This window comes from Artemia franciscana, chromosome 7, assembly GCF_032884065.1.
Source record: "Artemia franciscana chromosome 7, ASM3288406v1, whole genome shotgun sequence".
NCBI lineage: Eukaryota > Metazoa > Arthropoda > Branchiopoda > Anostraca > Artemiidae > Artemia > Artemia franciscana.
This window is the reverse complement of record NC_088869.1, coordinates 13,445,360-13,517,448: the sequence shown is the minus strand read 5'-3', so window position 1 is coordinate 13,517,448 and position 72,089 is coordinate 13,445,360.

The following is a 72,089-nucleotide window of genomic DNA, read 5'->3' as shown; positions in this document are numbered from 1 at the left end:
ATCTTTAAATCTTTCAATGTAGCTCTAGATAGCGCGACCATACCAATTTTTTGTACAGTTTATATTTCGATATACTAATACATCGCTCAAGCGAGTATACGGCAACTTCTATTTTATAATTCCTCTTGAAAACATCCGACAAATAGCATCTGAGGATAATGGAATTTGAATGACCTTCCTGTAATGAAGTTCTCCTATTAAAGAGCATCACGCATGCAAGAGCAGGCCAAATTCTCATATTACGACTTCTTCCCCTGCCCCCTTTCCTGCTCAAAGATGTCCAGATTTTTGTTACATCTTAGCTGAACTGCCAAAAGCATGATTGTCGTCAGCTTGTCTTCCTTCGTCAGTCAAACTTGACCCAACCTTCTTAACCCCTATTTTATTATTAAAATTAAAAAACAAGTTTTTATTCCAACCGAAAGTAAGGAGCAACATTAAAACGTTATGGAGCAACAATAAAACGTAAAATGAACAGAAGTTGTTTGGTATGTGAGGGAGGTTGCCCCTTCCTCAGCCCTTGTTCTTTTACTCTGAAGTTTGACTTTTTGTCACACTCCTTCAAGAAAGACAGCGTAAAGTGTTTTTTTTTTTTTTTTCTTTATTTAATTTCTGATTGTTTTTCAAATAAAACAGAAAAATCTACCTCATGTCTCAATATAAAATTTCTCCCTCACGAACATTCCTCCATGGAAGGTTTCTCCGTGTAGAATCTTCCCTCCGTGAAATTCCACCCAGACAATTCCCTTACTGAAAATACCCCCAGAAAATGTCCAAAGGATAACTCCGCCTGGAAAATTGTCCTTATATTACTTAAGTTAGAAAAAAAGGTATTTTTAATTTAAATTCTGATCCTTTTTGAAATGCTGCCAGAGATTTTCGCCCGTTAAAAATTAATCTCCCCCCCCCATTAGTTGAAAACCTGTGAAAAAGCTCCTCCTATAGGGAAAATCATTTAGACAACTCTAACCCCGCTGGATATATCTCCAGGGCAATTTCACCAGAACATCTCAACATGTAAAATTTAGTCGCAAAGGAGCAAGTAATATAGATAAGGAGAAATTCGTGCAGGAAATCTGGCTAATTCCCTCCGAGTAGAACCAATTATGTATTGATCCCAATAACAACTACTATATGCAAATAACGGCAAGTTTCATACCTTAGAGCCATTTCCCCGGAGGCTAAGGGGGGGGGGGTCATGTCGCCCCAGAAACATAGCTATTGGATCTTTCAACTATGATGAATAAAAAAGCTATCTCAAAATGGTGATTGAACGACTTAGGGGAAAAGTGGTGTATGAGGGAGCCTAGTTGCGCTCACTAGAACATTTGATTTCAATTTGCTTGAGCTCTTTCCCGATCTTCTATGATCATTGGCTCAATAAGATCACCCCAAGAAAAAAAAGTACATCCGTGATATTTCTTCTGGCAAATACAAAATTTCACATTTTCGTAGATGAAAACTTGAAACCTCTACAATATGGTGCACAGATCCAATGAATAACATGGTACTATTTCATTGTGATTCATTAACTTTATAGAGGTATTTAACCCTTTTTCGAAAACGACGTACATTATTCGAGTTTTAGCCTCTTAACCTGATTTACCAGTACGAATAAAGAAGCTATTGCTTAATTTTATTGTTTGTTCATCGTTTGCTTTCCCTTTTTTTCTCCATTGCTCCACTTTTCTCCTTATTTTCTATGAGCGTACAAAAATAAATTTTTATTATTATTGCCACTTTTATAGCCCTAGATAGTCAGATCAAACCAAATTTCGTTACAGATTCTTGTCTGAAATACGGTCATTCAAACGTGTACCCAAAATAACCCTTTAACAATTGACCTGGGAGACTCTAGTTGCATCTTTCTCAACTTTTCGACATGCCCACATTCCAAAACCCTATTTGACAATTATTGTTAACGTTACTTCTGATATTCTAAATTCAATGTTAAGACTGTTCTTTCTATTTTTACAAATTCTTTTAAACTGCAAAATAACGCTCTGCACTTTGGCCATTTCACATTTTACATCTCCATTGCTCCCACCTTCTTTACTAACAATGCTACTAGGTAACTGAAGCCATCCACTCCGTCAATTTTCCTGCTGCGTTCAATTGTGTCTCCGTCCACATTTTTCTGATTTAAGCATAGGTACAATAGAATTTCAGGAAGGGATTTAATTTTTCTCTCTATTGAGTACTAAAATGTCAACTAGAAAACAGAAATATTTTCTGAATGAGAAGTATGGATTTACTAGCGTGGACTGTTTAGAAAATGTTATCATTGCAGTGATAACCTTTTCTAAACAACAGCCCAGAAATTGGATATATTCAACAGCAATAGCTATTCGACAGGCCAGAAACTGACATGTGGAGATATCCCCTCTGCATTTACAAACTATGTAGCAGGGGTGAAAATGAACTGAAGCAACGTAGGATTTCTGGGGTTAAGTGGCCAAAACGCATAAAACAGGTCAGAACACAAGCTAAGTAGCACCCTCTGTATTGATTTTAGGGGCACAGCCCAGAGACTGATTTGATCGGTAATTGCTGACTAGCAGTAAATATTTCTTTCGTCATTTTGTAATATAAAGTCATTTACTGCTTGCGAGTTACGTCTCGCCAGACTTGTTTTTTAAACGAAATGAACGGTAATTGCAAAGCTCAAAACGGCCAGAATTCACCTTACAGGTAAGGGGAGGGGGCTATCACCCTCCATGTCCCAACTATTTACATTGGAACTTGGTATATCATTTATACATATGGAGCGTATATATATATATATATATATATATATATATATATATATATATATATATATATATATATATATATATATATATATATATATATATATATATATATATATATATATATATATATATATATATATATATATATATAAATATACACACTTAGTAAAGCTTGCACTAAACTTTAGCATAAACAGAAGGAGACTGAGGATTAGGGGTATGGCAGCCCCCCTCATAAAAAGGATGGTTTTGTTTGTTTTGAACTTTAATGTCAGTTTTTGTACTAAAAACTTGGTGTCCCATATGGCACTAGTTGCCATTTTACCTAGTTTTCCCCTTAGAATTGTGGATGTTAGGCTTCTCTTAAAGGAACCAACCGAGGGATGCTCAAAGATAACTTCCCTCGGGAGACCAATTCAAGCGGATGTACAGTGTTTTATAAAGATGTTCTTCAAGTACGTCATACTGGCTTGATAAAAGACGGTACTATTCGAGATGCCCCGTCAGAAGGAGGATGGTGAATGTACCTGTAGAAAATAACCATCAACAACACATCAAGTCCCGCACTTAAAGGTTGTAGCGGTATCTAATTTATGTTGCGACTCTTCCTTGTGGCCTTATTTGGACCCTATGGAGTTGTACCGCTGGGGTTTTAGGAGCCCTGCAAACAGAGGGTCACAGCAGTTTTTTCAAGCAGAAGAATTGAAGACAATCGAGATTTGCACCCAAAGACAGGTTTGGGGCAAAACATATTCCCAAAGACAAAATTTGTCAAGTCTTTTAATAGTATCAGCTTTGAAAATAAAGTCGGGACATCGACACCACACCTTCGAGTCTTGGTAGGAAGGCGTTTGCAACTTTCTTATGTCATGGATATCTGCATGGATTTTGGTATCGTCAGCTAAGTAGTGCACAGAGAGAGAGACAGAGAAGAATTTATTATAACCAACAACAACTACAGTTCAACGGCCACTCCAAAAAGTAAAATACACATCCGAGGGGATTTAAAAAATATAAAAATACGAAAAAAAACAAAACAACTAACAGCCAGTTTACAACACAATCCCTACCATAGACGTATCTTTCATTACAAAAATATTTGGAAGAATACGAAGTCAAGTTTTAGAACTAATAATTGATCGAAATAATAGTTACCATTCATGAATCATCTCCAGATGGAAATTTTTCCTCACCTGACAGTTTTATTCAAAGCAAGTTTTAAAGTTTCGGTTATTGTGGGCAAGATGTTATTCTTTCCAAGATTTAATTAGATGCTGCAACCATGAGAGATAGAGAGATAGAGAGAGAGAGAGAGAGAGAGAGAGAGAGAGAGAGAGAGAGGGAGAGAGAGAGAGAGATAGATAAAGCGAGAGATTTTTATTATACATATCATCAATATACAAGAGAACCAAATCAGCCACTTTAGAAAGTCAAAGACTTGTTAGTAGTGGCTGATAAACATTCAATGAACAACAATACCGACGACATTAACAAAAAAAAATTAAATAAAATGAAGTGAGACAACAAGGATACTACGAACATAGTTACAAGGGTCAAGAATAGCTGTGAAACATCGACGGTTTGAAAGCTTGCTGAAGATATACAAAATATTTTCTAGAGGGTGGTAATTATCGAGGCAATAGTCTGGTCTCTGTAGGTAGCAAATTGCTTAGCAATATGATACTTTTTAAAGTGAAAGATGCTGTAGACAAAGTTATGAGAGAGGAACAGTGCTGTTTTAGGAAACGTAGAGGATGTGTTGACCAAATTTTCACTCGTAGTTACATAATTGAGAAGTGCCTGACTTACCAAATACCTTTGGTCCTCAGTTTTATTAGATTATAGCGTTTGATTACGTTGATAGAAGAGCTTAAATGAAGGTCTTATCCTTGTATGGTATACCAGACAAATATATGAAAGTGAATAGTGCTATGTACGAGAATAACACTGCTGCGGTTAAAGTAGGTTAGCAGCTGCTTTCATATTAAAATCAGGAGTTAAGCAGGATTGAGTTCTATCCCCTTTTATATGGATCATTTTGATGGACTTTGTCTTAAGGAGCACAGGGAATGCAATGAGAGACCACTGAATCAAATGTGGAGGAAAAACTTTGCTATGCTTAGATTAAGCTGATGATTCAAGTATCCTAGGTGAAACTGTGAGTAAAATGAATGAGCTTTTAGAGGTTTTTCGAGTTCTGGGTGCTAGAATAGGTTTTAAAAATGACATAAAGAGGACTTAGTTACTAAGGCTAGGAATAAGTAAAGATGAAAAGGTTACGTTGGGTAACGAAAAGATTGATCAGGTGGACAGCTTTACTTACCTTGGTACTATTATTAGTAAATACGTTGGGAGTAGTGAGGATGATAACAGTAAAATAGCCAAGTCTCAGGTTATTAGTAGTCAAATACGGCTCTGAAGCATGGGCCCTCCGAAAACGGATGAAGATTTCTAGATATTTTCCAGAGAAATTGCCTACGGAATGTCCTGGGGTCCCGGCTGACTGACCATATTTCAAACCGGTGGCTGTACAGAAAGCGTGGTTTAATCCCGCTTCCTAGGGTTATATTCAGGGGAAGGTTGAGATGGCCAGAGCACGTTCTGCGGATGAAAAATGACAGATTGCGGAATACTGCCATTTTGAGCCAACTGTCTAGGGCTAAACGGAAATCTGGTCGTCCGTGGTTGGGGTGGAAGCATGTCACAAAGAAAGATTTAAAGGAAATGAGAACATCCAGAGAGGTTATAAAGAGGGAGGCTTTGAATAGATTAGGATGGAGGAGGAGCGTGCGTAGTTGTGATGGCTTCAGGCGGCTTGGTGCTGCGATGAGTTGTTAGTAGCAGTAGTAGTAGTTTTTTAGGATAATTTTAAGTACTTCGTTTGAATGAGCGTATATCAAACAGTGTGGTCTACGGGAAACAAAGCTTTATTCCACTTTGTAGGATTATACTCAAACATAGGCTAATATGGCTGAAGCTTAGGTCACGCTTCATCGATGAAAGATGATAAATTGCCGAATATTGAATTTTTTGGTAAGCCAACTTGGACCAATGAAAACTAGCTCCTTCCCGAATGAAGTAGTAAGTAGTAAGAGGAGTAAAGTTTTTGTTCGGTTTAGGGGGGAGGAGGAATTACGCAGCTGTATTCATCTCAGGCATCTTGGTGCTGAGATAAGTCTTTAATAGTAGTAGTACTGTAGTCGTTTTGATTCACCTTCATAATTAACCAAACACCGATATTAGTGGGTTAACCAAAAACGGATAAGTCCTATATACTAATTTTGTATTTGAGATGATTCTGAGTCTTCATTCAAATTGATTAAGGAATCAAATTCAGTACAAAAACAATTGTAATACGTAACATAATTCACCAGCAAACGAGGTCTACTCAAGGTACCAGTGCCCTGAGTCTTAGCAATATTAAAAAAACATAAATCATTAGAGCTATCTTTTAAAGTAGGCAGATGGGAGGGGGCTTCTGAGGATTTCACCCAGGACACTGAGGCTAAGAGGGGGTGGGGACGGTCAAGATTTTTTAAACGTTGAGTGTGCATCTCGTTTGTTATATGTAACACTCTCTAAAAGCTCCATGTAAGCAAATCGTGTACATATACAGGGGCTCTTTTGAGCCGAGATCCCTATGAAACATCGGGATCCTTAAAATATTTTCTTGGATTGGCTGTTTAGTGTGCTTTTTTTTGTAGCTTTGACGAACTCCTAAAAAATTAGACGTTACCACTAAACATTATTGAGGGTGCACTACCTATTCAGCTCCTGTCACTGTGATATGCATTATCATATCTAGTTTACTATGTTCTGCTCATACTATGTGTAGTTCTCTTAATAACAAAGAAGAAATAGAGACTCCTGTAGATTCTAGTTTTTGTTGCAGACATCAACTTTGTATTAAAGATAAATTTCTGGCTGAATTTCAAAGAATGCTCGTGCTTAAAAGCGAATATAAATGAAACAGTTGGTAGCACTTGGTTTGATTTCTTTATCAGAACTTGGTGCCAATTTTCGTTCCTGAAAATTTTTATTAGTTTACACTTGTTGATGCTTCAATTGCTATTGAGTTTCTCGCCAGAAGGGTTGAAAAGAAAAGAACGGCATTTATAAATTAATAATGAAAAGATCCCGCCAACATAAATTGTAAAGAATTTAAATATAGTTTTAGATGTTTTTTATATCAAGCTTTCATTGAAAGGAATTATTCAATGCCGTATACAAGGGGTGATGGTAGTTAGAGGGTTTGAGCCACTCCCCCTCCAAAAAATTGTTCGACTGACTCGTAAAAACGTTACAAACAGGAATATAAACAGCTTTTTGATGCATGATTAACGTTTTTTGCACACATTCCCCCTTGAAAAAATCCTGGATTAAACCCTGGAATTATGTATACATTGCTTGCACTTGTCTGTTAAACGAACCACACCTAAGAATTGAGGTTAGATTAACCCTAATGTAATATACCCAAACATTATGATAGTATAATAGGTACTTATGTTTTATACGAGAAACATTCGAGAAGTGAAGTTTGGTTAACGCTAATGAAGGTTAGGTTACACTTCCAAAGATGTTGCTTTACGTAAGAGTACAAAGTCATGGCGTGTCCATTGACGCACTGTTTTCTTTTGGGCAACAACCCCTTGATGATGATTTTTATTAAGTGATTACACCTTTACAAGTATTTAACTCCTAAATGTCTACAAACTAACAATACAAAGAAAAAAAAGAAGAAAAAAACTAGAATTAATGAAGCTAATAAATGCTACAATCAAACGCTACAATCAGGTATAAATATCAAATATTAACATCAAACCAATCTTTTAGTTGAATACAAAACTGTTCAATCATTTCCTTAATACTTTATCAGAGATTACTGAACTAAGACAAAATGAGAAATTAATTCCTAAAGAATGGAGTTCTAGATCCATACCAAAAAGTTGTAAGACATAAACAGGGCAAGTAAACAGGAAGTGGTTACAAGTTTCACTAAAAACAACCCTTTATCCTGGAAAAATATAAATGTCTGTTCGTCGGTCCTTGGCAAATCCCAAATCTTAACTTGAACATCCATGATGAGACACTATATTGTATTATATCACTATGCATTGCAAACTAACCGGTTATTGTCCTATCTGATCTTGCAATCCAAATTCTCGAGTGTTTCTTGTATAATACATAAGTACCGTACAATACTTTAAAAACACAATTATGGAAACTACGACAAAGAATTGTGGAAAGCATGCCACGCAGAAGGCATTATATTAAGTACCTAACCCCTAACCACCTGTATATATTAAATATTTAATATAATTATACATACATCGTAGTTTTTCTCACTTGAAATGAGCAAATTATAGCCGATCCTAGAGAGGAAACCGCTTTCTGTCGGATACTACACATTGTAATTCTTGAGAGTGTTTTGCTTGACAGCAAGTACCATATTGCCTTATTATCATCAATAGTCCATGGTGCATCGGTTGGTTATGCCTGATGAACCAATGGGATATTCCCTTGTTTCTTATTTCTCTTGATTCAATATGCGTACAATGTATGTCATCATTCTCCGTATCATCGTGACCAAAACTAAAGCATTACCAAGTTGTATTCAAGCTGCGTCTGGCTCCCTTCTCCCACGTATGGCAAGCGCCATATAATGTAAGTTGCACGATCTTTGAGAGTGGGTAACCAACGAAGCTACCTCGGTTAACCGATTTTTAACTATCAAGTTTTCTCCTGGGTGTCACATAAGATGTGTTTACTTTATTGGAGTTAGAGGGGCCAGCATTAACAAGGGCATGAAAATTTGTCTAATACTACAGGATCCATAGGTATTCGCATGGTGGGGGGTCAGATCGGATAATTAGATCCTCTCCCCAGCCCCCTGGAGGACCGAAAACGGTGAAGCTTTGTAATATTTGAAGAAAAATTAGATTGTTTGGGTAAAAATTAACCATGTTATTTCTCCAAGAGAAATATTTCTTAATATTTCTTTTCTTAGTATTTGCTAAAATGTACCTTCACCTACTTTTCGTTTAGTATCACTAAGTCAAAAAATGTAAGGGGATAGGGCAAATTAAATATTGCTGTCCTGGGTGTCACATAAGATGTGTTTACTTTATTGGAGTTAGAGGGGCCAGCATTAACAAGGGCATGAAAATTTGTCTAATACTACAAGGTCAATAGGTATTCGCATGGTGAGGGGTCAGATCGGATATTTAGCTCCTCTCCCCCCCCCCTGGTATACCAAAATGGTGAAGCTTTGTAATATTTGAAGAAAAATTGGATTGTTTTGGTAAAAATTAACCATGTTATTTCTCCAATACAATTTGGGCGGCCAAACGGTTTTCTATGTATCACTGTATGGACGTGAGGATTTCCAGGATCTTGTAACTAAACATTTGGTCATGTTTTTTTTCTTAATATTTGCTAAAATGTACATTCAACTACTTTTCTTTAGTATCACTAACTTATTGTGGTGGATTTTTTTCTGGGGTACAAAATGAGTTTGTCTAAGCTGTTGTAGTCAGAAAGTATAGATATGGATATGTGCATTCAATGTGTCGAAAGTCTTCAGAAATATTTCAAGATATACAAAATAAGATGGAGGAAAAATTCGGTTAACTGTTTACGGAAGTCACGTGCATATACCAAGAACTGGAAATCACCGTTGTCATGACACGAAAGAGAAATGCCAGAAAAGCAAATAGAATTTCACTATCGAGTTTTGCTTTTCACCCCATTCATGAACCAACTTATAAATTCAGTCATATCTTGATTCACAAAGTACAAAGTTATTCTGAAAGATCTGAGCGGAATACTGTCATTTTTTGTCATAAAAGAGCCTATTGATGATTTTAAAGAACTGAACACATTATATGCCTCAGATCTAACGACCATGGGGTCCGCTGTGAAGGCTGACCTTGAACTCTGGTGGGCTAAGTGGCTAAAAGTAGTTCCCTTTCCATTTTCAACAAGAGCTAAGAGCTCATGTGGCACTTGTGACGAGGTCGGAAGAGCCAAGAACCAAGATCTTATATGGCATGAGCTCTAACAAAATACTAAGAATAACTAGATTGATTGAAAAGGAAAATCAGAGACTTGATGCCGGTCAGGAATTAAAATAAGAGCTCTGAGACACAAGGTCCTTCTAAATATCAAAATTCATTAAGATCCGATCACCCACTCGTAGGTTAAAAATACTTAGTTTTTTCTATTTCTTTTTCTCTCCCTTCAGCCCCCCAGATGGTCTAATCGGGGAAAAAACTGTTATCGAGTCAATTTGTGCAGGTCCCTGACAAGCCTGCCAGTTTTTATCGTCCTAGCACGTCCAGAAGCACCGAACTCGTCAAAGCACTGGACCTCCCCCTAACTCCCCCCAAGAGAACGGAGCCATTCTGGTTACGTCAATCACTTATCTACGACAGCTGCTTATTATACCCACCAAGTTTCATCCCGATTTCTCCGCTCTAAGCATTTCCCAAGATTTCCAGTTTCCCCCTCCAACTACCCCCAATATCAACAGATCTGATCGAGATTTAAAATAACAGCTCTGAGACATAAGTTCCTTCTAAATATCAAATTTCCTTAAGATCTGGTCACGCGATCGTAAGTTAAAAATACCTGAATTTTTCTAATTTTTCCGAATTAACCCCCCCCCCCTACTCACCCAAAAAGAGAGGATTCAGCTCAGTTATGTCAATCACGTATCTAGGACTTGTGCTTATTCTTCCAACCAAGTTTCATCCCCATCTCTCCATTTTAAGCATTTCCCAAGATTTCCCATTACCCTCCAACTCCCCCCCATATCACCAGATACGGTCGGGATTTAAAATAAGAGCTTTCTGACACGAGGTTCTTCTAAATATAAGATTTCATTAAGATCCAATCCCCTGTTCGTAAGTTAAAACTACCTCAATTTTCAATTTTTCTTCTCCCTCCAGCCCCTCAGATGGTCGAATTGGGAAACGACTATTGTCAAGTCAATTTGTGCATTTCCCTGATAAGCCTACCAGTTTTCATTGTCCTAGCACGTCCAGAAGCACCGAACTCACCAAAGCACTGGAAATCCCCCCAGCTCCCCCGAAGAGAGCGGATCCGTTCCAATTATGTCAATCATGTATCTAGAATTTGTGCTTATTCTTCCCATCAAGTTTCATCCCGATATATCCACTCTAAGCGTTTTCCAAGATTTCTGTTTTCCCCCTCCAACGCCTTGTGTCCCCGGATCCGATTCGAATTGGAAATGGAGCATCTGAGACATAAGATCTTTCTATATATCAAGTTTCATTACGATCCGATCACCAATTCGTAAGATAAAGATACCTCAATTTTCATGTTTTCCAAGATTTCTGGTTTCTCCCTCCAACTCCCTCCGATGTTACCGGATGTAGTCGGGAATTAAAGTAAGAGCTCTGAAGCACAACATCCTTCTAAATGTCAAATTTCATTAAGATCTGATAATCCGTTCGGAAGTTACAAAATCCTCATTTTATCTAATTTTTCCGAATTACCCCCCCTCCCCCAACTCACCCAAAGAGAGCGGATCCGGTTCGGTTATGTCAGTCAAATATCTTGGATATGTGCCTATTCTTTCCACCAAGTTTCATCCTGATCTCTCCACTCTAAGCGTTTTTCAAGATTCCCCCCAACTCCCCCCAACGACGCTGAATCCGGTCGGGATTTAAAATAAGAGATCTGAGTTACGAGGTCTTCCTAAATATGAAATTTCATTAAGATCCGATCACTTCTTCGTAAGTTAAAAATACCTCATTTTTTTCTATCTTTTCAGAATTAACATTCCCCCAATCCCCTCAAAGAGAGCGGATCCGTTTTGGTTACGTCAGTTTCGTATATAGGACTCAATCCCTCCACTCTAAGCCATTTTCAAGATTTTAGGTTTCCCCTTCCAACTGCCACCAATATCATCGGATACAATCGGAATTTATAATAAGAGCTCTGAGACACGATATCCTTCGAAATATCTAATTTCATTAAGATCCGATCACCCCTTCGTAAGTTAAAAATACCTCATTTTTTCTGATTTTTCCGAATTAACTGTCTCCCCACTCCCCCTCCCCCGATGGTCGAATCTGGGAATCGACTATTTTTAATTTAATCTGGCCTGGTCCCTGATACGCCCACCAAATGCCATCGTCCTAGCTTCTCTGGAAGTGCCTAAACTAGCAAAACCGGGACCGACAGACCGACAGAATTTGTGATCGCTATATGTCACTTGGTAAATGCCAAGTACTATAAAAACGGCATTACAGAGCCTGGCTGAGTGTGAGCGAAGCATGTCTCATAACACCCATATGCTACTCCACATTTTAACGCCATTCCTACTTCTACAGCATGTGTTGAGTGGTCATTGTCTTCGATGAGAAGGCTAACAACCTATCTTTACAGCCGAATGGGCGAGGGCCGACTTAATGGTTTGCCACTTTTGAATGTTGATGGAGATGTTTCTGTATCAGTGGATGAGATTCTGGGAAAGTTTACCCTTAGCTCTGCTCGTATTGCAATTTGCAATATAGGGTGAGTCTCCATTTCTTCATACGTGTGCTTTTGGTTTTTGTACATGTTACGAAAAAGAACAGGCTTTTTATCTTCTGTTTTGAAGGATTTGGCCCGACACAAATTACTGCATACGCGCCGGTTTCAGAGAGCCCCAAAAAATTAGTAAATTAAAAATATATATCAGGAACGGATTTTATATCTCAAGTACGTATTATTTTATTTAGTTTCAAGCATAGCTTTGCTTGGCACTGTATATCTAGAACCGTCTCTTCAAAGTCCCTCTCTGAAATATATTTGCGAGCCCTTGTTTGCAATGAGTATTTATTATAATTATAAAAATAAATTAATTTGTTACACGACTAAATAATGCTTCCTTTTCGCAAAAATCCACAGGAGTTACCCGCCTGCTGATGTGTCACTAGCCTTTAAGTATTTCCATTCGGCTTCCAGAAAAAAAAATAATTGAAATTCAGTCAAAGTCTATTTTAGGAATGGCAATACTTATAGACAGGTTTTCTGTACTAAGTAGTTATGGGTAAAACGCTAATCGCGATTTACATAGTGTGTCTATTAAATAAATAGACTTGTGTCCATTCAATATACTGGAGGTTCACTGCACGTAGTATATGTCTGATATTCACAACTTAAAGACAAAATTGGGAAAAGAAAACTTATAGAGAAAATGAACCTAAAGAAAAATTGAAAAACCATTGAAAACATTTTAATTTAATTTCGTCTTGTTAGGTCATCATCATCCCAAAAACAAACCAAGCCCGTCTGCCCGTTTACTGGACTTTTGGTTATTTCAAAAAGGACTGCTAAAGGAAATATTGTATGCATTTGACAGTTCAAGGAGAGGTAGGCGCGGTATCGGTCAACATTAGGTATTAAAAGGGAACCGTTAATATGTGTGAATAGTTAGCGTGAAGTATGAATGATTTGCAAAAAGTAATACAGGTATAAAAAAAATATTTTATGGAAAGACACTTTTATCTCCAATGCTCTAAAAGTAGCAAAATATTTTTTTATATAGTGTGGAAATATTTTGATTTTTTAAGACTTAAAGTGAAAGAATGGGGTGGTCTTGACATGTTTTAAAACAACTCAGGTTGTTTATGTCATGGATGACCAAGCTTTCACTCTTAGCCCTAAGAAATGCAAATTTTTGGTAACGGTAACTGGAAACTTTTTTTTACTTGCTGGTAGATATGAAGATAAAAGCGTTTTTTGAAGTTTGTTTTCATATTCTTGGTAGTATTCATGCTGATTTTAATCCTGGTTACCTGTGAATAAGGCATTCATCCTGTCAGTATATACCGGATATCCCTATTTCCCATTCAAATCTAAACGCAACTTAAGTCGTATTTGTAAACAAGATAATGCACGCTCCTCCCCTGTGCCATTTTATTCAAAGCTTCACTCTTTATTCCCTCTCATGAAGTTTTAAGTTTCTTTATATCCTCACCTATAGTCCCTTGCCAAACCATAAAGGATCGTCCTGCTTTTCGTTTATCGCCAAATACATGACCAAAAGTCATAATATTTGGCTTTTCGTTTATCTCCAAATACATGACCAAAAGTCAGGTTTTCTTTGGCAACCTGTCATCTTTCATCCGGAAAACGTACCCAACCACATCAACCTTCCCTTCATTGTAGCCCTTGAAAGTGGCATAGACCACATTTTTCGAAAAGTTTTTGTTTGATATGTGGTCAGTAAGACGAGTACCTAAAACTGGACCTATCCTTAGACAATTACTCTGGAAAACATTTGAAAATCTTCATCTGCCTTTCTAAGCATCCACATTTCAGAGCTATGATTGGCAACTGTCATTATCGTAGCTTCCAATATTCTATTCTTGGTTCGAAGGCTTATCTTCCAATTCTTCAATTTTTTTGCCAACCATGAAAACACGCCCTTGGTCCTCCCCATTCTACTTTTACATCTTCACTCTATCCACCATCTTTCTAATAATACTACCCAAATAAGTAAAGCTATTATAAATCTTTTCTTTTCCCAACATCACCTTCTACATTATTTATCCTTAGTTTTCTTACACTTAATTTTCTAAATTGTTTTTGCATTTTGAACTCTCAAAGCTTCTGGAAGTTCATTAATTTTGTTGCCATTTTTATCTAGGAGACTCAAATCCTTTCGAAAATCTAAGTCTAGGAGAATTTTGCCTTCCCATTTGATTCCATGCTCTACAATAGCCTTTGTTGTGTTTCTTGGGACGAAACCCAACAAAATAACCTATTTAAACGGCAGTAGGGGCACAATCCTGCTTGATTTATGATTCAGCACCAAAACAGTCAAGCCTTACTTCATATTTTAAGTGTTTCAGTATACCATACGAGAATAAGACCTTCACTGAAGCTCTTCTATCGGCGGAAGTAAATGTATGTTCATAATCTATAAAACAGAGAACTAAAGGAGCTCTAATGACTCTCAGAGACTTTTCAATTATTAATCTAAGGGTTACAATTTGGCAATCTACAGCATCTACTACAGCTAAATCTACAGCATCTCTTAATCTAATAAATACAATCCATGCTAAGAAATTTGCTTTCTACGTAAGTCAAGGTAATGCCTCTGTAATTACGAAACTAGCTCTCATCATTTTTCTCATATATCAGCGCTAGGTACTTCCTGTCTTTCAAAAATCATATTCATAATCCTTAGTAGTTCATCGCTACCTCCAAAGTCATCATAATTCACAAGCTCATTACCAAACTATCAGCATCTGAGGCCTTATTATTTTTTAGTCCTTTTAGCACTGTTACTAACCCCTCTTCGCGAAGAAATCTTCCATCACTTCCAAATTGTCAATTTTTTTTTATTTCCTTTCTATATTATTTCCTACAACTTTATCCCGGTTCACTCTTTCTTTCTTTAACACTTTCCTTGTCACTAATTGTGGTCCTATTTCTATTTTTTACCTGAGTCAAATCCAGAGACTGACTACCTCCTCTCATTTATGTCATTTATGTCATTTATGACATATATTTATGACATGTCATTTATGTCAATGCAACATCTTACAATACTAGCCGCATCTCAAAGCCTTAAATTATACATTTGAGATAAGATCCTGTTCCATAGATCCTGTTGCACTGACTCCCTTAAGTTTTTATTTGCACAAAACTGTTTTAATTATTTAACATCGAAATTTCAGATCGGGCACGTATAAAAAGGTGGAGTGGGAATTAGATATTTGGTAAAAGAACCCAATTTCTCTGATATCCAGCATTTTAATATTTTCCCTATATTTGTCCACCGAAACCCTCTCGGTAAAACTTTGTGTTCTAGAGATAAAGAAAAAGTATAACAGACATAGATGTTCAGTCGACCAACGATACGACAACCCATAGAAGAAGTCAAGCTCAGAATCGGCCAGGCAAATGTATTTTTCTGGAAACTGTCTCAAATGAGGAGCAGACAGCAGTACTCTCCCCGACTTAGGTTGATGCTCTTCAACATTAACGTCCCCCTGAGGTTTTGCTACGGTTTCTGAAACCAGGCATTTGGACCAACAGTTTCAAAAGAAACTCCTCGCGTTCGAGAACATGTGTTTAAGAGATATTTATTCTAAATGGTGGCCGGCGTTTACTCCCTCCAGAAAATACCCCCTAGAAAATACTACGGGAAATACCCCCCCGAAATTACCCTCGCGCAACATAACCCAGGAAAATATCCCTCTCCATGGAAATACCATCCCATAAATTACCCCCCCCCCCTGCGGAATATATAGAAAAATAGATCGTGATGGAGTCTAATAGAAAAAGAAACAACAAAAAGGTGCAAAAGATTTTTCAGGACCATCATAGGCAGCGCAATAGCAAAAGAACGATATAACGATGTACCTAAATAAAGAACGATGTTAGTACAATTTCCTTTTTTTAGATCAGGGGACCAGCGACATTTTTTTTTTTTCGTATAGAAGTTGGTGCCGTAGAAACTTCAAAAAGGGCTCATTCGATAGGAAATTGAGAGGGATAGTGCCTTTTTATAGTCAAAAGTGATTGAAGGGCATATAAACCCCCCACTCTATGCCCATCACTTCCAAAGCACAGCTGATCAAAACTGTTTTGTTCAGAATAGTTAAAAGATCCAGATATTATGCCTATGACTATGACAACCCCCCCCCCCAGCCCTCAGTGCAAGGGCTGTAATTTATGCCCTGGGGGCCCATAAGGTTCTTATTGAAAACGTGGTCACATAAACTTTGGAGGAGACATTGGTAATCAGAGATTCTAGTGCCTTTTTTAAGAGCCAAAGTGATCGGAGGGCAGCTACCCCTCCTCTCTACATACACATCATATTTTCCCGAAATACATCTAATAGGCATTTTGAGATAGCTATTTTATTCAAGATAGTTCAATTATCAAACAACAAGGCTTATAGGTTTGGAAGAAACTCCCAGAGCCTGAGACCAAGGGTTGTAAGCTATGGCCCGGAGGCATTTAAGGTTTTTATGTAAGGGATAACATCCTACGACGCAGCTGCTGCAGCTACAAAGCTGACAGTGTCAATCCAGCTCTATATGAGCACCTGAATAAATCTGGGGAAGGTAAGTAGGAAGGGTGTGCGAAAGCACAGGTTCTGGCTCCCATCCCCCCATTACACTTCCTGGCTGAAAAGCCTTGAGACAGAGATCAGCACCACCGATTTAGACCTCAAAAGACTAGTGCCAAGAGTCCTTTAGCTTTTTTCTACCAATTGTCCATTGTGCTTCGTTCACAGGGGATTTTTGGTAGAAAAATACGGGCAAGTTCAATCTTGGCTGTACAACAGCTTGAAACTTTCAGAAATTGTTCCCAAGGCGACCAGACTTTTGTACGGGAGGAAAAAGGTTTTAGGGGGGGGGGTCTAAAATGGGCCAAATAAAATGATCATTTCTTATACCTTTGATTATATTTGCATGTTCGTTGATTAAAGGGACTCGGAAAACATAAACACTAATGCTAAGCTGGAAGCAAGGGCTCCTTGAAAATGGGTCAATGTACTTTTTTCAATCTACTTGAAACGTACATTCTTAAGCTCTTGGGAGCAAAACAATCGGATCCACAAAACTCCAAAAACTAAACATTATTTCACCTAAAAATGAGGTCAGAAAAAGCACTAACAAACTGTTTTCTCTCCTATCAGCTGGGAACTTTAAAGGGGGTCTGACATTTGTGGGAAAACGGGAGTTTTTGAGTAGCCCAAAAACAAACTGATAAGCATTTTGTATACGATCAGTTTGAACCTTACGTGCGTAAGTTCTTGGGCCATGGTGACTCTAAAGCACCAAAAAATGATAAAAAGCATAGGCATGTCCAAAATAAGGCCTAAAAAATGGCCAAATTGTTTCATTGGCTAGAAGTTTACATATGTAAGTCTCTGGCTCAAAGAAACTCCAGTACACAAAACAAAACCTTTAAAAAATTTGATTCTCCCAAAAAAGACGTCCTAAAATGGACAAAAAACACTTTCTCTGAGGGATCGAGTATCTACAGAAAATATTTTTAGTTAGAATAAAGACAATGAATGCTTTTGACCTCCCAGACCCAAATATACTAGACCCCGAATACAGGCTCAAAAAGGTCGTGTCTCCTAACCAAGTGAAAAATGATCTCCTAGTTTCCAGTGAAACATTATGTCTCGTAAAGTCAAGTGAAAAACGATTAATTTTTTTTAAAATAAATATTACTCTATCGATTCGTGACGCCTAAAAATGGGCCTAATAATTTGTAAAGCTGAAAAAGCGTGACAAAAACTATGATTCTACGGTTGGGTTTGATTTTTTTTTTTTTTTTTTTTTTTTATCACAGGTTCTTTCCTCCGTAATTATCCAAGGATTAGACTAGAATAATTTAGTTAAATTCATAATTGGAAATGGTTAGATTAACTTTTATTCATTAGAAAGTTTTTTCCAAGGCGCGTTTTTTAGTTTCTGTTACTAAGGAGGATGGGACAGGGAGTGTACGTGGGGAGAAGTGGACACCACCGATTAACAACATTGAAACACGGAGATTACAAAGATAGTTGTTGTGAGGTATATATTTATTTTGGAAGGGATAATGTGAAGGAGACTGATAGTTTTTGTTTTGTGTTTTTTTTTTGTGGAATGTTTTTTTTTCTTTTTTTGTTAGTTATTTATTATGCTATTTTTTTGGCGTGTTTAGAAAATGGTTAAATTTTACTACTGTACGCAAACAAAAACGTATGTTTTTCCTTCAGTGCAGTAGAGGTAAAATGTAAAGAGTTAAAATCGTGTTTATTAATAAAGTAAATATCAAATATGAAAAATATACTTCCCAGCCTTTCCACTCCAAAAATTATTGAGAACTAGGAAACTTGTTGAGCACAATAAAGACCATGTAAAAAGTACCAAGTAATTATTGTTCTTCATTACGATGTTTTATAAACCTTTAATTTTGCTTAGGGAAAAAAATAAATTATTTTAATAATCAATTTAAAAAACTTCTTTACCTAATAGTTACAATAGAACAGAACATGAAGAGAGCATTGCAATAAAATGATGGAAGAAGACACCTCTGTATTCAAGGGTGCTTGAGCCACCCTATTCGAGTGAATGGCATGCTAGACTTGCAACCCTGTGATAATCCTGGTGATCCCAATCCTTCTGATTTGGGGGGAGTCACTGATTTAACTCCAGCATCTGATTTTCATATGCCAGCTCAGACAAAAAAACGACCAGGTCTGCAGCAAGCACTAGTACAAGTAAGGGCGCTTACAGGATGGGCGCAAGGATATCTTCCACCCCAAACAAGACAAAAATTGTTCAGATTTGTAGTCCGTACGATTCCGTCGTAATTTTTAGCCCCTCCTCGTCTCTGTCGAAATTTTTAATTAAAATACTGTGAAAAATTTTATCGATGTTGGCTGATAATAAATTCAAACTTCAGCCAAAATTTAGTATCAAACTTCAGCCAAAATTTAGGCAGCTGTCAAAGGTTTTAAGCAGAAAATCTTGATAAATGTTATAAGGATTCCTAAAACTAATAAATAATACAATAAAACTGCGACGGTTAAAGAACAACTCAACTTAATTTAAAAAAATTTCCAAATAAACATTTTTCAGAGAAAAGTAAAGTATGACTTTAAAAACCTAAAACAAGCAGAAATAAAGCTTTCTGATAACTCAGACAGCAATTCCTCTTAATGAATTAATACAATCTAAAACCAAGAAAATTACAACGAACATTCAAGTCAGGCCTTAGAATAATAAATATTACTACGAATAAGATTGAAACTTAAAACAGAGAGATATCAAAATGACTTATGACTTGTGACTTGTTTTATTAACAACTAATTACAAAAACTATTCATACAAACAACCGCCCGGGGAAGGCTCAAGCAGCCTGATGTTGGAATAATGAAGTTAAACGTAAACAAACCGAAATTATCAAGAATCGTTACTATCACGACTAAACGTCATACCCGACATTGGAAATAATTGCCAAAAATCGCATCCTAGGTTGTTCTTAGAAGGAGGATCAGCAGGACAATGTAGATTCGAAGAATCCAATTGTGATTTAATGTATTATGCCCTAATGATTCTCCTTTTTAGGACAGCTTAGCAAACTGTTTTTGGCAGTTACAGTTATTCAATTTCAAAATATCTGGTATAACCTTTAGGCGGGAAGCAACCAAATAAGGAGGAAACTCAAACCCCACTCAAACCCCTAATAGGGGACGTATTATTTGTGTTATACTGAAAACGATACGAATTTATTATTGTGTGTTTTTTTTATTATAACGTTGACAGCAATGACAGCAGCAACAAAAATTAACACAATATTAATCAGATTTACAGGAAATGAAAAAGATTCCAGTGACTATCAGTTTACCTTTATTATTTTATTTTTGTCACTATTTCCATTGCTTATTTGTCTTTTATTTTGGTTAATATTGTCATTGCTTATTTGTCATATTTGAATCTTTTATTTTTGTCATTGCTTATCATTTACAATACATGGCATTCGGAACCAGAAAAATTTTATCTATAAAAACTTTAAAACATAAATTTGTAACTTTTGAAGATATCTGTTTTGTTTCTTGAAGCAATATTTTCAATCGTCGAATTGATAGTTGACTATTGTTTAAGTTATAATGGCTCATAAATAAAATCCTTGTAGTATGAACGGCTTTTAATTTTGCACTACAAGCATGAAAAAAGGAAAATGTTGAAATTAATTTTGTTTTAAGTAAAGCGCATTTGTCATTCTAGCCTTTAGGGAGTTCCCGGGGGTGGTGACCCCGCTCTTATTTCTGGTTGACTTACCAGTGATGCTTTCCACTTTTCTTAGAAAACATTTATTTGTAAAACAATTTTTTGAATTATTTCTCTGGGAGCAACAACAGTTCAAAATCAGAACCTTTTTCATATATATTCTTCTTCTTTTTAAAGAATAAAATATTAACTAAACTGTGCAATTCCGCCAATACGAGCTATCCTTAGACCATTTAAGGAACAAAGAGATGTCAAACAGAAGTTCCCGTAGGACGATTTAACCAGAACAAATCTGTATCCTTGCTCTTCTTATGAATAGATTAAACATCCAATCTCTTTTCCCATTTCCATTACTTACAAAATCAATACGGAAGAAACCAAGAGGACTATTTGAAACGAATCCGGGAAAAAAGGTTTAAACTTAGCGATAGAGTTCCCGAAAGGACTTGTTCCAGGTTCACCATTGCTGGTACGCCAAAAAGCATGAGATACAAGAGCCGTAACTGGCGCTAGTGTATAGAAAAAAAGGCATCGACTTTTAAACATCTCTGAATAGCTGCACACTTTTTTAAATTTTTAAGAAGTCGAGTTAAGAGAAAGAGTCAAACTTTAGCGTAAAGAGCGAGGCGTTGAGGACGAAAAGCCCCTTTCATATACGGAGTAATTTCTGTTCGTTTTAAGTTTGAATGTCGCTCCTTACTTTCATTTAAAAAAACTTGTTTTTTTTGTTTAATAAGGAGTTAAAAAGGGTTGTGTTCTATCCCTTTTTGTATAGATCATTTTGATGGACTTTGTCTTAAGGATCACAGCAAAGACAATGGGAGAACACGAAGTCAAATGCGGAGGAAAAACTTTTCTGTATTTAGATTATGCTGACGACTTAAGCATCCTAGATGAGTGTGGGAAAATGAATGAACTTTTAGTTGTTGCGAGTTCAGGGAGCTAGAATAGGTTTTGAAAATTAATGTTAAGAAAACTAAGACACTAAGGCAAGGATTAACTGAAAATGGAAAAAATTACACCGTGTAACGAAGAGACTGATGAGGTGGACAATTTCACTTACCTTGGTAGCATTAATTGTAAAGACGATGGGACCAGTGAAGACGTTTAAAGTAGAATAGCTAACACAAAGGGTGTTTTTTCACAGTTGAAAAAGTTTATAAGGATAGGAAGATAAATCTGCCAATCAGGAATAGAACACTTGAAGGTACAGGGATGACAGTGCTCAAATATGGTTCCAAAACATGGGCGCTCCGAAAGTGAGTTGATGATTTGCTAGGTGTTTTCCAGAGAAATTCCTTACGGATTGTTCTGGATACACGGCTGACTGATCGTATTTCAAACAGTGGGCTGTTAATGTGTAGTATATATATATATATATATATATATATATATATATATATATATATATATACATTGAATTTTATTATCGGTGTTGTTTGTCGATTGAACTGTTGGACCTCTTTTTTTTGGTTTATATTATTTGAAGTTTTATTTTGTTGCTCGAGCTTTGCTTGTAGGCTGCATTTGTGTTGCTATGGCCCGCAGGCATTTTGCCATAAGACTTGTCCTATCTTATCTAACAGGGATTACAACTACTACAGATTCAAATTTGTCTGTGGTACTTAGGATTCAGGTTTATAGTTCTCAAGAGAAAAGCATCTTAAGCCCCTCTATACCCTCTTGATACACCTCACTGTATTAGTAAAAATATCCCACTTTCAATAATAAAAAGGAGAAAAAGAGCTAGAAAATCATTGAAGGTTCTTTTTACCACAAATCGATGGATTTTAAACAGGCTCGAGATGGCGCTACACGTCAAACTCAATATAATATTATTTTGCAACAGGCGTAAGACCAAAAATTCCTTTCAGGAGGGACCTGCACTTCCAGAGGTGGAGTTAATTTTCAATAAAATTAAAACACAACATAATATATATGCCTATATAGAAAATTATAGGGAAAATGGGGAGTCAAAATGAAATTTCAGGAAAGCCAGCCAGAAGACCTCTCCCCTTTTCCCAACATACATGCATAACTTCAAAACAAAATACTAAAGAACATGACGAGGGATATTACAATACAAATTATAGAATTTTTTCCACTCTACACTTACTCTATTACCGGAGCCATGCAACTTCATTTTTCTTCCATTAAGCAATGCAGATTTCTTTTTTCCTTTTCAATTAGGATAGTTTGTTTCCACTTCATATTTTTATTTTCCAGAAAAGGAAGAGCTCAAAGCTGGCTCCGGAATCCATCGATTCTTAGTCCTCTGCTTTGTTGCAGCAATTTCATTTCCCAGGAACTAAAAGTTCATATGAATCAACATAAAGCTGTTGGAAACCTCGTGAAAAAAAACTACAGTCAGCACTGTAATTATTTAATGAGGAAGAGAGAGACCAAGTGGAATTTAATTTCATAAAATGCTGAAGAGTCAGCCCTGATTTACCAGTATTTTTTTTTAACAATTTCATAGAACTTCATCTGTTTGGTAGAGGATCAAAGACCCATACTTCAGAAGATCAACTACCCATTTACAGCTATGAAATTCGTCATATACAAATAATGCCATGACTATTTTGGCTCCTTTTCCCTTTGAAGGAGAAGTAGGCATGGCCACTCGTCTTACTTTTTTCTCTCTCATTTTCCTTTACATTTTGCTCTTTTAATATTTTAGTGTATTTAATGGGGAAGTTTCACTTTTTATTATTCTATTCTGCTTTATCTTGACTTTTAGCTTATGCTTTATAATGTATTCAGAGATAAAAGTGTTAATTAAACATTTTTTATTTGCATTAGTTTTAATCCAGAAATTGAAGTTCAGAAAGGGGTTGAACCCTTCTCAACGCCTGGCTCTTTACGCTAAAGTTTGACTCTTTCTCTCAGCTCGACTTTTTAAAACAATAAGAAACTTAAGCGTAAAGAGTGAGGCGTTGAGGAGGGGTTAACCCCTTTTATATCAGAATAATTACTGTTCGTTTTAAGTTTTAATGTCCCTCCTTACTTGCAGTTTAAAAAACTTGTTTTTTTTATTTAATTTCTGAACGTTTTGTAATAAATACGTGTTTTGATTTTGGCTCACCGCACCTGCATAATTCAAACGAAATTTACATATTATTTTGTTTCTGGCTAAATCGCTTTCTCATAGTTTTGATTGGACGATTTTGATAAAAAAAAGGAGATGGGTGAGGAGGCTTAGTTGCCCTCCAATTTTTGGTTGCTTAAAAATGCAACTAGTTTTTTTTTACGAACCTTTTGTTAATAATAAACATACGTACCTTACGAATTAACTTACGTAACGAATTAATATATTTATGTATTTTTATTACGTATCTGAGGGGGTTCACCCCCTTGTCAATATCTCATTCTTGACATCAAAGCTTGAATTTTGTCCCAAATCTTTAAGAACGACCCCTCAATCACAAAGGCCTTAGAATAAATGGTTGAAATTATCCTAAAAATACCTTAGCGTAAAGAGCAAGGAATTGTGGAGGAGACGAACCCCCTTATATACGTAATATTTTATGTTTTTAAGTTTTAATGCTGCTCATTACTTCCAGTTAAAAAAAAATAATTTATTTTCTCACTATTTTTTTTTAAATAGTGCTAGAAAATCCTGTTCCCCCTTCATGGAAATTCTCTTCCCTCATGAAAAATTCCTCTGGGAAAGATCCTCTCACGTAACCGCCTCCCCGCGACCCACCCCCACTCCAATGCGAAAAAGTCCCCCTAAAAAGTTTGTACACTTCATAATTAACAATTGCTATATGTAAACAATGGTCAAAGTTTGTAACTTGCAGCCCCTTCCCTTGGTACTGGGGGTGGATAAGTCATCCCCAAAGACATACTTATTAGGTTTTCAACTAAGCCGAACAGAGTGACTATCTCAAAATTTTGATCTGGTGACTTTGGGGGAAAATGTGCGTGGGAGGGGGACTAGGTGCCCTCCAATTCGTTTGGTCACTTTAAAATAGCACTAGAACTTTCAATTTCCGTTAGGATGAGGCCTCTGGCAACGTTCTACGACATTCTAGGAAATCTGGGTCGATACGATCATCCCTGGGAGAATAAAAACAAATAAACACGCATCCGCGATTTGTCTTCTGGCAAAAAATACAAAATTCCACATTTTGTTGATGGAAGCTTGAAACTTCTACAGTAGAGTTCTCTGATACGCTGAATCTGATGGTGTTATTTTTGTTAATATTCTATGACTTTTAGGGGATGTTTCCCCCTATTTTCTAAAATAAGAAAAATTTTCTCCGGCCCGTAACTTTTGATGGGTTTGACTAAACTTGATGAAACTTACATATTTAAAATCAAAATTAAAGTACAATTCTTTTGATGTAACTATTGGTATCAAAGCTCCGTTTTTTTTAGTTTCGGTTACTATTGAGCCGGGTCGCTCCTTTCTACAGTTCGTTACCATGAACTGTTTGATTCAAAAGCTTTATTTAACCACCTTTGTCTAGAAAACTGCATACAGAACCCTTTTAAAGGTACGGCATTCATCATTTATGGGACACTATAGCTATTGCCATGTTCGATGAAAGGTAGGTTTGGTCTTGGCATGAAATTTAATTTTTACTTTTACTTTTTATTGTTTTTTTTTTTTACATTTTTCCTTTCAAATTTTTACCTTTTAGTGTATTCCGTGATGAAGTCTTACGGTTACTTTTTTTTAGTTTTCTCTTGTCTTTATAACTCTTTACTTTACATTTCGTCCATTTGGAGGTAAAAGGTGACTCTGTTTTACATTTGTATTCTTTTTTTTTACCAGAAACTAAAGCTCACGTCAATCGACATAAAGCTGTTAAAAACCCTGAGAAGGGTTGCAGTTAGCGCTGTAATTATCTTATAAGGAAGAGACATTCCAAGTGGAATTTAAGCTTTAAGAAGATCAAATGCTTAATTATTTAAGTATTAATCATATGTAACTGTTATTAATTGTTATTGTTTATTATAGTATCTGTAGAATTCCGAAAAACTTAAAAGGGATACAACAAATAAGGATTAGGTTCAGAAAATTCTTAAGCAGCCTGCAAAAGATAGAAGATTAATTTATAAAGCCCTCAATAGTCTTTTACCGCTCACTAAATCAATAAATTTTGCTGTATAATTTTAATTCTAAAAAAACTTAAGCAACCATAGTTTTCAGTAAAGCAATAGTTTTCATAATGGTTAAAATATAGGGAAACTTCACGAGCCAGTTCAGTAGACTTATGAGAGGTCGATTTAGCTATAATCGTGCAAGATAGGAATGATTTTCATCAGTGTTTCCTTTATTCTAAACCCGCTTCTTTCAAATGCATACAAGATCAATTGGTTAAACGAACCTACAATTTAAGGAATCTGTTACGTTTTAAAATAAGGACAAATAACGCTTTTGCCTCTTGGGAGTTCGAAGGAGAAAGCAGCACAACAACTATTTGCGGTGTGGTATTTATTTTCTTATTTAAATTTTTATTCGTTTAAGTTTGGCTTTATTGTTCATTATGATTTTTTCGTTTTATTTTTTATTTTTGTTTGTTTATTTACCTATAAAATAGCTAGTTCTCTGTTAAACTTAGTACACTAGCCGTCCACTATTTCTTGTAAGTTAAGTTTTTTTCAAAATAAACTATTGAACTTTGTTTTTAATTCCTCCTGGCTCCTAAACACGAATTTTTGGATGGAGGGAGAGAAAACTTACGAAAAATAGGAAATTATATTGAATAAAATAGGCGAAACTTCAATATTTCAGAGTAAGCTGAGAAAAAATTATAAAAAAAATTAAGAATTTAAAAGTTACGCTGCTTTTTCTTGTTGCAAAAAGGTGTAATTTCGTCAAAACCATGGGGGAGGGGATGGTTACTTCCCCAATTTAAGTTAAAAATGAAAAATGAGCCATATGGTACCATAAAGACAAAGGTATACTGAAGAAAACTGATCTGTTTCTATGGATGCTTGAATTACGTACGTCTACCTGGGTTTTAACAATATATTTGAAAACTAAATTTCAGCTGGGGTGGCAGGGGGAAGCTACCCTCTGCCCCATACCGAATTTCATCCCTGTTGCATCTATGAATTGTGCCTTCAAATCTACATCTTTACAAATGTATCTCCTATGTACACAAAGCAGCCCAGTTTCTAGCCCCTAGTTTACATTTTATAAGTTACGGGAAGCCGTAGACGTAATTTCACAAGGTCAACAGATTGATTTTAAAAAAGGAAGAGGGTTTGTCGATCAGACTTATAGCCCAAGGTTAATTAATGCTAAGTGTTCGGAGCAGGAGGTGATCTTTAACAAAGGTATCAGAGACTACGAGCAGCCAATTGATTATGCTGGTAGGGATGCCCGTTACAAAATCTTGCTATGACACTAGTCCTGACGACTATTCAACATAAATGTGAAAAATCAATGAAACCTATACGAACACGCATTGAAGAATTGTTTTCGGAGAGGGATGGGATGGTTAAAATAGGCAATTTAATGGTAGAATGTTGCAAATTATCGGCGGATTGGTTAAGCTGATGTTTCGGAAATACTTTTAGGTAATACGAGGAACTCGTTGCCAAGTGAGGTAGCATAGTTTCTAAATAAAATATAAACAAGAGCTCATATGGTATGAGCTCTAGCAAAATTCTAAGAATCAATAGATTGCTTTAAAAGGAAAATCAGAGGCTTAATGCCGATAAGAGCTCTGAGTCACGAGGTCCTTCTAAATTTCAAAATTCATTAAGATCCGATCACCCACTCACAAGTTAAAAATACCTAAATTTTTCTAATTTTTCCTCTCCCTTCAGCCCCCCAGATGTTCGAATCGAGGAAAACGACTTTATCAAGTCAATTTGTACAGCTCCCTGACACGCCTACCAATTTTCATCGTCCTAGCACGTCCAGAAGCACCAAACTCGCCAAATCACTGAACTCCCCCAAAGAGAGTGGATCCAGTCCGGTTACGCCAGTCACGTATCTACAACATTTATAAGCATTTTCCAAGATTTCAGGTTTCCCCCTCCATCTCCCCCAATGTCAACAGATCTGGTCAGGATTTGAAATAAGAGCTCTGAGACATGAGTTCCTTCTAAATATCAAATTTCATTAAGATCCGGTCACCCCGTTCTTAAGTTAAAGATATCTCAAATTTTCTAACTTTTCCAAATTAACCGCCCGCAGCTCCCCCAAAGAGAACGGATCCGTACGAATTATGTTAATCTCGTATCTATAACTTGTGCTTATTCTTCCCATCAAGTTTCATCCCGATATCTCCACTCTAAGCGTTTTCCAAGATTTCCGATTTCCAAGATTTCTGTTTCCCCCCTCCAACCCTCCTTGTCCCCGGATCCGATTCGAATTGAATATGGAGCATCTGAGACATAAGATTCTTCTATATATCAAGTTTCATTGAGATCTGATCACCCATTCGTAAGATACCTCAGTTTCACGTTTTTCAAGAACTCCAGCCTCCCCCCCAACTCTCTTAAATGTCATTGGATCTGGTTGGGATTTAAAATGAGAGTTTTAAAGCACAAGATCCTTCTAGATATCAAATTTCATTAAGATCTGATCACCCGTTCGTAAGTTACAAATACATCATTTTTTCTAATTTTTCCGAATTACTCCCCCCAACTCCACCAAGGAGAGCGGACCCGGTCCGGTTATGTCAGTCACCTATCTTGGACTTGTGCTTATTCTTTCCACCAAGTTTCATCCTGATCTCTCCGCTTTAAGCGTTTTCCAAGATTTTCGGTTCCCCCCCCCCTAATGACTCAGGACCCGGTCGGGATAAAAAATAAGAATCTAAGTTTCGAGTTTCTTCTAAATATGAAATTTGATTAAGATATGATCACTCTTTCGCAAGTTAAAAATACCTCATTTTTTCTAATTTTTAGAATTAACCTCCCTCCCAACTCCCCCAAAGAGAGCAGATCCGTTCCAATTATGTCAATCACGTATCTAGGACTTGTGCTTATTTTTCCCACCAAGTTTCATCCCGATCCATCCACTTTAAGCGTTTTCCAAGATTCTAGGTTCCCCCAATGTCACCGGATCCAGTCGGAATTTAAAACAAGAGCTTTGATACACGACATCCTTCCAAACATCAAATTTCATTAAGATCCGATCACTCCTTCGTAAGTTAAAAATACCTCATTTTTCAAATTTTTCAAAATTAATCCTCCCCCCACTCCCCCAAAGAGAGCGGATCCGTCCCGGTTATGTCAATCACATATTTAGGACTTGTGCTTATTTTCCCCACCAAGTTTCATCCCGATCCCTTCACTCTAAGCGTTTTCCAAGATTTTAGGTTCCCCCTCTTAATTCCCCCCAATGTCACCGGATCCAGTCGGAATTGAAAATAAGAGCTCTGAGACACGATATCCTTCAAAAATTCAAATTTCATTAAGATTACTCCTTCGTAAGTTAAAAATACCTCATTTTTCTAATTTGTTCAGAATTAACCCCCCCCTCCCCAACTCCCCCAAAGAGAGTGGATCCGTCCCGGTTATGTCAATCACGTATCTAGGACTTGTGCTTATTTTTCACACCAAGTTTCATCCCGATCCCTCCACTCTAAGCATTTTCCAAGATTTTAAGTTCCCCCTCAATTCCCCCCAATGTCACCAGATCCAGTCGGGATTTTAAAAAAGAGCTCTGAGACACGATATCCTTCCAAACTTTAAATTTCATTAAGATCCGATCACTCCTTCGTAAGTTAAAAATACCTCATGTTTTCTATTTTTTTCGAATTACCCCCCCCCCAGATGGTCAAATCGAGAAAACGACTATTTCTAATTTAATCTTGTCCGGTCCCTGATGCGCCTGCCAAGTTTCATCGTCCTACCTTGCCTGGAAGTGACTAAAGTAGCAAAACCGGGACAGATAGACAGACAGACAGACCGACAAAATTTGCGATCGCTTTATGTCACTTGGTTAATATCAAGTGCCATAGAAAACAAGTTTTTTTTTTCAAATAATAGTAAGGTGCAACATTGAGACTAAAAACAAACATAAATTATTACGTGTGTGAAGGAGGTTGCCCACTCCTCAACACCTCACTTTTTACGCTGAGATTTCTTAGTACTTTTAAAAAAGCTTCCTATTGTTCTAAATAAACGTCCGTTGTGTTTCAGGAGTCGTTCTTAAAGAATTGGGACACATTCAAACTTTAACGTAAAGAGCGGAGTTTTGAGGAGGGGGCAATCCCCTTTATACACGTAATAATGTCAGTTCGTTTAAGTTTTACTGTTGCTCCTTAATTTCAGTCGAAAACACTTGTTTTTTATTTAATTTCTGATCGTTATAAGCAATAACAGGAAATCTGACCCCACCTACCCGGAGAAAGTCCCCCTCCGACGGAAATATCCTCTAGGCAAGTAAATCCCGGTGAAAATTTATCCTGGACAATTAGCCTCAACAACTCAACACGTAAGATTGAGACGGGAAAGGGAAAGCAAGACATTTAAAAAAAAAAATTGTATAGGAATTCCGGCAAATTCCCCCAGTCAATTTTCCTGACAAGTTCACCCTTTGCAAATTTTCCTCCCTACAGAAAATTCACACGTGGAAAAACCCGCACCAAAAAAATCGCCCTCCACCCGAAAATGTATTATACATTTTCACAATAACAAACACTAAGTGTAAAAAATGGGCAAATTTTATGACTTAAAGACCTTTCCCCTAGGGCTGTGAGAGGAGTCATGTTATATACAAAGGCTTAGTTTTTGGGCCTTTCAAATATGATGAGAGTAATGGCTATGTCAAAATTTTGATCGGACGACTTTGGGAAAAGGAGAGGGGGGAATAGGAGAAGAAGGAACAGGAGACACAGGAGACAGGAGAACAAGGAACAGGAGAGGGGGCCAGGGTGCCCTCCAATCTTTTTGGTCACTGAAAAAGGGTGCTTGAAATTTTGATTTTGGTTCGAATGAACCCTCTCACGATATTCTAGGACCACTGGTTCGGTACGATAATCCCTGGGTAAAACAAACAAACAAAAACAGTTAATAAACACGCATCCGTGATCTTCCTTATGGCAAAAATATACAAAATTCCACACTTTTGCATATAGGAGCTTGAAACCATTACAATCGGGTTTTCTGATACGCTGAATCTGATGGTGTTATTTTCATTAAGAGTATAACACTCTAGAGGGTGTTTCCCTTTTTTCGAAAATCCGACAGATTTTCTTTGACTCTTAGCCTTCAATCAGTAAGAATAAACTTAATGAAACTTATATATTTAAAATCAGCATAATAAGCCTAATATATATATATTTTTTTTTGATTGGTATCAAAATTCTATTTTTTAGAGTTTCGGTTCCTATTAAGCCGGGTCGCTCCTTACTAAAGTTCGTTACCACGAAGTGTGATATTTATGGACGAATTGGTCACGGTATAACGAAAAAAGAAACTGGAAAAAATGAGTTTACATGGATGTCGTTACAATTAGGCAAACACATGGGAATTTTTTTTTTTTTTTGCCGGCCCGATATAATAAAAAAAACTAGATTTACTTGAAAAATTGAATAAGAATTGCCAAGAAATTCTGGAAAACTTCGGAGTTAAGGTGGCTCAGACCTTGAGTCCTCCCCCTGAGTGGGTCTCTGGTCACAACCAATTGAAGTTCTTGCTAGAATAAAGAAAAAAGCGTGACTGGAAAGGAGGAGGCTAACCTGTGTATATGGGGGTCTGTAAAGGTTATCGTATTCGCGATACCTCAGTCAGTTTAGTGGGTGTTTTTTCGCCAATTCTTTTGTCTTCTTTATCCATTGCAGTTATTTCGCTTGAATTGAACAATTGGAATTACGGATCTTCTAAACACCTGCTGCAATAATTGGTTATACAGTGAATGTCTTGCATCCAAGCACATCTGCTACCCTGGCAACAGCTTACCGGTGTTGGAATAGACAAAATTCAGAAATTTCTTCTAAAAAGTAAACTTTACTTTGAGAAATTCTTCAAGTTGTATAATAAATTATGAAAGTTAGGTGAAACTTTCGAGCTTTGATGAGAATCGTTTAGATTAACCAGCAGAGAGTGTGCTATACAAACCTAAATTTGGCCTAATCTGAATCAATCTTAATAACGTAGTTGTTATGAATTGAAATGTTATTCGTATGCCCCTCCCTCTTAAAAAAGGACTGACTGATCAGAAGTTTTTGTCAAGAATTGTTCTGCCTGCTCGTTATTTGTGACTCTCAAAACCGTTCTAAATTAAGCTCAGAGCGCAAGCAGACTTGCCCAAAAAGAAACATTTTGTAATCTCATAAAGAATAAAAACTTAATTCTTTCGTAATATTTGCTTGAAAAACATTGCTTTCCGGTCCGGGTATACTCAATTAGCTAATGTAGCAGAAATATCACTATATCATACGCATAAACGTTGATTGATTGCAATGTGACTTTTCTCATGACAGTGCTACACCCCCCCCCCCAATTAAAACTTAACGTAATTATTGACCTTTGCTCAGTTAGCTAATGTAGCAGAAATATCGCTATATAATAAGAATAAAAGTTGATTTGATTGCAATATGACTTTTTTCATGACAGTGTTATACCCCCCCCCCCCGCCAAAAAAAACTTATTATAGTTTATACTGAAATAGGCCATTACAAGTTTTTTCAAACAGTTTGCGGGTTTGCTTTCCGGCCCGGGTATACTCAGTTAGCTAATGCAGCAGAAATATCACTATATCATAAGCATAAAAGTTGATTTGATTGCAAGTCGGCTCATTAGTAACCGAAACTCTAAAATACACGAATTTTGATAACAGTGTACTTTTCAAAAGTATTCTTTCTATCCTTATTCCTTATATATAAAGTTCATGCTAGTTTAATGCTAGTAGTGAAGGCATTCAAGATTTAAAGACATTCTTATACCTTCAAATCCCGGCCCCGACACTTATTGTTAAGAACTTCTTCAAGGTGCAGGTGCATGTTACGTAATTGGGAAAGCTTTGGTATACTCAGTTAGCTAATGCAGCAGAAATATCACTATATCATAAGCATAAAAGTTGATTTGATTGCAATATGACTTTTTTCATGACAGTGTTATATCCCCCGCCCCAATAAGAACTTAAAATAATTTATATTAAAATGGACCATTACGCGTTTTTTCAAACAGTTTGTGGGAACAAATTGCAAGTAAGAAGCGACTCGGCTCAGTAGTAACTGAAACTCTAGAAAACAGAGAATTTAGATAACAGTGTATTTATTAAAAGAATTCTTTTTATCCTTATTCCTTATATATAGAGTTCATAAAGTTTAATGCTAGTAGTGAAGACATTCCAGATTTAAAGACATTCTTATACCTTCAAATCCCGGCCCCGACACTTTTTGTTAAAAACTTCTTCAAGGTGCAGGTGCATATTACGTAATAGGGAGTGTTTTCTAAGAGATGCAGGTGCCTGTTACGTAATTGGGAGGGCTTTATACACGAAACACGTGTTAATTACTTTAGAACCTAAGGGTGTAAGGAAAAACCTTCAAGGGCCCGCAAAATCAGGATTTCTTTGGACCTTACGTAACATACTTTGGATGTTACCTAATAGAGTATTTTTTTTTCTTTGGTTGTTACGTAATATGGTTGGTTGACTTATACGAATTATTTCTTTGGTTATTACGTAATACGACTTTTTTGAGTTCAGGGTTGCTAGTCAAGATGCAAACGTAGGCGTTACGTCATAGGGGGATGTTTTCTTCAAGACGTTTCAACACATTTCGGGACGTTTTAAGACGATTTTGTTAAAGACTTTTTTCAAGACATTTTAAAACATTTAAGGACGTTTTTTAAGACATTTTTCTTCAAGACATTTTTAAAAAGTTTTAAGACATTTCCTGAGGTTTTTACGACAACTTTCTTCATGGTGTTTTTCAAAACATTTCAAAACGTTCTTAAAACCTTTTTTTTCAAGAAGTTTGTAAGTCATTTTCTTCAAGGCGTCTCTCAAGACGTTTCGAGACATTCTTAAAGACGTTTTTTAAGATATTTTTCTTCAAGACGTTTTTCAAGACATTCTTCGAGACGTTTTTTTAACAATACAAAACTAGGCACATTTTTACAGACACAGTCGAACACAGAGGCACGGAGAGAGAGACAAAACACACAGAGGGAAAAATAAACACGCATAACAACACCACAAAGTCAGACACACATAGTCAGACATACAGGCATGGAGAGAGGTACAAAAACACACAGAGGGAAAAGCACACACAGACACACGCACAAAAATTCACACACGCAGTCACACTCACAGTCAGACACGCAGGTACGGAAAGAGAGAGACAAAAACACACAGAGGGAAAAACACACAAAATACAACCACAAAAAGTCAGACACACAGGCAGACACATACGCAGACACAAAGTCGGACGTACAGGCAAGGGGGAGAGAGATAGAACAAACAGACGGGAAAACAGATACAAAACCACACTAAATCAGACAAACAGGCACACACACATTCAAAGATGCAGGCATGGAGAGAGCGACAAAAATACACAGAAGGAAATACACACACACATACACTCCCACAAACACAACAACACAAAGGCAGAGACACAGGCAAACACACACAGTAAGACCAACAGGCAAGGAGAGAGACAAAAACATACAGAGAGAAACACACAAACATATACACAACCACACGAAGTCAGACACACAGGAAACATACAGTCAGTCACACAGGCATGGCAAAAGATAAAATCACACGGAGGGAAAAAACACACGAAACCACACAAAGTCAGACAAACAGGCAAGGACAAAGTCAGACAAAACATAACCAAACAAAGTCGAGACACAGACACACACAAAGTCAGACAAATAGACACGGAGAGAGAGAGAGATGAAAATACCTAGAAGTAAAAACACTCACAAACACAACCACATAAAGTCCGACATATAGGCATGGACCAAGAAAAAATCACAGAACACCCACACACATCCAGAGCAGTCAAACACACAGTCAGACACACGGGCACGGAAAAAGAGACAAAAATACACAGAGGGAAAAACACACACACACACACAAACCATAGAAAGTCATACACACAGTCACACAAACAGGCACGGAAAGAGAGACACAGAAACACAGAGAGGAAAAAACAGATACACACACAACCCCACAATGTCAGATGCACAGGCACGGAAAGAGAGACAAAAGCACGCAGAGAGAAACACAAATAAACACACAACCACACAAAGTCCGAAACACAGGCACGGAGAGAGAGACAAAATTTTACAGGGTAAAACACATACACTCACAGACACATACTCAACCGCACAAAGTTAGACATAGAAGCAAACACAGATTCAGATACACAAGCAGGGAGAGAGAGACAAAAACACGGAGAGGGAAACAAACACACAGACTCAGCCACACAAGGTCAGATACACAAGGAAACACACAGTCAGACGCTAAGACACGGAGAGAGAGAGACAAAAACACATCGAGGGAAAACACTCATACAAACAGCCAGACAAATTCAGACTCATAGGTACACACACGGTCAGACACAAAGCCACAGAGAGAGAGAATCTAACGTAAATAGAGGGGGAAAAAGACACACACACGCTATCACAAAAAGTCAGAGACACAGGTAAACAAACATTTAGAAGCATAGGCACGGAGAGAGAGATAAAGAGACACAGAGGGAAAACACACACACGCACACACAATCACACAAAGTGAGACACACAGCGGCAAACATAGTAGGACACACAGGCACGGAGAGAGAGATAAAACACACAGAGGGAAAAACACGCACAAACACAACCTCACAAAGTCAGATACATAGGTGGTAAGAGAGATTCAAAAACACACAGAGGGAAAACACACACATAATCAAACAAAGTTGACACACTGTGACACGCATAATCAGAATCAGAGGCACTGAGAGAGAGACAAAAACACACAGAGGGAAAACACGCATATACGCACACACACAAACAAATCCACAATCACAACCATACAAAGTCGGACACGCTGGCACACACAGTCAGACAAAAAGGCAGGGAGAGAGAGAGACGAAAACATATAGAGACAAAAACTCACACACACAACCACACAAAGTCAGACACACAGGCATGAAAAAAGACAAAAACACTCAGAGGGAAAAACACACTTACACACAAACACAACCATACAAAGTCAGAGGAACAGGCACACACAAAGTCACACAAAACACAAAGATCGATAAACACACACAAACACAACCACGCAAAGTCAGACACACACTCACACACACAGTCAAACCCTCACACACTGAGAGAGACAAGAAAACACACAGAGGAAAAACACACATACACAAACATACACACACAAAAATACAACCATACAAAGTCGGAGACAAAGACAAACACATAGTCAGACACAAAGGCACAGAGAGAGAGAGACAAAAACACACAGAGCGAAAAACACACCTACACACGCACAACCATAAAAAGTCAGAGACACAGGAACAATCAAAGTCACACAAAATCACACAGATGGAAAAACGCACACAAAACGAAACAAAGTCAGGCAAAAGGGCAAACACACAGTCAGACACACAGGCACGGAGACAGAGAGACAAAAAACCACAGAGGGAAAACATACAGACGAAGCCACACAGTCAAACACACAGTCAGACACACAAGCACGGAGAGAGAGAGAAAAAACATAGAGGAAAAAATAAAAAGACAAACAACCTCATAAAGTCAGACACACAGGCAAACAAACAGTCAGGCACACAAGCACAAGGAGAGAGATGGAACCTCAGTGAGAAAGACACACACAAGCCACACGAAGTCCAAAACATAGGCACGGAGAGAGAGAGATAAAAACACACTGGGTGGGGACACATACGGTCAATTGCACAAAGTGATCGACACTATCAGACACACAGGCACGGAGAGAAGCACCAAAACACACAAAGGGTAAAACACACACAACCACACAAAGTAAGAAACACAGGCAAACACAAAGTCAGACCCACAGGTACAGGGAGAGAGACAAAAATAAACAGAAGGAAAACACATACACAACCACACAAAGTCAGACATACTAGCACACACATTCAGAAAAGCAGGTACGGAGAGTGAGAGACCAAATACACAGAAGAAAAACACACACATACACACAACCACAAAAAGTCAGACACACAGGGATGCACACAGTTCGAAATACAGGAACACACGAACAGACACACAGGCACGGAGAGAGAGACAAAGTACACAGAGGGAAAAACACACACCAAAATAACCACACAAACTCCAAGACACGGGCACAGAGAGAGAAACAAAAACGTACATACACACACACATCCACACGAAATTAGACTTACAGGCAAACACAAGCAAGAAGAGAGACAAAACACCCAGAGGGAATAACACATACACAACCACAGAAGGTCAAATCCACAGGTACACAAACAGTCAGACAAACATGCACAGAGAGAGAGACAAAAAGACGCAGAGGGTAACACACACACTCACATGCATGCATCTGAACAAAGTCAAAGAATCAGGCGCACACAGTCAGACACACAGGCAAGGAGAGTAAAACAGATCACACAGAGGGAAAACAAAACCGCACATGAACACACACAACTACACAAGGTCAGACACACAGGCACACAAAAGGTCAGGCAAACAGATGGAAACAAAACACACAGATGGAAACACACACACACAAGCACACAAAGTTACACACACATGAACACACAGATGTTCAGACACACAGGTACGGAGAGCAAGACAAAATCAAACAGAGGGAAAAACACGCACACACAAACAAAAGCACGTGAAGTCAGACACACAGGGAAAGACACAGTCAGACACACAGGCACGGAGGGAGAGATCAAGAGAGACAAAAACACACTGGCACACGTAATCACACACACTAAACGCACAAACAATCACAAAATGTCAGTCTTTTTCCCCTGTTTGTTTCAGTCTCTCTCTCTCCGTACCTATGTGTTTGACTGTTTGTCCACCTGTTTGTCTGACTTTGTGCGATTGTATTTGTGTGTGTGTGTGTTTTTCCCTTCTTTATTTTTTTTATCTCTCTCTCTCTCTCTGTGTGTTCCTGTTTGTCTGTCTTTGTTTGAGCCTGTTGGTCTTGTTTGGTGTGATTGAGTGCGTATTTGTTTTTTCCCCTCTGAATGTTTCTGTGTCTCTCTCTGTGCTCATGCCTGTGTGTCTACTTTGTGTGGTTGCGTATTTGTTTTTTTTCACGCTGTTTTTTTTGTCTCTTTCACCGTGCTTGTGTGTCTGACTGTGTGTTTGTCTGTGTGTATGACTTCCTGGAGTTTTGCATGTTTCTGTGCGTTTGTCCCTCTGTGTTTTTTGTCTTGATCTCTGTGCCTTTGTCTCTGACTGTGTGTGTGTGTGCTTGTCTGACAGTGTGGTTGTGTGTGTATGTGGGTGTTTTTTCCCTTGTGTGTTTTAGTCTCTCTCTCTCCGTACCTATGTGTTTGACTGTTTTTTCACCTGTTTGTCTGACTTTGTGCGATTGTATTTGTGTGTGTGTTTTTCCCTCTTTATTTTTTTTTCTCTCTCTCTCTTTCTCTCTCTCTCTCTCTCTCTCTCTCTCTCTCTGTGTGTGTGTGTTCCTGTTTGTCTGTCTTTGTTTGAGCCTGTTGTTCTTATTTTGTGTGGTTTAGTGCGTATTTGTTTTTTCCCTCTGAATGTTTCTGTGTCTCTCTCTGTGCCTGTATGTCTGACTGTGTTTATGCCTAGGTGTAGACTTAGTGTGGTTGCGTATGTGTGTTTTTTCACACTGTTTGTTCTGTTTCTTTCACCGTGCTTGTGTGTCTGACTGTGTGTGTGTCTGTGTGTATAACTTTCCGGAGTTTTACGTGTTTGTGTGCGTTTGTCCCTCGGTGTATTTTGTCTTAATATCTGTGCCTTTGTGTCTAACTGTGTGTGTGTCTGCTTGTCTGACAGTGTGGTTGTGTGTGTATGTGGGTTTTTTCCCCATTGTGTGCTTTGTCTCTCTCTCCGTACCTGTGTGTCTGACTGTGTGTGTAACTCTGTGTCTAACTTTGTGTGGTTGTGTGTTTTCCCTCCTGTTTGTTTTTTCCCATGTATGTTTTTGTCTCTCTCTCCATGACTATGTGTCTGAATGTATGAGTGCTTGTTTGTCTGACTTTGTATGGTTATGTGTCTGTGTGTTTTTGTGTGTGTGTGTGTTTCCCTTTGTATGTTTTGTTCCTCTCTCTTTGCCTGTGTTCCTCTCTCTCTCTCTCTCTCTGTCTGTATGTATGTCTCTCTCTCTCTCTCTCTCTCTCTCTCTCTCTCTCTCTCTCTCTCTCTCTCTCTCTCTCTCTCTCTCTCTCTCTCCTCTCTCTCTCTCTCTCTCTCTCTCTCTCTCTCTCTCTCTCTCTCTCTCTCTCTCTCTCTCTCTCTCTGGCTGTATGTTAGTAATGGAGTATTACAGTCTGGGTATTGTCTGTAAAAAAAAAGTCTTGAAATGTCTTGAAACGTCCTTGCATAAAATGAAAAACGATCAGAAATTAAATTAAAAGAAAAGTGTTTTCAACTGAAATAGACACTTTTGGTACAACTCATCTAATAAGGAATACTTGTAATATTGAACCATGTACGTTTATTCTTTTTGAACGACCAGAAAGTAAACTAATAATCAAATGGAGAAATCTTCCGTTAGCTTCATATCGTCGCATTTTTTTTAACAAGCTTAGAATGACCGACAATATCAAAAGCATTAATAATATTCAAAAAGTATTGTTGTAACTCGGTATCTTTTATGAATAACTTGATTTATATAGCTAGATAAATATGCTATTGCCTGTATCCATTCCTTTCATAAAACCAACCTGATTATAGTGTAATAAATCAAATTTCTCAAAATGTCGATTTTGAGAAATTATTGACTTTGATTACAAGGACAGGGACATTATTAACAGGGACAAAACTGTAAGTCCATAATTAGACAAAGTGATTCTCTCACCTCCTTAAATAAAGAAATTGCACCGGCTATCTTAAAACAAACAGGGGAAGTCCTGCTTTAAAGTAAGAGTCAATTAATAAAAAAAAAAACCGTCCAGAATTGCAGGTTGAATTATTTTATTACCTTTAAATTCAAATTATCACCTCTAGATGAATTTGACATTACATTATGGATAATATATCCCCTTACATGTCGTCGGCCCTAATTAAAGCGAACCATCAATGCCTGTCGGTAGAGAAATCTCCAAATTTAAATCCTCTAGTGGCTGAATATTCAATGATAGATTTGGCCCTATATTTGAAAATTATTCACCAGAAGATCCACCAGAAGATTCCCTTACTCAATTTTTTAACGTGATTAAATAAAAAAAAACTAGTTTTTTTAAATGAAAGTAAGGAGCAACATTAAAACTTAAAACGAACAGAAATTACTCCGTATATGAAAGGGGTTTTTCCTCCTCAATGCCTCGCTCCTTACGCTAAAGTTTGACACTTTCTCTTAACTCTATTTTTAAAACAGCAAGTAACTTTAGCGTAAAGAGCGGGGTGTTGATGAGGAAAAGCCCCTTTCATATACGGAGTAATTTCTGTTCGTTTTAAGCTTTAATGCTGCTCCTTACTTTCATTTAAAAAAACTATTTTTTTTATTTAATTTCTGAACGTTTTTGAATTAATACATGTTTGATTTTGGCTCTCCGCACATAAACTATTAAAATTAAATTTTGCATTTTCTTTTTTGGGGCTAAATGGCTTTCTCTTAGTTTTGATCAGACGATTTTGAGAAATAAGGGTTGGGGAAGAAGGCCTAGTTGACCTCCAATTTTCGGTTACTTAAAAAGGCAACTAGAACTTTTTATTTTTAACGAACGTTTTTATTAGTAAAAAAATAAACGTAACTTAAGAATTAACTTACGTAACAAACTTCTATATTCTTATATTTTTGTTATGTAAATGAGGGATTTTTTTTTCCCTCTTTAATACCTCGCTCTTTACACTAAAGCTTAAGTTTTGTCCCAAATCTTTAAGAATGACCCATGAATCAGAAAGGCCGTAGAATAAATAGTTGAAATTACTAAAGATACTTTAGCATAAAGAGCCAGTTATTTAGGAGGAGAAGAACACGTCACATGCGTAATAATCTCTTTTAGTTTTAATGCTACTCCTTACTTTCAATTGAAAAAACTTTTTCATGTTTATTTTTCCATTGTTTTTTTTTATAGTAATGCTAGAAAATCATGCGCCCTTTTCATTGGATTTTTGTTCCCCCATGACATATTCCTCCAAGGAAATATTGGTCGATACGATGACCCCTGGGAAAAAAAAACAAAAAAAAAACAAATAAACACGCACCCGTGATCTGTCTTCTGGCAAAAAATACGAAATTCCACATTTTGTAGAAAGGAGCTTGAAATTTTTGCATGAAGGTTCTCTGATACGCTGAATGCGATGGTGTGATTTTCGTTAGGATTCTATGACTTTTAGAGGGTGTTTTCCCCTATTTTACAAAATAAGGCAAATTTTCTCAGGCTCGTAACTTTTGATGACAAAGACTAAATTTGATGAAACTTATATATTTAAAATCAGCATGAAAATCTAATTCTTTTGATATATCTTTTAGTATCAAAATTCCGTTTTTTAGAGTTTCGTTTACTATTGAGCCGGGTCGCTCCTTGCTACAGTTCGTTACCACGAACTGTTTGATATTTACCAGCTTAGGGGTAACCTATTGCAATTGTAATAATTTGCCATATCTTCCTAGGAGAACATTTATTTTCATTAAACTTTAAATAATAATAACACTTTCGCTTCGCAGTTTTTAAAATACTTTTTAAAACATTTCCATACTTTTTTATAAACTATAACAGACTCTACGATTTTACATTATTGTATGCGCTTAAATAAAATTACGAGAATGAAAACAAAATGCAAAATTCTTTTTTGTCATTGCTTTCTAGGAGCATCACGACGACTCAATGACGTGAGCTCACCAGTACAACATTTCACAAAAAGAACCTTTAACTGCAGAAACCAATTACATTTATCATTAGACATAGCTTTTAATCCCGGGCAATCTAACAAGTGTCAAATTACGAATAATGCTAGAAATCGAGTGAACAATTTGGAAAAATTTATCTTTATTTCCTATATTTCTGTACATACTACATAGTGTGTAACTGAATGTCGATTAAATCGACTTGACATCTTGAGTACATGCTTTGCTCAGTATCGGTCAACAACCAAATCTTTTTTTTTGGAAAACAGTGTTTTTTTCTTAAATCGTAAATTTGGATAGGTTCCAATGATGTCCTTTGTAATGTTTTTATATTTTAAATTTATTTCTTTTTCCCTACGGTTTTGACTACCGTATCCAATTGCGACATTTGAATCACGAAACAGCCGATATATATTATCCCGATGTAAGAGATTCCTAAGAGATTCCCGATGTAAAGAGATCCCGATTCCTAAGGGAAGTAAAGAGTGAAGTTGAAACTTAAAATGAAAAAAAAAAATATTGCTTCGTAGTCCATCTAACAAATATCAACAAATTTTAGTACAAATAAACCAACTAGTTATATTTCACTATGTTTGTAGAATTAAAGAAAACTCACGCTTTACTAAAAACACCGAGCAACATAGGAGTTTTGGGTACAGTAAGAGCAAACCGACTAAGGACACTTTTTACAGTGTAAAAATAAATTATTTTAGAATCTTTACTGAATTGTTTTTTCGTTTAATTTGCTATCACTTTGGCGCAATGGCTCAGTCCAATGATTGGCTCTCGCTTTGGTTCCGATTAAATAAAAAAAAAACTAGTTTTTTAACTGAAAGTAAGGAGCGACATTAAAACAAAACGAACAGAAATTACTCCGTATATGAAATGGGTTGTCCCCTCCGCAATCCCTCGCTTTTTACGCTAAAGCTTTTAATTGTTTTAAAAAGTAGAATTGTGGCAAAGAGTCAAACGTTAGCGTAAAGAGCGAAGGATTGCGGAGGAGACAACCCATTTCATATACGGAGAAATTTCTGTTCGTTTTAAGTTCCACAAACAGTTCGCTACCACGAACTGTTTGAAAAGAACATGTCATGAATAGTTTGTAGACAAGATCGAAGTGAAACCATCTTGGTTGTGTTAAATAACCTGAAATTTTCTGTTGTATAGAGAGAAATAACTGGATTTCCAGAGTTCATATTATGGCTGATTTGGTCTTCATTTCGAGTAATACTAAAGCGTATTTCTTACAATTTAAGAATGTACATTAGTCACTATTGGTATTATAGCTGGTGAGACAAAAATGTTACCTGATAAATCAATCCAATATTTATGTATGCTATTCAATGACTTTGCAGTTATTAAAAACATATTTATTTTTATGCTTATGTTTTAAGATAATTTTAATTATATACTGAAAGTTACTGATATCATAGATGGTGTAAGACTATGAAAAATTTTATTGCTTAGTTTTTTGATGTCAGGCTACATGCTCACTTTTGACTCTCAAATCAATATTTTAGTTTCTTATTCTTGGTTTTTGTGTTTTCAGTGAAGCGCTACTTTTATACAATTCTTTTAACGTAGAGAAATATAATTAGTTGGTTTATTTGTACTAGTTTCATGGATATATATGTTAGATAGACTGTGAAGCCATAATTTTTGTTCGTTTTAAATTTCAACTTCGCTCTTTACTTTCATCAGAAAACTTTTTTTTAAACAATCCAAAGATAGAGCCCATCAAAGAACTGGAAAACAATCGTAAACCCGCTGAAGGCAAGATGGTAAAAGGGCCGACAAGCCACCCAAAAAGGTTGCTGAATCACAAGCAAGAATCTGACTGACCATAAGCATGTCACTAAATTGCTGTCAATTAGTTAAAGCAGCCAGAAAAATAAAAGTAAGATTTATAAACGACCGAGTAATGCAATAAATTATCCTAGATTCTCATCATATATATATCTGTGTATATATATACCTATTCTCGTATTCTCGTCATATATACGTATTCTCGTCAGACTGTGAAGCCATAATTTTTGTTCGTTTTAAATTTCAACTTCGCTCTTTACTTTCATCAGAAAACTTTTTTTTAAACAATCCAAAGATAGAGCCCATCAAAGAACTGGAAAACAATCGTAAACCCGTTGAAGGCAAGATGGTAAAAGGGCCGACAAGCCACCCAAAAAGGTTGCTGAATCACAAGCAAGAATCTGACTGACCATAAGCATGTCACTAAATTGCTGTCAATTAGTTAAAGCAGCCAGAAAAATAAAAGTAAGATTTATAAACGACCGAGTAATGCAATAAATTATCCTAGATTCTCATCATATATATATCTGTGTATATATATACCTATTCTCGTATTCTCGTCATATATACGTATTCTCGTCAGACTGTGAAGCCATAATTTTTGTTCGTTTTAAATTTCAACTTCGCTCTTTACTTTCATCAGAAAACTTTTTTTTAAACAATCCAAAGATAGAGCCCATCAAAGAACTGGAAAACAATCGTAAACCCGTTGAAGGCTAGATAGTAAAAGGGCCAACAAGCCACCCAAAAAGGTTGCTGAATCAGAAGCAAGAATCTGACTGACCATAAGCATGTTACTAAATTGCTATCAATTAGTTAAAGCAGCCAGGAAAATAAAAGCAGGATTTATAAATGACCGATTAATGCAATAAATTATCCTAGATTCTCGTAGACAAATATTAAATTATTAAATTTAATAATTTAATAATTTGAATTGCCTGATTCTAAATTGATCATTGTGAATAATGACCGTGTATTATGGAAACTGTCCTGCACAATCAAACTGACCGTAATAACATGCAGTACATGAGAGTATAAGGCGAGTGTTATGTAACCATTTTTGATATAGATGGATAATTTATATGTGACTAAAGAGAAACTGTTTGATCTTTCACAGTAAAAAAATAATCTGCTTTAAAAATGGGAACCTTGTTGATTTTCTGAAAAATATGATGAAAAGGTAACATTTTCAAGAGTGACTTTTTAGTTAAAACGTAACAAAATACTACATAAGTAATGTCCATGGCAATCTTGAGCCCAATTTGGCAGCTATTTGTCCAGAAGTTCAATTTCAGAAGGATGTGCGAACGCTGGGAGTGAACACAAATCAATCTTTAAGGAGGAACGTTGAGAACAAACGCTATGGACCAGCCTAGCCCAAGTATACTCCTTAAAGTGAGGAGAAGGGTGAATTTACATACATATTAGTCAGTCACCCGTTCCTCTACACTCGCTTGATGAATTATTTCCTGGGTGTGGCCTGTTGTGCCAACATTTTTTTCATGATCTCCATTTATTCAATGGATCTACGTTTCAGGGCTGGATCACTAGAAGAGCTTAGAGACGTTCAGGGTGAGGATGCAGCAAAGACAACACTCGATGAATGCGGTCGTATAACTTCTCGACGAGCATAAACCCTTCTTGCCTGACTTCGTTCATCACACTCATCTTAAGCTTCCAATTTATCCCTTCTAATTCAAAGTGAAAGTGATTTATCGAGTAATGATTCATTGCCCTTAATTCGAATAGTAGGAATCATTCTGCTGCACTAGTAAACTAGTTCAGATGTGCTGCGAGTGCAGTAAAGCCGTCTATTGGCAAGCTGCCCAAGAAAAAAAGGATTGAGCCATTGCACCGAGTGACCCTCAAATAGATGGCAATCATAAAAAGTAAGGAATTTTTTTCTAGATCCTTGTGGTAGGGACTCAGACTCTCGTCCTCCCCCCCCATTATCAAAATGTGTGTTTTGTTCTGAAATAAATTTTGAAGTAGGTACCCGATCCCTGCCTGGCGTAATTGAATGTTTATACTTTTTCAATGTCGTCTTTTGGTACCAGGTTTGTCAATTTTCATTTCAGACACCTGTTTTAAAAAAGAGTGGGTACCCTAAATCCAAATGCAACCCCACCCTAACCATTCAAAGTCACCCAAAGAGGGATGGGACGAAGAAATTCCCCTTTGAACCCGAGGAAATTGTGTATATATGCTAAAAACCTTTTTCAAACAGTTCGTGGTAACGAACTGTAAGTAAGGAAACGACTTGGCTCAATAGTAACCAAAACATTGAAAAACGGAATTTTGATATCAACAGATACATCAAAAGAATTAGCTTATTACGCTGATTCCAATTACATAAGATTAATCAAGTTTAGTTTTACCCATCAAAGTTTACGAGCCTGAGACCATTTGCCAGATTATAGAAACAGTGGGAAAACACCGCCCTAAAGTCAAAGAATTCTAATGAAAATCATGCTATCAGATTCAGTGCATCAGAGAACCCTACTGTAGTTTTTTCAATGTCCTACCTGTAAAAAAGTTGAATTTTGTTGTTTTTTTGTTTTTGTTTTTTTTTTTGGGCCAAAAAAAGGATCATGGATGTGTGTTTATTTCTTTTTGTTTTAATTCCGATTTAATTTTTTCGTGTACATTGAGTCAAATTCGAACCTTTATTAGTTATGAACGTTCCGAAATTAACAAAAATAGTTTTTTTTTTTTACTGGAAGTAAGAACCGAAATTAAAATTTAAAACAAACAGAACTTTTTCCGTATCTAAAAGGGCTGTCCCCTCCTCAACCCGTCGCTCTTTACGCTAAGGTTTGACTCTTTGTAACAACTCTACTTTTTATAATAAGAAAATACTTTAGCATAAAGAGAGGGGTGTTAAGGAGGGGACAGCCACTTTCATATACGGAATAATTTCGGTTCATTTTAAGTTTTAATGTCGCTCCTTGCTTTCAGTAAAAAACTTTTTATTTAACTCAAAATTGAATTTTCTCTTTCCCTAACGAGTTGGGAACTATCCAAGATAGAACCCCGCCTCTAATCACGGCTGCGCTTCCTATTTTAAAATTTCATCCCTCACATTAGGCTAATCTTCTTCCCTCATTCCCAGTGACACCATTGGGGGGTCATGTATCTTCCCTCAGATTTTCACTCAACTCCCCTTTAGATTTATGCTTTCCCCTTTTTTCGGTGGAAGGGGGTAATTTTACTTTAAAATACATTTTTTTCGGTATTTTCACTAAAAAATTGAAAAAATGACAAATTTGCCCCCCCCCCAAACCCCAGATATTTAAAAACACATTTTGTACCTTCCCTATATTTTCACGAATTAGCAACACTGCTCTTTCCTCATAGTTTCCACTGTTTGATCTAGGGGGTTCTTCCCCTTCTTCAAGTAGACTATTTTCCAGAGTCAATTAATTATTAGTATTGGTTGCCTAGACATACAAAATTTGAATGACGCGGATGATTTCATAATCCTTTGTTTTTCAAACGCGTGATTAGTTTCTTCATTCATAGGTGCGTCAGAAAGTATAAGATGAAAGCAATATCCTGCGAAGCAATTGATGCAATCTTTTGCGTATCTAAAGAGAATCTTGGAGAATTTGCAATTCACATGGGCAGTAACGACTGCAGGAACAGGTGTTTTCACAGATTATAAATAATAGGAACTTTACCTCTGTAAGTATACAAAACGTGCAATAGAAAGTGGGGTAAGCTAGACCTTGTATTATTTCAGTACGAGGCTATCCTGTACTTTTTATTTCCCTTGTGATTTTTTCATTACCGCAAATTGTTCCTTTATTTTGAATTTGAGATGCAAGTATTTGCTTGGGTACTTGTAGGATAAACCCCCTACTGCTCAAGTCGTTCATTCATGACACATTGCAGAACTAGTTTTTTTCTCAGTTTCTTTCTGCTTGGCGTGAGACAAGATAAAGAGAAGTGACAGAATAGATGGAAAATATACAATTTGGGCTATGCATTTACACATTAGGGGGAGGAAGAAGGGGGGTAAGGCATTAGAAAGTTTTAAGTTAGAAAACGATTCTTACTAATATGCAGAATATACAGAATAATTGTACCTAACACATTAGGCGTGCTAACCCGCTATACTTTACCCCCTTCTCCCCTAATGTGCAAATATATAGCCCAAATTTGTTTCTACAGTATTATATTTTTATCATACTTAGGCATATTTCGTTAGGATTTGGTAAGGGGTATATCACACAAGTACCATTACTTGTATGATATTGTCATAGAACGGACCTCCATTAGTAAAGAACCAGTTCAAAAAACGACAACGATAGAAAGGACGTGAGGAAAGAGGGGTGTTCTAAGGCTTTAACTAGGAATGACCTTGGATCAGGCGCGTCAAAAGAATGCTTAGAATGTGACACCTTCCCTCTTATCCCAAACATATTTTGAGTGCAAAATTTAAGATCGCTGTCATATGCTTGCCTGCAGAGAGCTGAGGGATATGAAGGGTACATCCCCGTGAACAAGAAATTCTACCTTGAAAGAAGTTAAAAGAAAATTTTTTTTTAAAATCATTTCTATCTTTCAGACCCGCTCCCCTAAAAATATATTTAGGGCTGCACTTTTTTCAGTGGGGATTACTATTTTCTAAATATCACTTAAAACTTAAACTTTAAACTTTCATGGTTGTGATGTAGGGAGGAGGAGGCCTTTAAAAGTACAATTTTAAACCCAAAGTTTCAAGCTTTCAATGAGAGCTAGTTTAGATCAATGTAGAAGGAGATTTATCCTTAGTAAGGGCGTAACAAGGATTTTTTTCTGGGGGACTAAAACAACTTAAAAATAGGCATAATAAGTTTGTTTATATGCATTTTTGTTATGTTTTTACGAGACAGACATTTTTTTTTTTTTGGGGGGGGGGGCAAACTTTGTACCCCCACTGGATACAACCTTGATCCGCAGCCTCCCTTTGTTTGGCGGAGTACATTTAAACAGAAATTGCATTAGACTCATAAGGTGCTGACAAAAAAAGGTGGAGGGGACTGTTTTCCTCTTGTTGTGGAAATGGATATGGTTATCGCGAACCAAAAGATTGTGAAGTAAAAGCTAAATTTTTATCACTTTTATTTCATTGACACATAAAGGATTGAAGTCAAACTTCAGCGTGAAGAGCACAGTACAACCCTCTTTTAACACATCAGTTTCTTTAAATCATTAGTTAGCTAATTCATTCGAGTGTTTTATAATATGTTTGTTTCGGCTATTTAAACTGATAACAGTAAAAATTAGCGTTAATAGGCATCATTAGCTTATAAAATCACGTTCATAGCCAGCGTCAATCAACTATGTCATGTTGTAAAACCCCTGATTGAGTAGGAATCCCGGGTAGCAGCAAGAAAACTTCCGCTTTTGTCTATTTCCAAACAGCCGTCATACATAAAGGTATGATATTGTGGTAACGGATTTGAATTTTCTCTCAGGCGCTTATTTCGCTCTTTTATTGTTGATGATTCTGTATGTGGCTTTGTCAACCAGCCAAAATTCATCCGCTCAGCTAATGATTATTTCTCTTCTCCGGGCTTGTATTAGTTACGTATTGCAAAAAGACTAATGATGTCTCAATCATTGCGTTTTTTTGTAGGTTTGATTTTACTCAGCTGTTTATTTACTGGGCAAAGGCCCTTGCGCAGGAATACATACAGAGGAGGGTGGGGAGTTTTTCTGCTGGGATTACATTTCTGGGACCAAATTATACCAACGTATTTCTGGGTCCGGGAGAGTTCCTTTCGTGCAGGTGCCCAACTATGCAGACGGGCGTCGTTTGGGGAGGGGGTAATCGCCCCCACAATGTGGAGAAAAAATTATTATGTATCCCATGCCCCTTGACTATCCAGATGTGGACCCCTCTTGCCGGCCCCTGTATGCAGAACATGATGTAGTTGGAATAAAATTCCGTGGATTGCAGAAAAAGGTGGGGCAAAGAGAATACGTAAGACCTGTTCTACGAGTAGGCTACTTGAGAGGGGAAGATTAAAATATTTGCATTAACATGGGTCATTTCTGCAACAAAGTGACCATTTCAGCAATAACATGGATCATTATAAAAGAAATATAGGAAAATACCTTAGAATTATGAGAATTAAGTGGCATGGCCCAGGATTCCCTAGCATAGGCTATTTACCAATACAATTGAATCTTATGAGCCTCGTGGAAAATTTGGTTTAGACCTCATTGGAAAAGGAACAGTAGTGTCAGTTCACGGAAATTTAGGGGAGGGTGGGGTGAAATGTATATTTCAATATCTACTAGGTGCAAATGTGTCATTATTTTCCAATTGTTTCAATAAAAAATACCCCAAAAAGCCTTATTCAATGGAAATACTGTACTACAAAAAGTATTTCTCCGAAACAAGGCTGAAATAAATCTAGGGGACATCCCCGTAATGAAAAGGAAGCGGTAAAGAGACTAAATAACGCTTGTTCTGGGGCAACTACTTGAAAATTTGACCAACTGGGAGGCATCATGAAGTATCTGAAGAGCAGACAACATTGCCCTGAAATCTCGGGGCATTATTTCCTGATCTTTCTTATTAGAATGGTTTGGCAATATGCCTCACATAGTTTTTTACCAAGAAATCTTTATTGTTTTCCCCCAAGAATTGTCGCTAAAGGAAATAACCACTTTTAATGATGGAGCTTTTAGGGCTATGGATAAGAGTTGGATTGAACATACGTTGCCCTGCGGATCCTCCCTTTGAGAACAGCTTAAAGAATGGTTTTGTGGCAAGTTTTCGAAGCTTGAAAATATCCGGTATAACCTTCAGGTGTGACAGTTTTTCGTATTTGCCCCTCCCCCAATAAGCTCCTGTAGGTAAGCCTACTTAACCCAATGCAATGCTTGGAGTCATTTTCTGTCTTTCTATAGCTGTCTTTTATGATACCCTCCTTTCGTTTATTGAAAATTAAAGTAGGACTATTAGCCCTATTGGAGGTACACGTACAGGAATTAATTTTGGGGGAACCCAAATTTGAAATAAAACGTAAAATCGGGCTGAGTAATCCAAAATATAAACAAGCAGGAGGATCTCAGGGCTTTGTTTGCTGATCTTCCTTATTAGAAGGGTTTGGCAAAAAGGCCTCAGGCAATTTTTCGCAAAAACATCTTCATTGTTTTTCGCCCAAGAATTGTCACTAAAAGAAATAACCTCTTTTAAAGATGGAGCTTTTAGGGCTTCTTCCCTCTCATCCTGAATTCCAGTTGTTTGGAGAATTTTCAGTACCTTTCAGATACTGGAAACACACCCAAAAAGTGAAGTTAGGTTAATCCAAATGAAAAATGAAAAAATATGATGATAAAATAATTCTTTAAAAACAAAATTATGGAAACATAGCCCAGCCTAATATAACCTAACCCACACCCCCAACATGCAAATATATAGCCCAAATTATACAAGGTCAATGCAGTGTATCATCCGTCACTTGTTCTGAGATGTAATCAAAGCGTAATTCTTGAATGTTTTTCCAATAGCCGACAAGTACCGAATTTTCCCATTTTTTTTTTTTTTCGAAATAATCCGAATATCGCCCATGTCACTCAAAAGTTGTATCTGACACTTTCGCACATCTGAAATAGTTGCCTAAAACCGTTTCTTAATCAGTTCTCAAAGGAAAACTCATCACGACGATGCAGTACAGGAGGGTAAGAGTTGGATTTAACATACATTGCCCTACGGATCTTCCCTTTGAGAACAGCTTAAAGAACGGTTTTGTGGCAAGTTTTTCCAACGCTTGAAAATATCCGATCTAACCTTTAGGTGTGACAGTGACGATGTTTCTTGTTTTTTATTCCCCCCCCCTAGTAAGTATCTGTATGTAAGCCTACTTGACACAATGGACTGGTTGGAGTCACTTTGCGCCTTATTTACGTGCCTTTTCTAATACCATCCTGTCGTTTGTTGAAAATTAGGGTAGGGCTATTAGGCCTAAGAGAGGGAGACATGTACAGATATTAAATTTGGGGGAGCCCAAATTCAAAATTAATCGAAAAATATGTTCGTATTAAGCGAAAACATATGAAGATAAAACAAAATAAAATCTTGCAATGTAAGTTTGATGAGGAGCACACTCCCAAAGACCTCCCAGTTTACGAGACTTCCTCGTACCCCATATCAAATCAGGTGACTAATAAGAAGGTTTAGTCTACGTAATGCTTCATATTTTTTTTTCAAAAAATCCGAGGAATGGAAAAAACAAATTTAATAAACTACGGCTTTGACGGAAAACGTTGTTGACAGAAATTATTGAAAAGGGATGATAATCTCAAGATCCGATGGGACCTTTTTAGGTACCTTTGTCCTTACGCCTACTCCCTGGGTAAAAAGTAAAGCAGTTGGACATAAAACCAGTCTAAGGTAGAGCATAAGACATAAGAGGAGAGTCAGCGCTTCTTACAGTAACCCACTAGGAGAAAATAATAAACAAAAACTAAATATTTGTAAAAATTGAAAAATTGAGCTATTTATATTGAGAATTTCCTTAAATCAGGCCCTCCCTCCAGAAAAAACTCAGTAAATGCCCTTGCTTGCTCATAAGAAAATATCTTCTTTTTTATGTTTTTTTCGCAAAGCAAAAGAATTGCACGACAGAAAAACATATGAATACCATACCTAATTAGATTTTTAATTTTAGTTACTGTTTTCTCTTGTCTATAGATTTTAGAGAATTTGGTCCCCTTGATGAGGGTGTCTGTCCATATACACATGAATGGAAACTATCTAGCTTTAGGACTATTAGTTGGGGGGATATTGAGATCGTATTCCCAGTATTTCTGCGGTTCTACTCACGCCAGTCGTGCTAGTTGTAGTCTATTTCAGAAATGTTCATTCCAGCCAGGGCTTACGAAAAAAGGCTGTAACGGTAGGATACAACATAAAATATTTCAGCGAAAATTACCAAAATTACTCGCTATGTTTTTCTAAGATTACTCTCTTCACTGAAATTTTACCAAATATAAACTGTCAATTTAGCAAAAATTTTGATGTTTTTATATAACAGTTTAAAATAATTTTATTATTTTCCCCTTCTTATTGAACATCACTTTTAATTTCACTCAGACGGTATAACTTATTCTTTGAACTTGCCATCTATAATTCAATAAATTACTTGAAAGAGAAACTCAACTCATTCAGAGACCAAATCTGCCAAACAATTCAAAAAGTAGAGCGCTCTTGATCACGAAATTCACTGATGTCCTTCAATTAAACCAAATGAATAATGGATGTCAGGAAATACTATTGTTGTACTTAATCAGCTGAGGTCAATAGAATTTGAATAAATTACTTCAGGCGTCTTTCTTATCTTCATAAAAGTGTTCCTTAATAAATGCAATAATGTTGACATGACGTTTCCCAGTTCTTTCCAGTCAGATAAATTTTGACCAACTGTATGCAGAAGAGCTACTTTCCCAATAAAATAGAAGTAAAATTTTGGCTCAGAGCCGGCAAGAGTCAAAACTGGGCAGCTTAGACAAATTTATTTGCAGGCCTAGTACTTTTTTCGCACCAATTGTTTATTTATTTTTTAGTTTACCAAATTAAGGCAACAGCTAGTGTTTGGCTCTATTTTAACAATTCTTTTGGAGCATGCCCCCCTCCCCCTAAGAAAAAGGCTAAGGTATTCGGAGAAACTTTTCAAAAGTTATCCAAACTTTCCATTGGAAAAGAACTGTAAATTTGATCAAGGGTAGATCTGTAACCTCCACTTTTGATAATTTAGAATTGACAAAATTTAAGTTGATTGGATATAGGTTTCTTTCCATAGCAGGTTTGTTTGAAAAGCTATGTAAAGTATGTTAAAAATGAGGTGTTCAGACAGTTCCCTGCTGCAATTTTATTACATCGATTTTGCGTCATTTATCATAGCTTAAGTGTCATTGCCTTCATCAAAAAAGTGTCGTTGTCTTTTTCTGTCATTGAAAAAAATTTAATCCTGTCATAAGACAAATTAATATTGCTGTCACCGTCGTGCCTATCCCTGATATTGCAACCTTAGAAAACTGACAAGATAAAAGATCGACCTGCAGAAAATTTGCCTCAATAGATAAAGTGATTACGTATAGAACGACGAAACCTTGTAACTACGTTCAATAACAAAACGGCACAATGACAGTGAAAAATAAAACAATAACACTCTGTCTACTGCTACTACTAACAACTCGCTGCAGCCCCAAGCCGCCTGAGGCCAACACAGCTGCGCATACTCGCCTTCCATCCCAATCTATGCCAAGCCAGCCTCTTTACACCACCCCAAGAAGTTCTAATTTCCCTTATATCCTTTCTTACGACCTCCTTTAGCCCCATTCAGGGACAACCTGCTTTTCGTTTGTCCCAAGATGGTTGGGCAAAAAGAACGATTTTGACAATCCTTCATGCTTCATCCACGAAACCTGTCCTAGCCATCTCTACCTTTCTCTCATCATAGCCCTACACCACGGGATAAAATTGTATTTTCGTATGGCTTATTGTTTGAAATACGGTCAGTCAGAGGGATGACAATCCCTGTGAAAAACATCTAACAAATCCTCCTTCGTCTTTCGGAGCACCCACGTTTAAGGACCACGGTTATTACTGTGGCTTCTAATATTCTAATCTTTATTCGAAGATTTATACATCATCACTGCATCCACCATCTTTACTTATAATGTTACATATGTAAATGGAACTATCCACTTGATCGGTTTTATTGTTACCCAGTATCACTTCTTCATCTTCACTTTTTCACAGTCTTTGCGTCTTCGTCATTAATTTTCAGACCTATTGCTTGCGCTTTGAACTGTCAAAAACGTCAAAAAAATCATTAATTCTGCTAACATTTTCGTTGTGGACGCTAGTCTAGGTGAGTTTTACTTTCTATTATGATTCCTTTCTCGCCTATAGTTTTCTTCGTGCTTCTTAGGACAAAGTCTATCAAAAGGATCCGTAAAAATGAGATGAAACACAACCATACTTAATTCCTGATTCAATTCAAAACCACTTACTAACCTCATTTCCTAAGTTAACCGCAGCAGGGTCATTCTTGTATATAGCACTATTTACTTCAATATATTTATTTAGAATGCCATTCAAAGACAAGGCCTTCATTAAAGCTCTTTAATTGGCTGTATCAGCCGCTTATTCATAATCTATAACACTGAAAGGCTTTTCAATTATCAATCTAAGGGTTAATAATGGGTCTCTTTCCTAAAAGCTCACTATTGTTTTCTTAAAACTTTATCTACAGCCACTCTCTAAGTCTAAAAAGTATCATCATACTAAGTAATCATCATACCACGTTACCAAGTGAATGCCTCAATAATCGCCACACTAACTCATATAAAGAGGTTTTCAGTAAAAGTTTTTCTAATATCGCCAGGTATTTCCCCTTTTCCAAAAATTATATTCATAGTCTTCAGTAATTTCTCTCTAACTCCACAACCACCATATTTAAGAAACTCATTTACCATACTATTAGCACTTTTAATCCTTTTAGTTCTTTCTCTAATTCTTCCTCACAAAATAAATCTTCCTTCGCTTCCAAAGTGTCTCAATTTTTTTCATTCTTTTCTATATCATTTAATGTAAATTTATTTAGCACACTCTCAAAATTTTCTGCCCGTTAATTAAAATCGTGTACGCAACTATTTAAGTTGTGTAACGTGCTGTTAACAATTTGCTTTGAATAATTGGATTTTGGATAATTAAAATTGTGTACGCAACTTCTGAATATATAACTTGTGAGTATTACTACCTGATTTGCTATTGCTTTTACTGACAACTATTGTGGCCCCGCCCACGAATTTGATGAAATTTGATCATTTCACCGGATGATGCCAGGTGAAAGACTTGTCTTGAATCCCGTGTTGAATTTCATTTCACGGGCTAGAAATGCAGGTTGTTCAGCTGATAATATTGTAAAAATTGCTTGCGATTTTTTCAAAGGAGATATGTTAATTGAAGCAAAGAAGATTTTGTGGGCTGACGCCTCTATTACTAGGGTAACTGAGCGCCCCAAAGTGACTGATAATGTAAGTGATATGGTTCGAGCCTTTGATCTTTGTGATGAGAAAAAGATCAGCCTACCTCAGTATCTGATTTTCGAGCCAGATCAGGTTCCATGTGTGCCAGGGGAGACAACAGCTACGTTAACTCGAAAGGTTAATGAACTCTACATGGAATTTAAAAGCTTCGCTGAGCACCATAAAGCAAGGTCAGTCGTGCAAACTATTCCTGATATGAAACCTCCCCCACCCGCAAAACCGTCCTATTCAGTTATTGTGAAAAATCCACCAAAAAACTTGAATAATCCTGACGCTCGAAAAGATTTCCTGGATAAAGCTTGTGGGGGTGTCAGTTCAAGCATAGTTGTTTTGAGGCCTAGGAGGGATGCATGGCAAGTAGTTCTGTCGGACACGGGTGCCGCCAATACTTTGGCAGATGCATTAAGCAAAGTAGACCAATTCATGAATGCTAAAGTGAAGAGTCCTGCCTTTTTCGGTATAGTACGCCGAGTGCCTGACGGAACATCTAAAAGTGACCTATGTGATCTCGCTAATAACTGTATAGAAGTTGTTCAGTTAGGAAGTACGAGGTCTTTTCGATTAAAGTTTGAGTCACGTGACCACCTAAACTATGCCACTGAGAATCCCCTTGTTATTGGTTACGAGCGTCTACCTATAACTGAGTACAAGTTTTTGCCTACCCAGTGCTACAAATGCCAGTGCTACGGCCATACTGCGAATAACTGTAAAGCTTCCCCGAGATGCTCTAAATGTGCTGGTGACCACCAGAACTCCAAAGAAAACCCGTGTCAACTTGTCATGAAATGTGCTCTCTGTGGCTCCTCCGACCACCCCTGTTATTCGTATAAATGTCCAGAAGCACAGAAACTGCTGCTTAAGAAATGAACAGTCAAACAAACACAAGTACAAGTACTTTACAAGATTTTACGTTTCTTAATAATTTGTCACTGTGCAATAATGTTGTTTTTAATTATTACGATGACCAAACTAATCTGTCCACCAACACCTTAGCTAGCCCCGATAGCCCTTTAAACCAAATTAACTGTAAATATCTCGACACTTTTGATTTTGTGAAAAATGTGAAACCTAAGCTAATGGAAGAGACCAAACTTAATGTAATTTGCTTTAATATCAGAAGCATACGGGATAAGTGGGCTAATTTTAAAGATTTAATTTTAACAAATGGTTACTGCCCTTTCGACGTAATTGGAATAACGGAGACGTGGCTTTCAGAAATTGATGATACTAATGAATTTTCCCTCACTGGCTTTCAAGCTATTCATATTGAAAGAAAATTAACCAAGTCCTCTGGCGGCATTTCTCTTTACATCCGATCAAGTCTAAAATTCACCAGACTATTCGATTGTGAATTCTTGTTCTCGCAACCTATAAATAATAGATGCATTTATTCAATAATCGTCGACATAAGTGTAGACGAGAATTCTTTTATTTTTTCGTTATTTTATAAACCACCCTCATTTCCGACACCTTTCTTTTGTAATCAGTTTGATGACTTTTCTAGTTTTATTAATTTACCACAAAAGAAGGCAATAGTTTTTGGGGACTTCAATTGTAATTTATTAAATGTTAGCAATAACAATGATAGTGATACCTTCTTTGAAACATTTACCTCAAGTGGTCTTCTTCCCACAATCCTTTTTCCTACTAGAGTTGATCCCATGAGGTCTACCGCTACTTTAATTGATAACATTTTTGTATCCATTTCCCTGGGAAACCACCTGTCCTCCAAAATAATATTTTCTGACCTGTCAGATCACTTTCCAATCTATCTTTCCTTACCCTCCCTATCAGCTACTCAACCCCGTAGAACTAATACCCCTACGTCTAATAGAATATATAATACTGTGAATATGAACCGGTTCACGGATTGTTTGAAATCCTTCGACTGGTCCAAGACTTTGGATTGTCAGGATGTTAATTCAGCCACAAGTAGTTTCACACAGGGATTGAGTGATCTTATTAGTTCAACCTTTCCAGTTCGTAAATCAAACCGAAAAACTACCCATATACGCCCCTGGATGTCAAATAGCCTGATAATCTCTTCATACCGAAAAAATGACCTATATAAGTTAGCTTGCAAAACCAGTAACGTTATTGACCTGACTAATTATAAAAAATACAAAAACATATATACCAAACTCATCCGGGAAGCAAAGAAAAATTATTATTATTCAAAAATCTCTCACTGCAAAGGGAACTTGCAAAAAATTTGGTCTACAATAAATGAAATCCTTTCAAAAAAAGGAATTCAAGATCTGTTCCTATTAATCTTAGGGACATCAGTGGCAGATTAATTGACCCAATTTTAGTACCGGATGCTTTTAATAATTATTTCACTAATATTCCAAATGCTAACTCCTGTTCCTTCTCACAGTCAGTACACCCTAGCAAGAATCCCAGATCCATGTTTTTCTCTCCAACTGATCGCAAAGAGGTGCTTCAAGTTATCGTATCTCTCTCTAATAGTAGTACACCTGACTTCTTTGGCATAAGTAATAAGCTTCTTAGGACCGTATCTTCCTATATTTGTGAACCCATTGTGCACATAGCAAACCTGTCTATGACCAATGGAGTCTTCCCAGAAATATTTAAATCAGCAATTGTTATCCCGATTCATAAAAAAGGCGATCCGTCTGAGATAAGCAATTATCGTCCAATCTCACTTCTCCCAGTTATATCTAAGGTGCTCGAGAGAATTATATTCCGACGTCTTTCTCCCTTTGTATTTGGGAATCAGTCATCAGATTCGTTGATTTCTCCTCATCAATATGGCTTCCGTGCCAAATTTTCAACTGCTCATGCACTAATAGACGCCACACAGTTTATACGTTCCCAACTTGACCTTAAAAATACTGTATTGGGCTTATTTCTGGATTTTTCAAAGGCCTTTGACATGGTTGATCACAGTGTTTTATTAAGTAAACTCAATAACCTAGGGATTCGCGGAGTTCCTTTCTCATGGTTCGGCTCTTATCTCTCTGGTAGAGTACAGAGTGTGAGACTGGGCGGGGTGACTTCACATCCCCTACCTGTCCGGAGGGGCGTCCCACAGGGCTCTGTTCTTGGTCCAATACTTTTTCTCCTTTATATTAATGATTTGATTACGGACCTGGGCCCATCAGTGCACCCAGTACTTTTTGCTGACGATAGCAACTTTTTCATCACCGGTCCTAATTTACCATCCGTCGTCACCTCTGCTCAAACCCTTCTGAATAGAGTACAGGAGTGGTGTCTCGTTAACTGCATGACCATTAACAGCAAGAAAAGTCAGGTGGTATTATTTCAAACCCCTTACAAAAAAAATGAAGTTCAGCCAGCACTTGGCCTAAAATATTCTACCAATCTCCTCCCGCAGGTCGAAGTTGCCAAGTTTCTTGGTGTCCACATAGACTCCTGCCTATCATTTGCAACACATGTGTCCTATGTTAGAGCCATAATTTTGCGACAGGTAAGTATAATTAATCGTGTGAATTATTTTCTTCCTCTCGATATCCTTGTCACCCTTTATTATTCTTTTATTTACCCATATATCTCATACTGCGGATCTGTATGGGGCAATACTTATCCTTCAGTTACCAATAAATTAAAATCTGCTCAAAACCGTGCCGTCAAAGCAGTGTTTCGGTTGCCACGACTATATCCCACCAAGGACTTGTACTCCGATTTTGTATTATCCCTTTTGAACAAATCATCAAAAAGTTAAATCTATCCCTTGCATATTCCGCTTACCATAAAAATCTTCCTCCCCACTTATTAACTTATTTTAATAGTAATAATTCTGAAGGCCACTGTCTCCGTTCATCCAACCGTTCCTTCATTGTCCCCAGGTGTATCTCTAGTTCCGCACAGCGATCCCCAATTTATAAATCTATAATTCAATGGAATGTAATACCCTCCAGTGTCGAGCTATCCACAAGTTTTCGGACGCTATATAATAATGTACTAAAATCTTGATATTATATTTCTCTAAATGTTTGTTCAATTTGCTTTAATTACCCTTGTTTTCTCTTTTTTTTTCTTTTTTTTTCTTCTCTCTCTTTTTCATTTACAATTTTTTGTTGTTTTGGTCCTTAACAAGTTCGCTTCTAGGATCTTTATTATTATTGTTGTTATGTGTTTTCTTTTTGAATAAATTGATTGATTGATATACTTCTTGTACAACCCCCTCCTCTTCTTTACTAAACTTAAAACATTTTAACTAATATTCCTAGCCATGTTTCCAAGTTTCCTCTCAAAGACACCATCCGCTATTTAACAGACTATTTTCCTAAAATAATTCCATCCATCTTCTGCATCGTCGAATTTAGACTATCTAGATTAATATTCAACTGTTCCTGGAAAGCATCTCACTTATTCTCAACCTGGAGTCTACCAACGTCATAACATCCCGAAAGGCTGTTACCCATTAAAAAGGTTGTTCCCTAAGTGATTGAAGGGCAGCAAGCCCCCCATGCCTTTTTTCCTCAAATGCATCCGATCAAAATTTGGTATAAACTTTTTGTTCCAAATACTCCAAAGAACAGAAAATAAAACGTCAGGTGTGGTACCTCCCCCCCCCCACAGATCGGGGTCAAGTGTTGTAAGTCATGCCCCGGGGGCATATAGGGTTTTTTCTGGAAGGGGTGGTCATATAAACTTTGGACGAGGCTCCCTTGATTGGAAATTGAAAGTTCTAGCTCCGTTTTTAAGAGTCAAAAGTGATCAGAGGGCAGCTAGCTCCCCCATCGTCCTCTGTTCCCCGAATGCATCCCTCTTTAGGTTGTTTTCATTCTTTTTCGTAATTACGCGAACTTTCTTGTGAACTTTCTGTTTGGGGGGTTGTTCTACGCGAACAACCCCCCAGAGCACGGGTGCAACGTTTGTAAGTTTTAACCCTGGGGCATATAAAGTTTTACGGAAGGACTGGTATTATAAACTTTGGAGGAGGCTCATTTGATTGGAAATTGAATGTTCTAGTTCCCTTTTTAAGAGTCAAAAGTGATCAGAGGCCAGCTAGCTCCCCCACGTCCTCTTTTCCCCAAATGCATCCCTCTTTTAGGTTGTTTTCATTCTTTTTCGTAATTACGCGAACTTTCTTGTGTACTAATAACTTGGATATTTAACTTCAAGATCGAAGCAGATACATATTTGGAATCACCAGAAAAGCTGATTCTTTGATGTAATGTTCTCAATATTCAGGCTATTATGCTTTCGTGATTGATAAGGATCGCCATTTACTTACCAGTCATTGCTATGAAGAATTTGGTTTTTATTTATTTACTCCAAGCGTATAAAGAGAAAAGTTTGTGGAAAACTGAACAGCGGTCATTCAATTAAAAATTGGAACTCATATTGCCTCTATCAAGGGTCAAAAACTATTGGCAGGCAGGAAACCATGGACCAACACAAATTTTTTCCATGGTTCTTCTATACTCTGCTCTCTTTCGTTCGGTTTACTCATACTTACTTTATGGTCCCAGATTTCCAAGGGTCCATGCCTGTGGGTGCTTGTGTCAAATACCTTAATAGAAATACCATATTTCTACCTGAGGTCCTGCCGATTTGTTCCTATAACTGTAGGTGTAATTCATCTGGTTTTACAGGGGCAAATCTATCTATATAAAAATAAGTTGTCTGTCTGTGGATGTGTGGATGGATGTGTGGATGGATGTGTCAGGTGACGTCACCTGAAAAAACTGGATCAGGTGACGTCAAAACTGAAAAAACTAAAAAAAGGCAAAAACTACAAAAAAAACTAAAAACTAATAAAAAAAATAAAAAAGCTAAAAAACTAAAAAAACTATAAAGGTAAAAACCAATAAAAAACTAAAAAAAAAACTGAAAAAACTAAAAAAAGGCAAAAACTACAAAAAAAACTAAAAACTAATAAAAAAAGTAAAAAAGCTAAAAAACTAAAAAAACTAAAAAAAGGTAAAAAACTAAAAAAAATAAAAAATAAAAAAAACTAAAAAAAAGGAAAAAACTGAAAAATAAGCTAAAATAAAGGTAAAAACCAATAAAAAACTAAAAAAAAAAAGGAAAAAACTAATAAATGACGACACTCAAAGAGAAAAAAAAGGCAAAAACTACAAAAAAAACTAAAAACTAATAAAAAAAATAAAAAAGCTAAAAAACTAAAAAAACTAAAAAAAGGCAAAAACTACAAAAAAAACTAAAAACTAATAAAAAAGCTAAAAAACTAAAAAAACTAAAAAAAAGGCAAAAACTACAAAAAAACTAAAAACTAATAAAAAAAATAAAAAAGCTAAAAAACTAAAAAAAACTAAAAAAACTAAAAAAAGGTAAAAAACTAAAAAAACTAAAAACTAAAAAAAACTAAAAAAGGTAAAAACTAAAAGAACTAAAAAAGAAAAAAATAAATGACGACACTCAAAGAGAAAGCGACCAGGACAAAAGGAATGTTCGATTAGCAATCAACAAAGCACCGGGACACAGGGAGTATAAATGACGACCCGGGGGAAACAGGGGGATATAAATGACGACCGGGACAAAAAAACTAAAAAGAAAAAAAAACTAAAAACTAATAAAAAAACTAAAAAATCTAAAAATCTAAATAAGCTAAAAAAGAAAAAAAAAGGAAAAAAATAAAGGAGAAAAACAAAACTAAAAAACGAATGTATATACAGACCGGGACACCGGGATACAAATGACGACCGGGACCCGGGACACAGGGAATATAAATGACGACCGGGACACAGGGACACAACTCCGGTACACCGGGATACAAATGACGACCGGGACACAGGGAATATAAATGACGACCGGGACACAGGGACACAACTACAACGGGGACACCGGGGGAAACAGGGGGATATAAATGACGACCGGGACAAAAAAACTAAAAAGAAAAAAAAACTAAAAACTAATAAAAAAACTAAAAAATCTAAAAATCTAAATAAGCTAAAAAAGAAAAAAAAAGGAAAAAAATAAAGGAGAAAAACAAAACTAAAAAACGAATGTATATACAGACCGGGACACCGGGATACAAATGACGACCGGGACCCGGGACACAGGGAATATAAATGACGACCGGGACACAGGGACACAACTACAACGGGGACACCGGGGGAAACAGGGGGATGTAAATGACGACCGGGACACCGGGACAGGGAATGGTCGATTAGCAATCACCATCAACAAAGCTCAAGGGCAATCATTAGAATCATGAGGTATAGATCTGAATACAGATTGTTTTCCCATGGACCATTATATGTTGCATGTTCAAGAGTCGGTAAACCTGACAATCTATTTATATGCAAAGACAATGGGACAGCAAAGAATGTTGTATATTCGCAAGTTTTACGTAGTTAAAACCATATATATATATCTATCTATATTCACAGGTGGGACATAGGGACACAACTACAATGGCGCGTAACTATTATGGCGCGTAACGACTTACGCGCGCGGGGGGGCTTGGGGGGGGCGCGAAGCGCCCCCACCAACTAGGTGTTGGGGTGGCGCGAAGCGCCACCCCAACAGCTAGTAATACTATAAGAATTAGTGATTCCATGGACTTTTTTTTGTCATAAAATTCATTATGAATATTAACACCTTCCCAAACTAAGCAAGACTTAGCAGCTTTTTTATTCATCATGATCCCCACTCCCTGCCTATCCACCTCATCCTTCCTGACTGAGTAAGTAAATTCTTTAACAGATTTCTTGTTTTCAACTCTCTGGGATATGGGTTTCTGAAACTCCTACCAAGCCCAGTTCAAAACGTCTGAATTCGTCAATCAGAATGTCAATATTATACCAGTATTTCCACTTCTATTTGGCAGTAAAACACTTATTTTTGGAATTTTTTACTTCCAAATATTAAATTTACTTGTCTACTTACTTTTTACTTAATTTTAGAGGCATCTAGATACTTTCTACAGACATTCGGAGGCTTAGGTTTTCGTGCCAGCCAATTATTCCAATTCTTCCATATTTCAAAGGCAATACAATTCCCGAAGGGACAGACTTAGAAGCAACTGGGTTTATTTCATAACCTTTTGGGTATATTTCATCGTATATACTTTGTATCGTCTTAATTAGGCCGTTCAGGTTAAAACTGCAAGAATTAGTGACGTATTATTCACCAGTTTGCTATCTACTATCAGCATTTGATGAGCCATTGAGATAGTGAGATAAGGAATCCCAGGGACCTTCTGCTTCCTCTCGGATCAAACAAAAACAACTTAGAAACAATTCCTATGGTTTCTAAGTTGTTTTTGTTTTATATGGAAAGGTAGTGTGGTCTTTGTCGCTATTTACTTCCTCTCATCGAGATATATTCTGTATCTTCAAAATAAGACACGATGTGCTGAATCTTCATCGCGTGCGCGTCAGCATTTTCTTTTCAGGGGGTTTTATTTCTTAGTATTTCTGAAATGAATTGAACATAAAGTATTTTCGCTTTCTCAAAACTTATAAAAGCACGTCCGGACACGCCACTAAATGGAATAGCAGAAAAGCGAAATTCCATTTCTACGGGTCCAGAGGTCCCTATAAACGGAAAAGTGGACGAAAAGTAGAGAGTCTAGGCGGACGTTTCCAGCAAAAGTAAAGCATTAAATTTGAAACTTATCAGCCATCACTTCCATTTTCTGTTTCTATCTATTACTGTTTGGTTCTGTCCCAGCATTCCTCGTCCATTCCCACTTGGACTTTTCCACTTTCATGGTTGCAGCACCAGCTGCAACCTAGTAAAGAGCGAACTACAGCCCATAACAACCAAAAGTTAAAAAGCGTTTAAAAACTGCCCACTGAAGAAAAATCACCATCTAAAACTAATTTAGGAATGGTAGCTATTGTCTGTTTTGTCTTAAAAGTAAAAGTTTACTGAGAAAAGAAATTTATAGTGATTTCGAAAAAAGCCCGAAACCCCTCGAAGATGGTGTCGGATCAAAACAAAAGTATACCATTAAAATCAGCATAGTCGAAAACCTTCTGCAGAGAAATAACACTCCCCCACCTTGAACAACAAGAAAAATTACGTTTTCCATGGGTAGCACTGATCTGTCACCTGTTTTTTTCCTTTTTACCAGGGCCAACCAGGTTACCAGAACACCGTAGAGAGTCTTAATAACGCATTCAAAAGTAATTTCTCCTATATACCTGCTCTTTATGAATTCCAGCGTCTGCAAGTGCCGTGTGGCTCTAAAAATGACACTCTTTGGGCCGTTTCTCAAGGGTTGAGGCTACCAGTACGTCACAGACAGACTTTTAATAGCTCATATAAAACACACTGCTCACATCTATGTTATTTCTATAAATTCCACCATCTGTCAGTTACTAATGCCACTAAACCCAACAGCTGGGGCTAGTGGGCCATCGAAAATATTAAGAGTGATGTTTAATGGCTCATTTGAAAGCTGTTGCTCATATCTACTTCGTGATTTTCTCATCAATTCTACCATCCGTGAATGCAATTTAGCCCTAAAAACACTTTCCACTTTTCCACTTCTTTCCACTTTTTCCACTACTTAAGTAGAAAAGCCTGGAGGTATAAAACCATATCATTGTAATAATCATGTTCCAACACCTTTAACTGGAGGTTTGCGATAACACCTTCCGTATGACCATTCTCCAAGCCCCTTTATAAGCTAAATAATTATGGTCCTACTAACACGAATAGATTCAATAAGATACGAGCTATTATTCTGTTAGTGGAGGCCTGGACTTCAAATCAGAGTGTCATGCGCTTGATTCCTGCTTGGATATTTTTTTCAGTCATGGTTTTGTCCCTTCTATATGATTATTTTTCAGATTATTCACTGCCTTTGTAAATGCGATGCGCAAACACCTATTTTTTAAATTTATGAAGTATTTAGATTCAAAAGCCAATAGAGGTTATGCAGTCCATGGCTTGCTACTAAATCCTTAGTAGATCACTAGATCCATATCCCAACCAGTGAAATAATATTGTAAAAATCCGGTGGGGAGGCAAAGTTGGAGCCAAATTTCCCAAATCAAGTAAAAATGACACAGAAAACTGAAAAATTAGCCATATTAAAAAGGTAAAGATGTATTGAAGAAAGCTGACGTGTTTCTCTGGATGCTTAAATTATGTAGGCTTATCTTAGTTTTGACAATATTTATGGAGAAGCTAAACTTCAGCTGAGGAAAGGCACACTGTATCTGTTGCAAGAACGACTTAAGATGATCTCAAAGTAAGGCAGCGTTGTGAAAGCATGCCACAACGTCAGCGCACCTAACTAGTGAGAAAGCCCAGATCTTAACACAAACTATGTTATCTGTGAGATCTCACTTCCAGAAGAAATCAGTTGAAAATCGTTTGTTGGAGATTTAGGGTAAAATTGCATGCTTCCTTGTGGAAACTGATTTGCCTTACAGCCTATGAGGCAATCTCACGGAGTTATCAAAGTTATTACCAAGGCCAAACATACTCAGTAGACTTGCTTTGGGAAAACAAAAAGTGACAAACGTGGTGCGTCAGGCACTTTGGCCACTTTCAAACAGTTCGTGGTAACGAACTGTAAGGAGCGACCCGGCTCAATAGTAAACAAAACTCTAAAAAACGGAAAAAAAAGATACATCAAAAGAATCGAATTTTCATGCTGATTCTAAACATATATGTTTCATCAAAATTTGTCTTTTTCATCAAAAGTTATGAGCCTGAGAAAATTTGCCTTATTTTGGAAAATAGAGGGAAACACCCCCTAAAAGTCAAAGAATCTTCACGAAAATCACACCATCGCATTTGGTGTATCAGAGAACCCTATAGCAAACAATTCAAGCTCCTATTTACAAAAATGTGGAATTTCGTATTTTTTGCCAGAAGACAAATCACGGGTGTGTGTTCATTTGTTTTTGTTTTTTTTTCCTTTTCCCCAGGGGTCATCGTATCGACCAAGTGGTCCTAGAATGTCGCAAGAGGGCTCATTCTAACAGAAATGAAAAGTTCTAGTGCCCTTTTTAAGTGACCAAAAAAATTGGAGGGCACCTAGGCCCCCTCCCACGCTCATTTTTTCCAAAAGTCAACGGATCAAAATTTGAGATAGCCATTATCTTCCGCGTAGTCGAAAATCATAGTAATGGTTATTGGGAAGTTGACAGACGTCTTCAGGGGGATTTTTTTGGTGTGGGATGGGGCCGAGGAGAGGGGACTATATGGGAGGATCTTTCCTTGGAGGAAGGAATATGTCATGGGGGAAGAAAAATTCAATGAAAAGGGCGCTGGATTTTCTAGCATTACTATAAGAAAAACAATGAAAAAATAAACATGAAAACCTTTTTTCAGTTGAAAGTAAGGAGTAGCATTGAAACTTAAAACGAACAGAGATTATTACGCATATGAGGGGTTCTAAAAATACTTAATCATAAAGAGCGAGGTATTTAGGAGGAGATAAATACCTTTCTCATTATGCTAAAGTATTTTTAGTAATTTCAACTATTTATTCTACGGGCTTTCTGATTCAGGGGTCATTCTTAAAGAATTGGGACAAAACTTACGATTTAGTGTAAAAAGCGAAGTATTAACGAGGGTACAAACCCCCTCGTATAAATAACAAAAATATAAGAATATAAAAGTTTGTTACGTAAGTTAATTTTTAAGTTACGTATATTTTTTACTAATAAAAACGTTCGTTAAAAATTAAAAGTTCTAGTTAAAAGTTAAAAGTCCTTTTTAAGTAACCGAAAAATTGTAGGGCAACTAGGCCTCCTTCCCCACCCCTTATTTCTCAAAATAGTCTGATTAAAACTAAGTGAAAGCCATTTAGCCAAAAAAGGAATTAATATACAAATTTCATTTTAATAATTTATGTGCGGAGCGCCAAAATCAAACATGCATTAATTCAAAAACGTTCAGTAATTAAATAAAAAAAAATAGTTTTTTTTTAACTGAAAGTAAGGAGCGACATTAAAAGTTAAAACGAACAGAAATTACTCCGTATATGAAATGGGTCGTCCCCTCCGCAATCCCTCGCTCTTTACGCTAAAGCTTTTAATTGTTTTAAAAAGTAGAATTGTGGCAAAGAGTCAAACTTAATGTCGCTCCTTACTTTCAGTTAAAAAAACTAGTTTTTTTTTTATTCAGGGAAGAACTAGTGGGCATGTTGAACAGTACTGCTTTTCTACAGTCATTTATAAAAACCAAGGACATGTCTGCTGATAGAAAGCTGGCGATTTTTGTCACTTTTGCCGATGGTGGTCCAGAGATGAAAGTTGATATGATCGGTATATTCTCTTTCCCAGACAGTACTGCAGACGGGATATTTGACAAACTAAGTCAATGTTTATATGCACTGGAAAAGGAAAGCGTTGACTTACAGAACTGGATCGGGTTTTGTGGAAACACAACTAACTATGGTGGGCTGTTGCCATAGTTTGTCAACGCTCATCACAACCAAGTGTCCTTGGGTTGTGACCGTGAAGCGGTCGTGCCACTTTTCCGATTTGTGTTCTCAATATGTCTGCAAAAATTGCCTAAAGGACTCGAAGATCTTTGTTGAACTATATCTTCAAATTTTTGGCACACTGCCATGCGAATACATGCTTACAAGCAATTTCAAATGCTCACCTAAGTTTCTGAAAAGTTTGCCGCTCTACCTAAATGTTCTTCTAATATGTTTCTCTGGAGCTCAATCCTAATGAAATATACGAAAGTAAGCTAAAAATATAATATTTAAGAAACAAATTTAGGCTATGTATTAGCACATTAGAGGGGTTGGGGGTAGTAGCAGTAGTAGGTCTGCATACATATTGTGTTAGGTACAATTTTTCTGCATATTATGCAGAAGAATTGTTTTCTAACTTCACACTATCCATATACATTATCACAGAAAGTATAGCAGAGAGAAAAATTCCAACTTCGCCTTTATACTCGCCGTGTCAATTTTAAGGAGCCTTATCCTTAGCTAAAAATCAAATTTTGTACATCTTGTCGACAGCTGAGATACAATCACATAATGTGGGGGCCATACAAAAATTAAGGGGGAAAGTCGAGTACCTGGTTGCAATATTGCTACTTATTGAATTCAAAAGAAAAATTACGTCGGGTAAAATCCACCGTAAATTTTCGCACCAAATTGTGTTGCATTTCACCCCCTTGAGGGGCGGAGTACAGCAATTTTCCCCCTATTTTCTTCTCATCAAGCCTATTTACGTTTCGCCCCAAAAAAATGTACAAGAAAAAGGACTTGAAACTAGAAGAAGAAGATTGTCAGAACTATCCAAAACAGAGACAACAAAACAACGAAATTGAAAAACATAAACAATTAAATACAAAGAGCAAGAATTTTGAAACAGCTCCAGCAAGAGTAAACAAGCTGAAAAACGAGGATTTTATCAGCCTGTAGCAAAATATGAAAAACAAGCAAATATTTCGACAAGGACCTTTGTAACTTACAGCCCCTCCCCTGGGGACTTTGGGAGATTAAGTCATCCCCAAAGACATAATTATTAGGTTTTTGACTAAGTTGAACAGAATGGATATCTCAAAATTTTGATCCAGTGACTTCGGGGGAAAAATGTGCGTTGGAGGGGGCCAAGGTGCCCTCCAATTTTTTGGTCACTGAAAAAGGGCACTAGAACTTTTAATGTACGTTAGAATGAGCCCTCTAGCAACATACTAGGACGAATGGATTGATACGATCACCCATGAAAAAAAAATAAACACGCATCCGTGATCTGGCTTCTGGCACAAAATACAAAATTGCACGTTTTTGGAGACAGGAGCTTGAAACTTTAACAATTGGTTTACAAATTGTAAACAGGCAAACTCTGTTGCAAGGCAAAGGATACTTATTTAATCTAATTGGTAACTTCTCTTTCATCGATTTCAAGTTGGTTTTTGTTGTTTGATTCAGTGTTTTTTTTCCTCTCGTGCAGTTCACTTAAAAAGGTTAGATTTTGCTGTTGTTTCTTCTTTGTTCCTTTTTTTCCTATTTCTTTTTTTTTAGCACTGAGGACGACTTGGCGGAGGTCCTTGTCGAAATATTTGCTTGTTTTTCATATTTTGCTACTGGCTGATAAAATCCTGGTTTTTCACCTATTTGTTTTTTCTCTTTTCATTTATTATTTCCTTTCTTTGTTTTCATACATCATCCATAGCCAGTACGGTCTCAGAACGTACTTAAATAATTCCTTTAGATTTTTTGTCAAAAAGGAAAGCCAAATAACCCCACCTTTGTTACCTGTTGTCGCTATGTTAAATTTTTAACTGGTAAAAAAAAAAAAAAAATACTAATCCTAATTGGTTCTTTTTTATGAAATTCTAAGTCAGTAGAAAGAACGAAAGTTTTTTAATCACATGTTTCCTTACAAGCAAACTCTCTGTTTCTCTTCTGATTAGTTTTGCTTCAGTTTGTTTCTAAGTTCGATAGCGTCATTAGTGTCGTTCCAAAACAACAGAAATCTAGAATTTTGAGCCCTTCTAACCTACTAACTTGGTCCTGGAAGCGTTGGGGTATTAAAATCTCTTGTTTTATTTAGATATATTATATGATATACAACCGTTTATTTAGATTGAAATAATCAATACTTTGGCTAGAAAATGTTATAGCTAATGCACAGTGCTAAGGGTCATTTGGATAGAAAGGACAGCTCTTTGTTTTATTTCTGCCAGAAGAGTAGGATTTTTTCCGTAATCCTACAAGTGGTTTTAGGGGATTAGCAGGCTATTTAACCAACGTGATCAGGTTATATTGCTGCCAACCTGGGTTAAGCGGCTTTCACACGAAGTTGAGTTAGAAAACTTCAAAATTAAACATGCCCTTTTATGCAAGGTAAAGCCAGATTGTTTGAAAATGAAATCGTGAATATGGAGATCTAAGCGCGGAAAGGCTTTCTAGCAAAAGTTACCAATTCATTTTGAAAATTTATTAATACATCTTCGCAAAATTCGACGCTGTTGCTGCAATATTTTTTTTTCCTAAACTCGTGGTGCCAGATACACTTAAATATATGATTTGTTGCTGGCCTTTTACATCGCTCCATCACGAGGTGTAAGATGACTATTGAATCTTCTTTTTAAGGGGTTGACAAAGAAACTTTCAGGGCAAAAAGCCCCAAGAAGATTGTTTCAAATCAAAGTGCAAACATCAATTTAAGCTGTTCTTCAAATACTCTGTTCTCGGTCTCTCGAACTTAAGATAGTTGGAGCGAGTTGTGTGCCTTCCTGTCTGTCTTATCGGCTGAACAGTTGAAGGCTTAATACGAGGAAGGTCTTGAGAGAAGGTGAATTTAAGCACTTCTAGTAAACAGCCATCGACACTATATAAACCTTTCTATAACAGACTGGAGAGAGTCATGGGGAGTGACTGAATCAGTCCTACTAACCCCATTCTGGATCTTTTGAATGTCGGATGCGATACTTGTAAACTGGGATGATCAAGATGGGCGGTGGAAGGTTTTTGCAGCACACGGTGATACCCAGCTTTCTTGCGCAGAAGGTTCTTACCTGATCGAAGTGTGCTTTCTAAGAGAGATATGAGAAGTAGATTCCGAGGAGAAGAATCTCGTCAATTCTCCTTATAGCTTCATTTGCGAAGATAAAGTGGGGTACACTTCCGATCGCGTGATTAGCAGGCTCTATATTTTCGATGGGTTGAAACTGATCTTCCATGCATCGTTCGACTTTCCAATGTCAAGAAGGTCCGTCAGTAGGAGCAAGGAAACTTGGGCTGGGTCTTTGTACTCAGGATAGCTACGTGTATCGTCGTGTTGATGGCAAAGGGATACAGAAGGCTTGCAAGGTTGTTTCCCTTGTCGTTTATGCAGAGAATGAAAAGCCTAGGCACCACCTTGGGTTACACCTACCTTTATTGAACATTCACAGGAAGTAAACCTGTTAATAATAACCCACATTGACCGATTACAAAGAAAGCTCTATATTACTTATAATGGACGTCCGCAGATACATTACGCGTAAAGTTTGCTTATTAGGCGACGATGCTATACTCTGTCGAAGAATTTAGTAACGGTGGATGATAATCGCCTGGTATCGTATCCTTTTGCTAGAAGTTAAATCCGCTCCTGGTGCCTGGCCACTAGGCAGCTGAGCATTGAATGTTTCTGGCAGAATCCACCTAAAAGGTCGTGTGACTCCCGCTACTGATAAAGTGTATGGTTTTAAACGCTTTCGTAAACTTCCTCAATGCAGGAGAGGATACTGATAGGCTTATTTGACCCCACGCTCGTTCGATCACCATTCTTGTTTAGGTACAGAAATGACAAGAGCGGAAATGAGCGCGTTAAGGTTCCAGAGCGAAAACACAGCTTGAAAAGTGATGACAAAGGTTCATCTAGTTCAGCACTGGAGGATTTCAAGACAAAATTAGGCACGATGTCAGGACCCGAGGATTTGGTCACACCATTACGCTTTAGAATGCAAAAAATTTTAGTAGTAGAATAGTTCACATGATCAAGGACAGTTCGGCTTTGATCACGGATATCGAGAACTTCCTTACCGTCGTCATCCAAATTTGAGGATTCGGCAAATACCTTAGCAAGTGGTTCCGTCTTGTCCTGTGGATCTTACAAGATAGACCTGTCGTTGATTTGAAAGTGCAATCTAGTAAATAACCAGTCCATACTAACGAAAAATTTAAATACCCATTTTGAAAAAAATATCAAGTGAGGAAGAATTACGATTTGAAGCTCATTCAGGAATGGTTACTGTGTTTTCCTTAAAGTTCAAAGTTTATTGTGAAAACAAATTTGTGAAAATTTTGAAAATAGCCTTAAAACCCTTACGCCGGATGGAACTGAAAAGTCTACCATTGGACAAGCATGGTCTAAAACCCTGTTTACTAACATGACAGTCCCCCACATTGAA